Source organism: Aotus nancymaae, unplaced genomic scaffold, assembly GCF_030222135.1.
Source record: "Aotus nancymaae isolate 86718 unplaced genomic scaffold, 86718_ANA_hifiasm-v0.15.2.pri h1tg000032l_0, whole genome shotgun sequence".
Lineage (NCBI taxonomy): Eukaryota > Metazoa > Chordata > Mammalia > Primates > Aotidae > Aotus > Aotus nancymaae.
Window position 1 is genome coordinate 20,066,055 of NW_026988445.1, and position 72,089 is coordinate 20,138,143.

Genomic DNA, 72,089 nt, shown 5'->3' on the forward strand with positions numbered 1-72,089 from the left:
GCGGGGGGATGTTGGGTTGAGGGGCCAGAGGAGGAAATCTAATTGCAGTCACAGGTCTTAGAGATAAAGACCTAAGTGAGAGGTGGTCATCTCATTGGTTAAGAGGATGTCCACTTCCTTCCTGAATGCCTTTAGGAATAACTACCTCCCTACTTCAGAAGTCCCATTCAAATACTTAAGAATATCCTTCTGAAAAATTCAAAAAGTGCTGGGTATCCTATAGTTGGGATTGTCCTCTCATGCCGTGAGGCCGTTTTACACTTTATCAAGCACCTAGTAAATCTCACATGATTCCATTTACAAGGCTGTACTACGTCCACTGTGCAGTCGGGAAACGTGAGGGTCAGGAGGGTCGTGCCCAGAGCTACTCACCTAGCAAGGAGCCGAGCTGAGACTCTCAAAGCCACGCCCCTTCTGCTGCCCTTGCTGCTTCCTAGAGTAATGATGATGACGACGATGCCGGTTCGAGCCAGCCGGAGGGGAAGGAAGGGCAGAAGGAGCCGGCCTCTGCCTGCCAGTGCCCCCCTCACCCCACATACTCTCACAGCTTCCACGTAAGTGGGGGTTGGACCCGGTGTCACTGAGCGGATTATTGGCAAGGAAATTACATGCCTTCTCTCCACCTTCCTCTTACTATACCAAGGAATGGCAGGGCTCGGCAAGAGGGAAGCTTGGCAGGTGCCAAAGATCCTATATCCAGTCTTTGCTTTTTGCTCAGACTTGGTAAGCGGGGCTTAAACGTGCTCTCCACAGAGTTAGTGCTGCATTATAGCAGGTAGCGTCATACACAACGGAAGTAGCAATACCACTCACTACCACTGAATGAATGTTTCTATGTGTCAGGCATTGCCTTACGTACAGTATAGTCACGATTTTATGTAACTGGCTCAAAAAGCTTAAGTGATCTGCCCAAGGTCCCGTATCTAGTAAGCGGCAGCTAGTAGGTGGCATTAACCCTGGTCATCTGATTTCAAACCCATGCTCTTACAACACCATGCCCCAATCCCCCGAGTCATCAATTCATTTGACAGACATATATTTGAGCAGCTACTAAGAGTCAAGCACTGCTCTAGGTGCTAGGGACTCATCAGTAAATAAAACAGACAAAGATTCTGGACTTTCGGGGAGGGGAAGAGGAGTGCTATAGAAAATAAACAACAAACAGTGTGAGAGAAGACAGACCACGGATGCTGAGGCCACGCAGGTGGGGTCGGCACCACAGGTGAGTTCAACAGAGGTCGGGGTGGGCATTGAGCAGTGAGGTCTGAGCAGGCACTGGGAGGGGAGGAGTAGCCAGAGCTCTATCAGAAGGAAGAGAGTTGCAGACAGAAAGAAAAAGTAGGGGCCAGACAAAGTGGATCACGCCTATAATCCCAGCACTTTGGGAGGCTGAGGCGGTGGATCACCTGAGGTCAGGCGTTCAAGACCAGCCTGATTAACATGGTGAAACTCTATTGCTACTAAAAATACAAAATTAGCCAGGAGTGGTGGTGCCTACCTGTAATCCCAGCTACTTGGGAGACTGAGGCAGGAGAACTGCTTGAACTCGGGAGGCAGGGGTTGCAGTGAGCTGAGATCGCACCATTGCACTCCAGCCTGAGCGACAAGAATGAAACTCCATCTTAAATTAAAAAAAAAAAAAAAAAACAAGTAGGGCAAAGGCCCTACAGTGGTGGCATGTTTGGCTTATTGGAAGAATCACAAGGAAGCCGGTACTGCTGAACTGGAATGAAATTGGGCAGGTGGTGGGTCATAAGGTTGGAGATGGTGGAGGCAGGCGTTATGATTTCTGCTCTTCTCTGGGTGAGCTGGAAGCTTCTGTAAGGTCCTGAGCAGGTGTAGCAGTACCTTACATTTGCAAAGAATCACTCTGGCTGGTGGGTTAAAGGTAGAGGCAGGAGACCTATCAGAGGTCACATTTGTCATCCAGGAGCAAAATGGTGGTGGCTCAGAGTGACAACAGTGGGGCTGGATATATTTTGAGGGAGTAAGTGGGATTTCCTGACAGTTTGAATGTGGAGTAAAAAAAAAAGAAGTCAAGGATGACCCTGAGGTTTGGGGCCGGAGCCACTAGAATGAAGTGCTCCCAGCTGAGACAGGAAGGCTGTGGCTGGAACAGGTTTGGTGGGAAGCAGCCTAGGGGAATAGGGACCCCAGCTTAGGGCATGTTGAGTGGGAGATGTTGATTAGCTTCTTGGAAATGTCAAGAAGGTCCTTGGATCTATTGTGAGTATCGGAAATATTTTAGAACATCTGTAAACAAGTAACACTTAAGATTTTAGGTGTTTCAGCCCACGTTACCATAAAAAATTTGAAGTATTAAAATAAAAAATGTTTTACAAATTTTTGAAAAGAGATTTTAGATGTAAGCTTCATTCATCAGGGGAACAAAAATGGGTATCAAGCTTCTTGTTTTCCGTAAGACACATCATGGATTAAGTGCCATGGTATTCAGTACAAGAGAAATTCCTGGCCGGGCGCAGTGGCTCACGTCTGTAGTCCTAGCACTTTGGGAGGCCGAAGCAGGCAGATCACTTGAGGTCAGGAGTTCAAGACCAGCTTGACCAGCATGTGAAATCCCATCTCTACTAAAAAAAAAAAAAAAAAAAAAAATTAGTGGGGCATGGTGGCGCAGGCCTGTAGCCCTAGCTACCTGAGAGGCTGAGGCAGGAGAATGGCTTGAATCTGGGAGGCGGAGGTTGCAGTGAGTCGAAATCATACCATTGCACTCCAGCCTGGGTGACAGAGCAAGTCGCCTTCAAAAGAAACAAAGAAAGAGAAAGAGAGAAAGAGAGAAAGGAAAGAAAGAAGAAAGAAAGAACGAAATTCCTGAGTGGGGTGGGCAGGAGAAAGGAGGGAAGTCACCTAGAAGCAAGAGAGGAAACCAGTCTAGGATTATTCATTTTTGTTCCAGATAATCAAGGACTAGATAAATACATGCAAAGAAACCTTATGTTAAAAGGAATATAAGTACTTTATCTGGAGGGACAACTCAAATCTCACATACAGGCCTAGAAATAGAAAGCCTGGTTAATTTCACATTAGGTTACTAAAACTCTTGCAACTTAATAGCCAGAAATTAAACAGAGGGCCAAAAAGTAGATTATAGGTAATTCTTCCTTTGAATTAAGAAGAAATGGGCAGCAGAATAATTCTTCTATAATACCTGCTCACACCAAATTTACTTTTAAGTGCCACCAAACGTCTTGGCTAATTATCACAAGTCTCAGAAAAATGATGTGGCCATATTTCAAGAATTGGAGCGACAATTTTAGGTAGGTCACTGCCCACAACCCATCCTCTCTGCGCCAGAGCCACCCGTGCACTTCCATTTGGTATCTCTGCTTTGGGATGTATGGAAATGAAATGCGTCAATTCAGATCTTGGGAGATCTGCAGCCAGGAATGTGAGGTGTCAAGTATGAAATGATCACAAAGACGTTGGAATAAGCTTCACCACCTCATTCTGAGCCAAGTTCAGAAAGTTCATCTAAAATGCCAAGAATAATGCTTTTCTACCCTGGAAGAGCTGAGACTTGAATGCAACAAGCAAGATTTTGAGTCTTGTTGAAGAAAACGAGGTGCCTTCTCACAAGACCTGCACAGACACCTCAACGCTCTGACCCGCTTCTCTCTCTTGCTTGGGCTTGGGACTCTGTTTATAAAACATCTGTGAATTTTGTCATCAACAGCATTGATGGTTGAATGCTGGGGTCTGTGTGCATGGAATTAAACTAAGGCAGCCTGGGCACTCGTTGGCAGTAACAATCTTTTCTGGATGAAGAGTAGCATGGAACCATTCCCTATTCCTTCATCTTGGCTATTTCACATACCATGTCATAGTTGTGGCTCCGATTCTACGGCCAAGTGACAGTCTCTGTCACCGTAATCAGGCTTAGGACATGGACATAGGCTCTCACTAGCTCTTAAAGAACCAGGAGGGGTACTGGGTATCCAATCACACAGACACACACACACACACACACACACACACACACACACTCTCCTGGCGTATCAGATGTCCACTGACATTAGCCACATTACTGCTAGATTTGGGAACCAATTAAAAGCTGTTCCATTTGATCAACATTGCATGAATATGCACTCTATACAGCGGTAATAATTGTCTCTTTGCATATCTGTTTCCTCACAAGAGCCTGAGTCCTTTCAAGATAAGAATGGGCCTTTCCAGTTTAGAGCCACAGCAGGAAGCCCTCAGTCTGGTACACAGTGGGTGCCCAATAAACCTGAATGAACAGGATGAGGAAACTGAGGCACAGCTCTTGTCCTCAGGGCCATTCTGAGACCAAATCTGGAAACAAGCTCAGAATTTCCAATTCCAGGCTAAGTGCTTTTGCCAGAGGGAAGATGAAAGCGTATGTTTCAAGCTCTGCAAGATCCACAGAGCATTTTTTCTATGCTCATCTCTAAGAAGGCGCCAAGAAGCTAGATGTCTTTTTCCCTTGGATCCAGGCTTGTATGCCTCTACCCAGTGGACGTGGCTCCTCTGCCGCAAGGCGTGCAGCTCCCTCCTCATCTGTTGGGAACATCACAGCTGAGGCTGCTCCCCCACAAGCTGCAGGATAAATGCCAGTGAGGAGGGAATGCTGCTGCATGGGCAGACTGCATTCTACTCATTCTGCTGAGGGTCATGCTTTGAAAATATCTCTAATTTTGTTTTCATAGCTTGTTAACCTTTTCCTTCCCAAAACAATGCCCGTGTTTGTTTTGGCTCCACTTGTGTCCTGCGTATGGAGGACGGGTCTGAGTTGGATGCACAAAAGCATTTTTCCCTTAATCTCATTACAAGGGCTCCTCCGTCTTTAATTCTTCCCAGGGCTCACTTGCTGTGAAGTGATTTCCTCTTGGAATCCTTTTCTCTTTGTGACGCTGGCAGAGCAAGTCTGTTTGGTTTTGTAGGGAAGCCGGGAAGGAAAGCAAAGACAAAGGCAAAAACAAGTGCCGCCGGGCTGCCCTGGAAGGTCCTAAGAGCAAACGGACCCACTCTGAAACGTCTGCAGCTGACAGCAGTGATACCCGAATTCCAGTTCGAATGAGGATTGCATGCTGAGGTCGTCTAGTTACTGTTGTCTCCTGTCTACCTGAGGTTTACAAAACGTGCGAACAAAGGCACCAGTGCTTTGACAGCTGGTCATGCCCATACATTTAGAGAGTATCTTATTTCATCCTTTTTTCCTCTCGAATGTTGTGCATGTGATGGTTTGGCCACCCGGCCTGGACCCTTACAAGCATGCGGCATTTCCAACACGTTCCTCCTAAGCCTTGTGGACAAATCCACATTGAGTTTTTATTCTCATAGGTTCGTGTGTATTCTCAGTACTTGAGATTTTAAGTTTAACTAGCTTTTTGTTAATTTTACTAACCTTTCTCGCTAAAAGATTTCTTTTCCCATCTGAATTGTTTCCTGCTTGTATCTGCAAATACAAAAATACAACGAGGGACAGAGGATTCTGGAAGATGAATGGAGATGCTGGGAGAAACTAACAAATAACACCAGCAACAAAACCAGCCCACTGGGGCCTCAACCAGCCCACTGGGGCCTCAACCAGCCCACTGGAGCCTCAACCAGCCCACTGGGGCCTCAACCAGCCCCCTGGAGCCTGAACCAGCCAGGTGCCGGAGGAAAAGGGGAGACATTTTCTCTCCTGCATATTGTATTCCTGTTGTATATTGTACGTGTAATGCACACTGGCTGCCATCTAGAATGGAAAAGCACGCCCTCACCACGGTCAGGCCCACATTTTGCTTTCCATGTTAAAGACAGAGATGGTGTAACAGCCTCGTCAAGAGGCAGCACCTGCAGCGGTTGGAGCTGGCACCTGGGCGGCCTTTCTGGAACCAAGTCCTAGCTTTTTCTCTTCCCCTCATTTACAGAATGGAACTCATAATATACCTACCTCATGGGGTATCAGACAGCATCCTTTCTTTTCACCTGATGCATTAATTTGGACATGAACTGAGAGAAAAGAAAGATAAATCATAGTCCCTGCTCTTCAGTAGCTTAGAATCCAGTGAAACTTGCCAATATAAAAGAAAAGGATGCAGGCAAATTCTTGACAGCATCTCCTCTGTACTCACACATCCTCTCCCACTATCTCTTTATTATATTTTCATGTAAAAACGTGTGTGGGTGAGGGAAGGATTCTGGGAGGCTTCATCCTGGAGCTCCAGCAGCTTATCAATCACCATTAATCTTGGAGGCTCACAGCCCCCATGCCCATTTGCTGAAGAGGAGTGAGTCATCCTGACTCGAACAGCAATGCTGACAGTTAATTGAATTCCAGAGCCAACGTTTCTTCCTACCTACAGCAATTCTTCACAGCTCAGAGCTCAAGATTGCTCTGGGAAAGACTGCTGTGTTTATGAGACAGAGAGAAAGTGGGGTTGGGGGGTGCATTTTTCAAGTGATTGAAAGGCCATGTTCACATGTAAGATTTCACTTCTTTGACTGTTAGGCTTAAAACTTATGCAAACCTGGTCCAGAACAAAATGGACCAGACAATGATGGTCGAAGATTGCTAATAGTGTCTTTCCATGGGGGAAAAGGGCACTGACAGAGAAGTCTCTTTCCACTCCAAATGTAGCAGGTATAATCTGCAGGCAGTCAGCCCCTCTTTTAATAATCCTTTATCTTCTCAGTGACGACCTAGGGCCGTCGTTATTTGCTGACTGGTCTGCTGTTGAAAAGGGAGGAGAAATTGATGCATGTGGAGGAAATTTTAATGAGGAAAGATTTATTTCTAGAGTCCTTTCACAACATGTGTATATTTCAAGAGGACAGTGACTATGCAAAGTGACAAAGACAACGATTTATATTTGGAACATCTAGTGTTGGGTGATGGGCTGATCCGTTTGATGGAAGCCAGGTTGTCACGGACTGAAAAGGAAGCAGGTGGTAGATAAATGGAGGGAGAGTGGATGATTCATTCCAGTCATTTAGCACACTGTCTTGGGAATCATGTGCGCACAAAAGCAAACAAACTTTTTGGGAGATTCCAAATTAGGCAGTTGGGTCTTGGAAAGAGGCCCCCACGTGGGAAGCTCAAGCGCCCTCCAGAACGCTCTTCAGAAGCTGTGTTGGAGCAGTGTGTTTCTCATAGTTGGTCCCTGACTCATTCTCCCTGGTTCCTGGTTATACAGGATTTACCTGAAGCAAAATGACCACAAAGGCGAACTTCTCCAGGACATCTCCTCTTGAAGTCCTCTCTTCACAGCAAGGCCCCAGGTCACAGTGCACAGCCTGCCTGGGCCTGTCCACCCAGGATCCAGCCCAGGTCGAGAAGCCCTGCAGCAGGCAGCAAAAAGAAGCCTGAGGCTGGGGAAGCCAACAGAAAGAGCGCGGGGAGGGTGGAGTGGACCCAGAAGCCATGGTGCATCAGGGGCCCGGAGCCACAAGTCCTGCACCCTCACAGAAGCAACGTAGAGATCCCTCCCGATGCTCAGTGCAGACAACTTCTTCAGACTACGGCCCTGAGGATCAGAGAGGACACACGTCTAGAATGGGAGAAAGCTTAGGGATTTCCCTCTTCAACTACCTCTTGTTACAGAAGAAAAATCTGACTCCAGAGTAATCACTGCAGAGCCATTTGAATGAGCCCCCTTCCTGAATTATTCTAAGCCCCCTCTCAGACCACCCCTAGGCCAACAAGGAGCTGGGGATGGGGAGTGAGAGCGTTTTAGACCAACGGATTGGTTTGGCAACAGTCTTCTAGCAGAATTCTTACTCCTTATTCTTCAATAACAGGTTGTAGAAATTCATTCAAGTATGTAGGTTTGAGTCCTGGCTAATTAGCTATGGTTCCCTTGGAAAGGTTCTTCACTCCTTTGGGTCTTGGTTTCTTCCCCTGAAAAATCAAGAATAATCATTGTGGTAGTAATAATAATAATAATAGTAATATGTGACTTGTTGAACTTTCAGGATTACTGTGAAGATCTAATGACAGAATATAAAATTACTGAAAAGTATGAAGCCCTCAAAATATCATGCAGTGTTGATGATAAGTTCATTGCATTTCAATCCCTTAAACAACTCAATTCTATTTCTATATTTCTATCTACTTATAATGACTTTATGCACACACACACACACACACACACACACACACATCAGCTCTCTCTGATCTTTATACACTGAGTCACATGCTCTTACATGCATTTACCACCCGCTGTGCATAAAGCCTCACTGTGCCCAGAGCGGGGTTATCAGAAATTAGGGCTGAATCCTGATTCTGGCATTCACCTTTAGTGTGACCTGGTCAAATTGCTTACCCCGTCCTCAGTTATTCACCTATAGCATGCATGTAATAATTCATACACAGTGGGGGTTTTGCCCTGCAGCGGACAGATGCTAAATCATTGTAATTGTATCCCCATCCTCACATAAGTTTGATGGGCATGTACTATGTGCTTGAACTTACTTGTGGATTTCCTAGCTTGGCACTCAAGGCCCTCAGTAATGTGAGCCTCTCTTCCTAGCTGTAGGTAGTCCCGCCACCTTCCACCCTCACTCACTTAAACCTTAGCGGACCCCTGCTTCCCACACCAGACCAGCACTTCGCCTGCGCCTTTGTTCAACCAGCTTTCTCTGCTGGAGGATGAGGATGTTCCCCTTTCTTCCCCCGTGTTTCCAGCTCTTTGCCTCTGTTAGACCCTGTACTGTCAGCCCACAATGACTTCTCTGAGTCCAAATTCTGCCCAGTCTCTGAGGTCTGGGCATTTGCTCCTCCTTTCTGAGATTTTCCTGGAGCCTCTTAGCAGAAGGTGTCACTTCGCTCTTGGTTTTTGTGGCTCTTTGCCTGAATCTCCTCTATGCCACATTTCACTTTCTGCCTCACAATTTAGGTATTCATGGACATGTTTTTTCTCTTCTCTAAAACAAAACCTTACTAAGTGAATGGATAAATGTGTTGTCTTGGAATAATGGATTGATGTTTGTAGCTGCTTCCATAATTAGGTTAAAAGCTCTTTAAAGGCAGGGACCATGTCTTATCCACAACTATAATTCAATTAACTAACACATTGGAGGGCCTAGTCTGACGTGAAGCTGGATAAGGTGCTTCGGGGTGGGTGACAGCCTGTGAGACACATCCTTGCCCTTCAGGAATTCATAATCTAGTTGGAAAGGCAAGCCCTTCTCCCCGCAGAAAAATGCACGGAGAAAACAATCATAAATATCTGTTAATAGGGGAAGGGAGTAAAAAGAAAAGATTATTGTATTCGTGCAATATACGATGACTCAGCAATAAAAACAAACTCCTGCTAGACTTCTCAGCATCGAGGGACCCCAAAATCATTATATTCAGCAAAAAAAGCCAGACACAAAAGACTGCATACGAGTTGATTCTGTTCCTATGGCAAGTCCAGAAAAGGGAAAATAAAGCTTTGATGACAGAACTCAGATCACTGGTGGCCTGGGTTGTCTGGGTTGGTGGAGCGAATGGGGAGAAGGGTGATGAAAGCAAAGGGGCACGCAGGAACTTTCTGGAAAGATGGAGATGTTTCGTCCTGACTGGGATGGTGCTTACACATATGCATTTGTCATCAAACTACACACTTCAATTCTGTGCATCCTATTGTATGTAAATTATACTCCGATTGAGTTGATTAAAAATGAGTAGAGAAGCCAAGCTCAGTGGCTCACACCTGTAATCCCAGCACTTTGGGAGGTGAAGGTGGACAGATCACTTGAGGTCAGGAGTGCGAGACCGGCCTGGCCAACATGGTAAAACCCTACCTCCACTAAAATACAAAAATCAGCTGGGCATGTTAGCGTGTGCCTATAATCCCAGCTACTTGGGAGGCTAAGGCAGGAGGATCGCTTGTATCTGGGAGGTGGAGGTTGCAATGAGCCAAGATCAGGACACTGCACTCCAGCCTGGGCAACAGAGAATGACTTCATCTCAAAAAAAAAAAAAAAAAAAAAAGTGGAGAATGCAGTTGTACTTTAAAATGTAAATAACAGTTCAAAACAACCATAATGGAAGAGATATCGCAAGTCACAGTTAATAGTGACTTGAGTTATATAGACAATTGTGTTGACAGTCACAGGAGGGACTCATTCCTTTAGACCCTGGAGGTCTTTAAAGGAGGAACATGAGGTGTTTAAGGATCACAGCGGGAAGGAAGAGTGTTTGCCAGGTGGGGGCATCTTATGCTCCCTTTTTTTCCCTTTTTTTAAGAGACAGGGTCTTGTTTTGTCACCCAGGCTGGAGTGCAATGGCTTGATCATAGCTCACTGCAGCCTCAACCTCCTGGGCTCCAGCCATCCTCCCATCTCAGCTTCCACAGCAGCTGGGACTACAGGTGCATGCCACCACACTTGGATAATTAAAAAAAATTTTTTTTGTAGAGACAAGATTTCACTATGTTGCCCTAGCTGATCTCGAGCTCCTGGCTTCAAGGGACTCTCCTGCCTCGGCCTCCCAAAGCACTGGAATTGCAGGTGTGAACCACTACACCCAGCCTTCATGCTCCTTTTGAATTGACCACAGAGCACCAGAAAGCACGTAACAATAATTTAATAAGTGATCTCATAAGAATGTGTTCTTCCGCTCTCTGTTCAGGAAGTGTAGACATGAGCTGAGCCACGCCAAGCCTATGTCCACACACACAGGCTTATGGGCACTTCGAGTCTCTGCTCCTTTCTCCAGGCTGCTCCTTCTGCCTGGATTTCCCATCTTCATCCTTCCACGCTTGGAGACATCTTGCTGTTTCCTCAAGACACAGCTCCCTGTCCTTGGAGTCTCTAGGGGCCCACCCTTCCAGTCTCTCCAGGCAAGGTTGTCTCTCCCTGGGTCAGGTTCCCAAAGTGACAAATCCATTCTGCTCCCCTGATTCTCCCCTACTGCACCAAGGTTAGCAGCCTCCAACCCATCTATAAGCAGCTCCTCACTAGGTATTTGCCAAGTATCAGTTAGTTTTCTCATTAAAAAAAAAATGTGTGCAGGAGGCCACACCACATTTTCAGGGCTGGCTAAGAGCCAGTCTAGTTTCATTTTCATCTCAACCCCTTTCTACTCGGTCGGACTCTCCACCATTGCAGGTGGCTGGATCTTGTGCTCTGCTGGCCCAGTGGCCTGCAGGAAAAGCTCTCTAGAAGGTTCCTCTGGGTGTCTCTTACCATGAACCCACAGGGCTGCAAACAACAGTCTTCAGGCATGTCTGCAAGTAGCAGAAAGCCCTTCCACACAACCCACCCTTCTGCCCATTAGTGCCAGGCTTCTTTGTGGCAGGAGACCAGAAAAGGGGCGACTGCTTCCAGAATTGTAGTAGATCTAACGGGAGAAGAATCCAAATGGTCACCTGGTCCAACAGATGGAGAAACTGGGTTTAAAAGGATGAAACTATAGTCTTACTAGGAGGACCTTTAAAAAATGAACAGAGAAGCAAAAGCAAACCTTTTTGTCCTCCTCTAAACACAGGGGGTGGTGAGAAAAAAAATAAATCAATCAAAGTCACCTGGAACAGAACCCATCAGTAAGGAAAGACAGGCTATTTTCAGGTTCTAAAAGGATACTAGTAACAGTCGGGGGGAAAATCCACACAAAAACTGTACTTGACAGAGGCCTTTTGAAAGCAGATAAAGGTGTGTTTTGCTGCCTTGTGGCCTTGGGCCTTTTCACTCTGCTTAGTCCAGCTGGGCTTGGAGATTGAGGTCTGGGAGTATGATTGTCTGTTTGTTCCAACTGATACTGGAGTTGTTTGCTTTGAACAATGTGACTTTGTTTCTTTGTCAGACATGGCCGGCAGCATAGCTGTTGCTTAGGAAAGGAACAAATGCATTAGGAGCTTGCTAAAAGTCAAACAATGTTTTGTGTATTGCAGAGTATTGGCGAAAGTACTGTGATGATACTGGCCAAGGCAGCTTAGTGTGGCTCTAAGGACCGTAACACCCAACCACTGTGGTGGCAGGGAGTGATTCCCTCTCCGTTGCCATCCTGAAGCCTATGCACTGGACTCTGAGCTGTTACCAAGAAGGTGCTGAGAGCAGTGGCTCTGGAGCCAGGAATGACAGGCTTATATTATTTAAAAAATCATTGCAATTTGCTCTTCCCAGAAGAGAGGATCCATTAGCTGCATTCTGAAAGGCAAGAATGCTTGCAAGCTGAGAGCCCTGGCTGGTGTCAGCACAACTATAATAAGGGCACCTACTGTGTGCCAGACTCTGGACTAGTGCTATGAGTACTGTCTGTGCATTACACGGGTAAAGCACCCCAGTAACCTCAGTGCATAGAAGAGGGGTGTCCAAGAGCCAGCTCACAAGAGCCGATTACGTCTGTCTCCACCTGCATTGACATCATGGCAACAGCTTGAAATAGGCCATGGTGGAAGTATTGACACCACGGAAATTGGCAAGTGCTATGAAATCAGAGGTTTCTTTTTGTTGATTGGTCGGTTTCATTTTTTGAGAGCTATTGTTCAACATTTACCAGCTCACCACTGGATAGGTAGTATTCTTACCCCCACTTCACAGATGAGAAATTGAGATTTTAAGTCACTAATCCAAGGGGTCATGCAGATTTCAAATTCACATCTTCCTGGAACTAGAGTCCAGGGAAGAGCCCAGTTGGGGCTGAGAGCTGTTGAGGGCTGTTTAGAGGGAGTGGGAGGTGGGGTGGGGCAGGAAGCCACTGGGATCCCCAGCAAGCCAGACCCAATGGAACCTGCTTTGAAGCACCTTTTCGAGTTGAGAGACTATCCACAGGGCCCCAGGAGAAGTGATTGTAGCCTGACTCCAGCAGCTGCCCTCACTACAGCCGAGGGTCCCAGGACCCTCAGCTACCCCAGGACCACCCTTCCTCATGCCTGGGTTTCTCTTTCCTCTTTGGGACAAGTGACTGATATTCCATTCTAACAACACACAACACTCTGGCCATTCCTGGGGTCAACAGCCTCTCAGAAGTGATCAGGTAAAGGCTTTGTGTGTCAGGAATAACTCTTCAGTGTGCTAATACTCTAGCCTGCAAGCTTCAAACCCAATCTTTGTGACTGAGTGGAGCAAGGCCAGGGCAAACAGTATGTCAGGAAACTGCACCTTAGATATTCTAATGTCAGGATAAGACTTCTGACAATTGCCCATGTGAACTTGTGATATGGAGGAGAGGTGGGAATTAGGGAATGGAGTGATGGAGAAATGTGGAGGCTGGAAATCTGTGTCTTATGAGGGAGGAATGGGGATGAAATGATGCACTGGAATTCTTTAGCTCTGATGATCAAGTAGGAAAGAGGGGGCAGCTACTCCTTCTCCACCCGCATCTTCTCTGTCACCTGCATCTTCTTTCTTCTGCTGCAGACAGGATCTCTGATTTCCTTTCTGGCTTGGTCAACAGCCTAAAGATGGATAGTGGCTACTGGGACGGACTGATGGTGAGTTTCAGTTACTTTTCTGCTGGAGAGACCTCAGCTCATCTCAGTCCGTAGCACATGTGCATCATACTTGCTTTCAACCCCAAGCCACGTACTAGAAAACCCAGATTTGAGCCGCAGAGAGAAATCACTTCCTTTTCAGTAAAGCCCGTGACACATATCAAATGCTATAGAAACACAGTTCAGTGCCATCCTGTCCTTACTGTGTAAATCAGAACAGTCACGTATACCTTATTGTGCATCAGTATGCCTTACAAAATAACGGAGATGGAGCAGTAAGATTGTTGAGTTTTTTTTTTCTCCCTTCTTAACTTTCCAAATCTTTACCGGCTTTGTGAAATTGCTGCCTAGCACAGTGGCAAATGATGTATGAAATGAAGTATTGCTTTCCCCAGCCAAGCAATGGCTTTGCCCTCACTGCCTCCGTATCGATTATCTGAAGTCGTGTTTGGGTTGGCTACGTCAGAAAAACACATGTTTTTTTACATTAGAGCAAGAAAGAAGGTGAGGAGGGAGAGCAGCAAGAAAGATTTGTTTAATAAGAGAAATAGCCTAAGTCTGTATAGTACCAAAATATTGTTTTGACTGACTTTTCCCTGATGTTTTCAGATTGTCCAAGCATAGAAAGGAGAAGCCCTCTTCTCTGCCTTTCTGCACCCTCTTCCACTGGGTCCATCCAGTCCGTCTTGGACACAGCAGTCTCGTCAGATGGCTTACTGCATTTAGGGAAGACATGTGTAGACCAGGTTATGTTCATTACGTAGCAAAATATCACAAACAAATATTATAACTACTGTCAGGATACGGGAGAAATACCACCTTCCTATGGAGCTTTCCCCATCAGTTTTTAGCATGTGATGATTCCTGCCCCCTTTTAATTGTTCTGATCTTTCTGCATTGCATGTCTGTCATGGACCGAATATTTGTGTCCCCCCAAAATTCATATATTAAAATATCTGCAATAGGATGGTATTAGGTGGTAGGGATTTGGGAGGTGGTTAGATCATGAGGGAGGAGCCCTTACGAATGGCACTGGTGCCATTATAAAAGAGGCCCCGGATAACTCATCTGTCTCTTCCACCGTGAGGACACAGAAAGATGCCATCTATGAACCAGGGAGCAGGCCCTCGCCAGACACTAATCTGCTGGCGTCTTGATCTTGGACTTCCCAGCCTCCAAAACAGTAAGAAATCAATATTGGCAAGAAATAAATAAAATAAATAAACAAATATGACTTATAATCCACCCACTCTATAGAATTTTGTGATGGCATCTCAGACAGTGTAAGACATTGTCCAGCATCACAGAGTCAATTTATTACTGTAGTTCGTCCATTCCTTAATAATCTGTATATAAAATGTAGCTCTTTTTTATGTCAGCATATAACGTCATCGCTTGTTCTCTGATTGTCAGTGGAAAGATTCTTAAATCTACGATCTGAGTGCTGCTTACTGCTAGTTGTGTAACCTGAAGAAAATGTTCTTCACTTCCCTCTGCCTGAACTTCTTACATGTGAAAACATATCATAACATATAATGTGTCTGCAAAAGCTATTGATTTTTTATATTACTTTAAAATATGTGTGCCTTTTCCCTACCTCCTGTGAGGACTGTGAGCTTCGGGAAGTCAAGAATCACTTGTCTATTTTTTGTGTTGGTTGTGGAATCGAGTGCAATGTTGAACGTTTGTTGATTGACAAGTGTTTCACCTTTCTTTTTTCCTACCAGTTTGGGTTTTAGCCAGTGCATTCTTAGAAGCCAGACAATTACTAGAGTTACTAGAAGCAACAGAAAATATGCTCCCAAGTTCAATAAGCAAAAGCAGTAGCTCTAAAGACAAGCAACATGTATCGAAGAGGCCACACATTCGTCTTTCTGCCTGATCAATTTTGGGCAGACGTGACACCACTTTTCTTGTAAAACAAGCAGTGATTTTTATGTCCCATATAAGGGATGTATTCTGTTTCTACGTTTTGAATGAACGCGGGTTTTACCTGCGTTTACTAATGATAGCTACGTTTACTGAGTGCCTGCTGTGCAGTGATACACTGGTAAGTTAAGTTCTTGGGAAAACAATCACCTCGCTTTGCTGAGGTTGCTGATTTCCATGGTGAGAATATTCCTGCCATGGCCAGTTTCAAGCTACCCATGTAATACCACCAAACACAATCTCACTGCTCCTGCCACCTCCCAAACTGTGTCAGAACTACACAACTACTCACAATAATTTTCACAACAACCCTACAAGGAAGATATTATTGGCTCCCATCCTACCAATGAGGAAACACGCTGGGAAATTATTTGCTCACAGTTGCATAGCTAGTAAGAGGCGAGCTTGGGATGTAAACAGAGGCCTGCGTGACTCCCACGCCTGCCGACTGTCCAGTACACCACACTTCCTCGCCACACAGCTCTGCTTTATGGAAGAATGTGGTGACCCTCTACTCACAAACTCTGGCAAGACTGGGTGAGCGGAACTGTCTCCAGACAAAGATCCATGACTATTCACAAAATCCAAACCCAGCCTTGGAAGACAGGAACTTTCTCACAACCTACAAGTTGGGTTCACTGAGCAGTTGTGATCTTGCTCAGTTTTGGCGCATTACCATGTGATGCAATTGAGCCGGTCACTGGCACCCACTCAGAGCATCCAGTGGCACCATGAATAGTCAGAGTGTCTGGAGGAGGGCAGGGGAGGAGCCCTCCTCACAGAACAGCTCAGAAGGGACACAAATGCCCCTACCCTTCCAACAGCTGCTGGCCAGCAAACTATGTTGGCTTTCAGTGATCCTGCGTGAGTAGAAAGGGTGTTTCCAGCACATCCCCAAAAGGGTTTCAGATAAGTCCTGCAACTTAGGGCTCTTGCTTCCACAACTTCTCCCTTTCTTTTTTTTTTTTTTTTTGAGATGGAGTTTCGCTCTTGTTACCCAGGCTGGAGTGCAATGGCGTGATTGGCTCACCGCAACCTCCGCCTCCTGGGTTCAGGCAATTCTCCTGCCTCAGCCTCCTGAGTAGTTGGGATTACAGGCACGCGCCACCATGCCCAGCTAATTTTTTGTATTTTTAGTAGAGACGGGGTTTCACCATGTTGACCAGGATGGTCTCGATCTCTTGACCTCGTGATCCACCCGCCTCGGCCTCCTAAAGTGCTGGGATTACAGGCGTGAGCCACCGCGCCCGACTTCTCCCTTTCTTTTAAACGGGGGACAAGAGAGTTTGTCTCTTTTCTTTTTTTGAGACAGAGTTTCCCTCTGTCGCCAGGCTGTAGTGCAGTGGTGCAATCTCAGCTCACTGCAACTTTCGCCTCCCGAGTTCAAGCGATTCTCCTACCTCAGCTTCCCAAGTAGCTGGGATTACAGGTGCATACCACCACACCCAGCTATTTTTTGTAATTTTAGTAGAGACGGGGTTTCACCATGTTGGCCAGGATGGTCTCAATCTCCTGACCTCGAGATCTGCCCACTTTGGCCTCCCAAAGTTCTGGGACTACAGGCGTGAGCCACCGTGCCCGGCCGAGTGTTTGTCTCTCTATATCCCCAGCGGGTTAATAAATAATGTCCCCCAAGGCTGTAAAATGACAAGATGACAAGAGGCACATAGACACAGTGTTATTATTTTCCCCACAACTTGGTTTTCTGGATGTTGCACCTGCTATAAGCCCCACATGGAACCAAAGCAAGCCAAATAATCGCTTTCCACACTTACTGCAGTTTTAAAGAGATCCCACATCATGAAATGATGATATCAACAAGAATAATAATAATACCTTGTGTCTGTGGAGCTCAAAGCACTTTACAGACAACAGAGACGTTGTCAACAGGTGGACAATTAATGGGAAAAAATTGACTCATGTTTTAAGAAGTTACTCCGTGGGGGATAATGGTTCTGTTATTCTCACATATTGACGGGCAAACGTAATATCCATTTCTGGTCTAAACTATGAATAAAAATGCCAGGTAGGACAGGAGCAAGGGGCCTGGAATGAACAAGGAAATCAAGAGGGCGCCTCTCCCCGTCATCTTTCTGAACACAATCTAGACACAGCCATAGCCTGGGACAATTCTGACCCCAAATGACCCCATGACAAGAGGCTGCTCAGTGACCTAGGTGATTAATATGACAGGACAACCACCAGCTTTCTAGACTTTTCTCGAGGATTCTCTCTGAGGTTCAGATGGAGGCTGTTGAGTCATCATGGCAAATGCTCAAAAGAAAAGCAAAGCTAGAAACCCATCCCCAGGGCCTCCTCCTAAATGAACGGCAGCCCCACCCTGCTCCTCACCCACTTCCCTCCCCTCTGCTCCCCGCACTCTCCTGCATTTACCTCCCCTTACTCACCCCAAATCTACAAGCTCTGCATGGCCAGCTGCAGATATCACAGGCGACTTTGAGTTGTAAGAAATCATGAAGCAAAGGCATTTGCTGAGAGGCCACTCTGCAAAGTGCAGTGCTGGGTTGGAAGGGTGGAAAGTGAGACCAAGGGAAAGAGAAGGAAAGAGGAGGAGAGGGGAGGAAAGGAGAGGGAAGGGTAGGAGGGGAGGGGAAGGGAGGAGGTGAGGGGAGGAGGGGAGGGGAGGGAAGGAGAGGGGAGAGGAGGAGGGGAGGGGAGGGAAGGGGAGAGGAGAGGAGGAGGGGAGGGGAGGGGAGGAGGGGAGGGGAAGGGAGGAGGTGAGGGGAGGAAAGGAGAGGGAAGGGTAGGAGGGGAGGGGAGGAGGGGAGAGGAGAGGAGGAGGGGAGGGGAGGGAAGGGGAGAGGAGAGGAGGAGGGGAGGGGAAGGGAGGAGGTGAGGGGAGGAGGGGAGGGGAGGGGAGGGGAAAGGAGGGGCATTGATTTAAAAGCTCAGTGGATAATGTGCCAGGTTTGTTACCTGTGCTATCTCATTTGATCCTCATCAAACGCCCTGTGATAGAGGTATTGGTATCCCAGTTTTTAGATAACAAAGCCAAGGATCAGAGAGTTAAGCAACTTATCAGGGGCCACGCAGCTCTCAAGTAGCAGAGCCGGAATGAAAATCCAGGTGAGTCTGAGTTTCCACTTCAATGGGAAGTTAGGGAGAGGAACTGAGAACGAGCGTTGAGAGCTGGCAGAGCGAGCATTCAAGACCGTGGTCAGGAGTTGGAGGTTGGTTGTAAGGTCATGGGAAACTACATCCAGGCATCACCCAGATGAGCAGGGAGGGCAATGGATCTGAAGGGCACTGTAGAGAAAGAATTTGGGGGATGGATAAAAGGAAAAAGGTGTGAAACAGGATGCACGGCAGCAGCTTTTCATCGTTGTTGAGTCAAGGACCCCTGTGTGACGTGATGTGCATCGGAGAACATGGGACGCTTCCCCCAGAAAATGCACAAACCCACTCACAAACATCAACGTCATTTTGGGGGAGTTGTTGGGTTCAAGATTAAGGTTCCTCGCCCTGTGAAGGGGCCTAAAGTGGTGAGAACACTGGCATCCCGTGTTTGGCTTGGAGGACTCTCAAGACAATTGCATATTCATTTTCAGAGAAGAAAGGAAAGATCTCTGATACTGGAAATTATTTATTTATTTTAATATAAGACAGGAGTTTCTTTTTTTCCCCCATGTTTCTTCTGCAAATCTGATAACAGGACTGCCACAGATGCCACTAAGGGTCACTTCACAAATCTCCATATTATTCTAGACTTACAGATACCTATTTGCAAAAAGCCTACAAGTCGTAGCAGCTGGATGAAAGACATTTGGAGACAAAGGTCGAAAACAAGGAGCGGTCAGGCACGATGGCTCACACCTGTAATCCCAGCACTTTGGGAGGCTGAGGCAGGCGGATCACCTGATGTCAGGATTTGAGACCAGCCTGGCCAACATGGTGAAACCCCGTCTCTACTAAAAATACAAAAATTAGCTAGGTGTGATGGCGGGTACCTGTAATCCCAGCCACTGGGGAGGCTGAGGCAGGAGAATCACTTGAACCTAGGAGGCGGAGGCTGCAGTGAGCCGAGATCACATCACTACACTCCCGCCTTGGGAACAGAACAAGACTCCATCGCAAGAAAAAAAGTGGCGGGGAGAACAGAGTGGATTCAAAGTTGCTCTGCAAAGTCAAGTCTCAAATGCCCCAGGAACACGAAGCCTTCACAGAGCCAGCAAAGGGAGTCTGCATCCGGGATGTGGAGTGGGCTTGCCAATCCAGGAACTCAAACGAGAAAATGCCACCGATATACACGAGACAGAAAGAGAATGGGTAGAGGCTGACTGGGAAGAGGAATGTGCCTGGATGTCCCTGGCAGCAAGTCCCATCCTACCTTTCCCAGGGAGAAAGAGAGAAAGACGAAGGAGGGTGAGGAAAGGCCTGGGAGAGGAAACCCCACGGCATTTATCAGCAACAGAGTGGAGAGATCAGGAGTCCCCACAGCCAACTTTAAACCCATGTTGCTTCCCTCACCCCAGTGCAGATGCTCCCTAGGCAAGCTTGGGGCAGTGCGCTGGTATGAGAGGAGCCCAGGCACCTGCCACAATCCCCCCAGGGAGTAAAACTAGGGGTGGGGAGGGTGACTGCATCCCGGAAGGACCGTTTCAGCCCAACCTCGCGTCCATGCGCGTCTGCTGGAAACATGTCTCTCCCAAGGTTGCCTAATTTTTCTGCCTAAACTACGGGCTGACCCGCTGCTTGCTCCTTCAACACACTGTCCAGCAGGGCTGGGGTTTAAGGAGAAAGAAAGTTTCGTGGAGATTAAAAAAATAGTAATAACAACCCTGATCCACCATTCCGGACACCCTTTCCAGCTCTCTGCTCCACGCAGCTGTGTGTGTGTAAGACAAACAGGGTGTGTGAGTGTGTGTGTGTGTGTGTGTGCAGCAGCAATCAGTGTGGCGAGGCTAGAGGCTTTCATCACTGAAACACTGAGTTCCTGTTTATAAACATTTGCTCACCCACAAAACATGACCTACAACTTCGAGCCCTCCTCGTTCACATCCTTCATACCGCATGCACTTTCTCTCTCTACCTGAAAGCCACTGAGGAGAAAATAATTTCTCTCTGTCAAAGCGGGGAACGCCCAGAGAACAGAACACGTTTCTACACAGACTCGAAGGCTTCAAGGCGGGCTGGGGAGACCCTCCCACCGGTGATGACTGACCCATGGGGCTGACTCTGGGAAAAGTCATCACATGGCGCATGGCTGAAGGCATTACTCTTTCCAGGCCTTTCTGGAGCCCCCAAAGATTTTGGGACCAAAACGAATGTATCTTAGCGGCATTTGCAGCACTGTGGTGGGCAGGGGGTACAGGTCTAATTTGTGTGAAGAGGAGGGAAGACCACGAGGAGAGGAATACAGCTGAGACCTTGGGAGAGAATGGAAGCGGGGATGGATCCGCTGAGAAGTTCTGGGGCACCCAGGTTGGGAGCACTCATGCAGCACCTTTCAATAGGTGACCTCAGGAGCAGAGTTCTGAGGGAAAGAGTGCTGGCCGTTTAGTTTGTTTTCCTGACCATCCTCCAGATGACAGTTTGGGGGCATCCCAACAGCAGGTTGCAAGTGTTCTGTGAACGATATTCCACACAGCGCTGGGGCTCCAGAGTTACGCTGGGGAGCCCGTGGCCGGGGATGGGGCGAGTCCTGCCCTCTGAGAGCCCTGCCCTGCCTTCAAGAAGAGCAGTTTCTCTTTCACCTGCTTGAGGCATTGGAGTTCCTCTCTGGATTTCATGGTAAGAATTCTATCACCAGGAGAAGTTTGGAAGCCTCTGGCTCAAGATAACAGAAGTCTCTGATCTCAGCGTGGAGGTGCTTTGAGCCTCTGGCCCTGGTGCTCTGCGCTGTCCCGAGGGAGGGGCCACCTTTGGTTCTAACAAGCAGCTTATTGAGGACAGGGCAACGGCTGAGAGACGAAGGGTGTCCAGACGCAGATGAGGGATCCCAGACCCCAGAGAGAGACGGCTACACATCACCAAGATTCCTGGTGGTTTTCCAGGCCATTCCTGTGTTAGAGTCCTCACCCTCCTTCCTGAGCTTCCGCGCTGATCCACGCTGAAGCTGCATGCATTGGAGAAATGGCTAACTCTTTGCCCAGGGATGGACAGAGCAGCATCACAGATCACAAGGCCACTCGATGGGCATGGTGGCTCATGCCTGTAATCCCAGCACTTTGGGAGGCCAAGGCGGGTGAATCACCTGAGGTCAGGAATTCAAGACCAGCCTGATCAACATGGTGAAACCCCATCTCTACTAAAAATACACAAATTAGCCAGGTATGGTGCCACACAGCTGTAATCCCAGCTACTAGGGAGGCTGAGGCAGGACAATGGCTTGAACTCGGGAGGGGGAGCTAGGAGGATCGAGGGGGAAGGGAGAGAATGGCATTCAAGTGCTGGAGCTTGACATTCTAATCCTTTGGGCAGGGAGGGAAGATGCCACCATGCTTTAGTAGGTCATGGAGAGGCAGGGTGGGCGGCTGTGCACACGCCCAGGCCAGGGCACTATAGTGCAGGTTGCTCAGAGGTGCCCTGGCCTGAAGCACGGGCATCACTTTCACTCACTCTGGGCATTTACTGCCAACTCGGGAATACGGTTCACTTTTCCATGATCTGGCAACATATACGTATGGATATTGTAGTGTGTGTGTGTACAATCAACACTTATCCTCTGTAGTAAAAAAAATGGTATTAATTATGTTTTGGATTGTCTTCATATAGATCTCAGAGCATAATTTAAGTAAATACTGTAGTCACGACTAGCAATGCTATATTATTCTTATTTGAATTTTAACCCTAAGAATTTTCCGGTCTGCTAGCCAAACCAACACTTGGGCACATTTATACTTCCCAAAAGCTAAGATCATCCCAGCGTTCCCCTGACTACTAGGAGAGGTTTGATGCTCTGGAGCTCAGATGTGACAGTTTCCCTGCACGTGTGATGAGCTGTGTGTGGCTGTGTCTGCAGATCGGACTTCGGGTCAATGCGTATTTGGGGTACTATTTGCTTCTTGCTCCTTTGGGTGTGCCCCAGGTCCCATGGCCTCGTTCACAGAGTTCTGAGCAAACCCATTCCTGTCCCCCGTCTCACGGTTCACCAGACCTTCCTGGGGCAGGAGAAGGGCTGTCCGCTGGGGCAGTCAGCAAGAGTGACTTTTTGATTGCCCTGGCTAGAAGCCTGTTCCTGACACCCAGGTAAGAGCAAACTGTTCCTGGAGCCATGCACACAAGGCATGGAAACGCTGCCTGTCAATTCTACACTTTCTGTGACAGCCAAACCATTGGGCTTCCTTTGACTTCTTCATTGTTGTGTGTTACAATTCATAACTGTTTCATATGTTATGAAACTCGGTAATTATAACTATATGTATGTAGCATAGCGTGAACACAAACACACACACACAAAATGTTAGGATGGTGTGTTCCAACACAAAGACACGCACACTCACAACAACCACACAGCAGAAACCCCTCTAAGGTTCCACAGCCACCAGCGTCTCAATCAGCCTCAGGCCGCCGGATCACCTCCTCGCCTCCCTATGTCTGTTTCATGCATTTGTAATTGTATTGTCTGCATTATCCGGCACGTTCCTGACAGAAGAGAATTTCCATTTTGACTAGGTGTCGATGAAAACAGCATCTTCTCCTTGCAATCTGAGACATCTGATAACTGAAAAAACTCCCCCAAGACTAGACTCTGGCTCCACACACTGCAGAGCCTGTTTCCACTTTCCTATCGGCCTGGCTCTGGGTGGCCACAGGACAGGCTGATGCTGCCATGTGACCTCAGGCCCTGTCCTCTCCATGGAAATGCCACAGGAGCCAGCACAGGGGGCTGACAGATGTCCCTGCAAGCCACTTCTACATCAGAACAGCTGGTGATGCTTCATATAGGCCAAAGAGACTCCAAATTGCATCAATGTTGCACCAAATTCAAACTAAATACCTCCCCAACTTAATTTTCCTTTAACCAGATCCTAAAACTGTCCAAAGCCACTTCAAAATGACAAGAAACTGATGAAATGTGTGGAGGTAAAGTTGAGGTGAAAAGAGACAAAAGTCTTTTTTTTTTTTTTTTTTTTTGAGACAGAGTCTTGCTCTGTTGCCAGGAGCAATCTGGCTGGGCTCACTGCAACCTCCGCCTCCTGGGTTCAAGCAATTCTTCCACCCCAGCCTCCTGAGAAGCTGGGACCACAGGCTCGGGCCACCACACCCAGCTGATTTTTATATTTTTAGTAGAGATGAGGTTTCACCATGTTGGCCAGGATGGTCTCGATCTCTTGACCTTGTGATCTGCCCACCTCGGCATCCCAAAGTGCTGGGATTACAGGCATGATCGACTGTGCCCAGACTTTTTTTTTTTTTTCTGAGATGGAGTTTCGCTCTCGTTGCCCAGGCTGGAGTGCAGTGGTGCAATCTCAGCTCACTGCAACCTCCGCCTCCCAGGTTCAAGCAATTCTCCTGCCTCAGCCTCCCAAGTAGCTGGGATTACAGGCACCTGCCAAAACACCCAACCAATTTTTGTATTTTTAGTAGAGACAGGGTTTCACCATGTTGGCCAGACTGGTCTTAAACTCCTGGCCTCAAGCAATCCACCCACCTTGGCCTCCCAAAGTGCTGGGCTTACAGGCACAAGCCACTATGCCTAGCCAAAAGTCTTAATCTATTAATGTTATTTTTGCAAATTGTACAAAACACATGGCCGTGGGAACTGACTGCAGTGGTCCCTCCAGGCCCATGCAAGGGATGAATCTGAAAAGGAAGGATGCCGAAGTTTAAAACTCATTAGCCTTATAGTAAGTCCTCCTCTGTGCATAGGATTTGGCACTAGTGGTCAAAGGAATAAGGGAAACAATGACTTCCAGCTGCGAGGAAATGCTTAAGCAGCGGTTCAGAGGCCAGAGAGCTCAGGACCCTTTGGCAGGCAGGGAGAAGTGTATTTGGCAGCACGGCTGTAGGTGAGAAGCACGCAGTGGATGTAGATCTGAAACGCTGGGCAACTGCAGACCTCAGAGGGTCACAAACGTCAGGGTAACACGTCTTGATGTCAACTGTACAGCAAGAAGCTTTGAAGATATGCATGCCCATGGCCTAAAGCAGGGACCAACCCTCTCCAAGCCCTGCTTTAGAAAAAGAAATTTGGGATGGACAGATGGGAGGCAGAGATACCAGCTCAGAGGCATCAGCAGCTATGTGGTGCAAATCAGAATTCTCCGGGAAAGGAACAACACAATGATTGATAGAAAGACACAAAGACTCACGTGCAAGCCTTGAGGCAGTGCCCAACTCCTCTTCCTGCCCTGACCTCATTCACTTGACATAGCCCTTTTCTCTGAAACCTGGCTGCTCTGATGTGTCCTCAGCCCAGCTTTACCTATGGAGTCAGTCTCTGGAACGACACTTCACACCCCTCACTGTCCTACCAGGGCGCCAACTCTCAGTCACACTGTCTCCGGATGCACCTGACATCGCTGGGTGTGGTTTCTGCCCGTCCTCTTAGACCAGGATGCAAGAGGAGGCAGGGGCTTAGTTCAGGCAGGAGGAAAGAGAGCCTCCACAGGGCTGTAGGGAACCGGATGGAGGGACCAAGTGGAGAGAAGGTCGATTAGGCAACTAAGTGTAGGCAGAAGGCAAAGAAGACGGACACATCAAAGAGGATGCTGACGGCCATAGTGGAAGGAAGAATGTCCATGTGTTTAGGCTGCAGGAGAAGCCCAGAGATGTGGAAATTGATGCACCTCAGCATGGATGTGCTCAGTTGGAGGCTGCACACATCTCACATTTGCCTCCAGCACAGGCTTCGTTTTAGAGCTTCGTGTTCTGGCGCCTTGGTCATGGAGCGGCTGGAGAATCTCCTTTACCTTTTTGCCCTCCACCACCTATGCTGTCTCCCTGGATGATCTTACCAGTGCCCTAGCTTTAACTTCAGCTTCGACAGGGGCCCAGGTCTCTACTTTGAACTATTAATGGTGAAACTTATTATTATAGCACTCCTTCCCTAGGGCTGGCATTTGGTGGAGCTCCCCGCTATAGTTAGACCTGTTCTATTTTTCTCTTTTTTTTTTCTTGAGACGAAGTTTTGCTCTGTCACCAGGCTGGAGTGCAGTGGTGCTATCTCAGCTCACTGCATCCTCTGCCTCCTGCATTCAAGCGATTCTCCTGCCTCTGCCTCCCAAGTAGCTGAGATTACAGGCACGTGCCACCACGCCCTGCTAATTTTAGTAGAGATGGGGTTTCACCATGTTGGGCTGCATGGTCTCAGTCTCTTGACCTCGTGATCTACCTGCCTTGGCCTCCCAAAGTGCTGGGATTACAGGCATGAGCCACCATGCCTGACCCTATTAGACCTGTTCTTTATGGCCAGTACCCACCTCTGACTGGTCACAACCCCTGCCACAGTGATTGTTGAATTGTTTTTATTGTGGTAAAATACACATAGCATGAAACTGATCATTTCAGCCATTTTTAACTGTGCAGTTCGGTGGCACTGAGTTCATTCACATTGTTGTGCCACTACCATCCAGCTCCAGATGTTTTTCATCTTCCTAAACTGAAACTCTATACCCATTAAACACCAACTCTCCGCTTCCCTCTTCCTAAACCCCGGCATCCGCCCTTCTACTTTCTGTCTCTGGAAGTTTGACTGCTCTAAGTATTTCATATGCAGTATTTGTCCTTCTGTAACCGGCTTATTTCACTTGGCATAATGTCTCCAAGGTTCATCTCTGTGGTAGAATGTGTCAAAATTTCCCTCCCTTTCAAGGCTGAATACTCTTCCGTCAGACGGATAGACCTTTTGTTTATCCCTTCATCCGCTGAGGAACAGTTGGCTGTTTTGACTAATGCTGATATGGATATGAGCGTACAAATATCTGTGTGAGTCTCTGCCCTCAATTCTCGTTGAGTATACATCCAGGAGTGGAATTGTCAGGTCACATGCTGATCTTGTGTTTGTTTCTGGGGAAGTGGTGAATATTTTTAACATCACACCTGTTACACAACAGGTACAGTTGCTACTCCGCAGCTCTACTCGGGTGTCTAATTAGCATCTCATGGTGAAATATCCAAACCCAAAGTCTTGATGGTCCTAAGCCTATTCCTCCCCAGCGTCTCCCACCTCCGTAAGTGGCATCACCACACAGCTGGGGCCAGGGCCTTTGGCATCATTAGCAACTCTCTCTCACTGCACTTCCAACCCTTCAATAAATCCTATCAGCTCTATCTGCAAAATATATCCAGAACCAAACCGCTTTTCAGCACCCTGCTCTGCCACTGGACCAGCCCACCCTGACCTCTCACACTCACTATTGCAGTAATCTCCCAAAATGGTTTCTCTTTGCCCTTTTACCAGCTAGTCTTCATGCAGCTGCTAAAGTGAGCCATTTAAAACGTCAGCCAGATCCCTTCACTCCTTTGATTAAAACTTCCAATCTTCTCATCGTAATTAGAAAGAAAAAAAAAGACCCGAAGGTGTTACTATGTGCTGTGGTCTGAATGTTTGCGTTCCATCCAAAATTCATGTTGAAACTGAATCTCCAATGCAACAATATTAAGAGGTGGGTCTTTTAGGAAGAGAGGAAGTGATTAGGCCCTGAGCACTCTGTCTTCATGGATGAGATTAGTGCCTTATCCGTGGCTGGAGGGAACTAGCAAGGCCCTTTGGCCCTCTGCCTTTCGCCGCGTGAGGAGCAGCAAGGGGCATCATCTTGGATGCAGAGAGCAGCTCTCACTCAACTCCAAACCTGCTGGCACCTTGATCATAGACTTTCTAGCCTTCAGAACTATGACAAATACTTTCTTTTCTTCTTCTTTTTTTTTTTTTTAGATAGGGTCTCACTCCACTTGCCCAGGCTGGAGAGCACTGATGCAATCTCAACTCACGACAGTCTCAACCTCTTGATCTCAGGTGATTCTCCCTCCTCAGCCTCCCAAGTAGCTGAGATTACAGGCGTCTGCCACCATGGCCTGGCTCATTTTTGTATTTTTAGTAGAGACAGGGTTTCACCATGTTGGCCAGGCTGGTCTCAAACTCCTGACCTCAAGTAATCCACCCATTTGGGCCTCCCAAAGTGTTGGGATTGTAGGCGTGAACCACCGCGCCTGGCCTAATTTCTATAATTTATACATTACCTAGTCTCAGGTATTTCATTACAGCAGCACAGATGCAGGGAGACACCATGGGCTGTGTGAGTGGCCCTCACCTGACCTCACATCCTCTGTGCATGCCCACTCCTGCCTTTTCCGCAAATGCGTTGATTAGGTCCTGCCTCCGGACCCTGACCCTGGGTGTTCTCTCTGCTAGAAATTGCTTCCCACAAATCATCGCATGGCTTATTCAAATGCCACCCTCTCAGAGAGGGCGCCCAGATGATCCTATCTAGACTAGAACAGCAGCTGTCATCACCGGCAGTCTCCTAATTCAGTTTCCATCTCTTCCTATACCTAGCACTCCTGACCTTACGGTACCTGATTATCTACTGGCTGGTTGTTTATTTCCCCCCTAGACTACAAGCTCCAGTGGAAGGGAGAGGGCTCTGATGGCTGCTGCATCCCTAGGGCATGGAGTAATGCCCGGCATGGAACTCCCTGCTCTGCAGGAAGGACACGCTTCCCGTCATGAGATACCTCAGCACGTCTCAGCCTCCAGGGCCATTGCAGTTCTACTGACACAAGGAAAGGGTGAAATGCTAAGATCCACACCAGAGGCACATAGGTGGAGTCAATGCTTTGGGATTCCCAGAGTCTGTGGCCGGTTCTCTTCACCAGCGGAGTCAGAGCCAACCTGACCAGTAGAGTGGGGAGTGTACCCTCCTTTAAGTGCCTTAGGAAGACCTTGCACCCACAAATAGCTCTACCACTAACTAATCTATCACTATCTCTTAAGTTTCACCATTAATAATGCAATTGCTTTGTTTGCAGGAAGAGGGGAGAGAAGTAAAATTGCCTCAGTACTTAGTAAATACCAGGCAGCATTGAAGATGACCAACCGTCCCAGTGTGCTTGGTCAGAGGGATTTCCTGGGACTTTCAGAGCTAAAACTAGGACGGTCTTGAACAACTGGCGTAGCCGGTCACCCTACTTTGTTTCTTGGTTACTTCTCTCAACAGTCAGATGTGCATTTTACTCCTGAGAAATCCAGGCCTTCAGCCTGCAGCCAGCATGGCAGACCTGGAGTCAAAGCTTCCACGGCTCCAGGGTCTGGGTCCTCTCTCTGACATCCCGAGGGTCCCCGGCCTCCCTTCAGGTGCAGTAATTCTGAAATAGCTCTGTGTAACTCTCCCCTCATAAAATGTACTCTTTAGAGCACTCAGTTCATGACATATGGAAAGGAATGGATGAAGGCTTGCTGGAAAGGCAGGGACAGATACTTGGCAGAAAAAACAGAGCTTCCAAAGTATGCGTGGCAACTTAGGGGTTTGAAAAATCTTTGTTCTAAGGACCAGAATTTTAGTGTCAACCTGACATTGGGAAGTGGTAAGAACTGACGAAAACAGTCCTAACGGAGAAGCACTCTGAGCTTCTGGGAAAGAGACCGCTGCACGGAAGTGGCCATTTCCAGGCCACATCGTAGGACATGGCTGGGCGTTATTCTTTCCGAAGTTCGGCTCCCCATCCTAGTTATTTGAGATTTCAAAGTAGTCATCTGGTTTATCTCTTCAAGTGTGATCATATAATACACTGTTCAAACAAGGGCACTTCTAAGAATAAAAAAGGAATGATTCATAATTAGGCCAGGACAACAGTGGGGAGCGGGACTCTGCCCCCGCTGACTGGGATGCCTGGTCCCTGGGCCAGCTCGTCTGACCATGAGGAACCGAGTTGTGATCTTGCCTTCTAATGTACCAAGCAAAGCAGGGAAAGTCCCAGTCCCACGCCATTGCCACTGGGCTCTTCTGCCTCCCTCTAGTTCTGCCCGCTGTCTCAGGGTCTAATGAATGACTTTTCCCCAAAGGTCTAAATACTCCCTTGAGTCATTTGCATCAAATATCAGCATAGGAATGCTTATTTCAACTATTCTTTATCACCACAAAGTTTTCTGAGCACTCACCTTAAACAGGGCCTCTTCTGGGTGCTACAGACATTTTCAAGGGAGAGAGACCTCACCCACCTATCGGCAGTGAGCTGGCTGGCTGGTGGGTGAGTCTGTTGGGGGGTGAATCTGCCCCTCCTGACGTTGCCCCTCAGTGACTGACCACAGGCTTTGGAAAAACCTCTTCAGCAGGGTACTGCTTACTCTGATCTACTTAAAACATCAACTCCCACGCCCTGAGGAGGAGCTGAGCATGCCAGAGCCGCAGAATGCAACTTTGCTAAGATCAAAGTGCGAACTTGCTGAAGCTGTATGTCTGAAACTACCCAGAAATCGCTTTGTGCTCACCCATGAAGCAGAAGCGATGGCGAGCAAGTGTGCAGAGACCATGATGAACTTTGTGCAGAGATGAATACCATCTGCAGCTGCTCTCCTCCAGTCCCTGCCAGTGCACACGAACAGTGCCTGTTTCTGCACAACTGGGCCCCAGGCTCAGCACAGTGCCAAGCACGTAGTAGGTGTGCAGTAAATATCAGTAAGTCATTGAATTCTCGTCTCCGTGGACCATGCTGGGCCTGAAGTGGTCTAAGTTTGAATCCACACAATGGGCCGTGGTCTATGGCTCATGGCTTCTTGATGAATCCTAGAATGTTGGCACTAATGGTGTTCTTTCTTACAGGATCAAATCCAGTCCCAGTCAGTTTCAGCTGAGAAAGTCAGGTGCGGGACCCAGAGACTTTAAGATCACTTGTCCAAGTGTTAATGGCAGAGGCAACACTGGACTCAGGTGTTCTGAGCAGTAACCCTCGCTCCTCTCTCCCTACCACACGCCCCCCAGGCCAGCTGGCCCTTCTGACCAGCACCATCTGTCTCATGTCTCATTGCCATTACTCGGAGGCCTAACCTCAGCACCAGACAGCAGCTTGACCTGGAACCTTGGCACCGTGCCCTAGCCATGTCCCCTGATGCCCCTGCTCCCTAACAAAATTACTCCCTTCCTCCTCTGCGTGTGATGAATTCTCTCATAAGGCATCTCTTTTCTTTCCCCACTATGTTCCTGTTGGCTCAAGATGTGTCTGCATTCCTTACCATTTTACCAGGAACAGCGTCTTTTTCATCTTTCTCTCTCCAGTGGCTCGACTGTGCCTACCACGCATGGATGATACAGATGTGCAGCTTGCTGTGTGACCATGGCCCAATTGTTCACTGTTCTGGGCCTTCTGTTGGATTTAGAAAATGAATGGGGTACTGCTAACTGATCTCCCAGAGTGGCTGTGTCCTGATGTATATATATTGTTGCATAAATATCTTGGAAATGCAGGGGCCGACAGCAGTGCTCGACAATAAACGCTGTGTGCTGAGAGCAAGTGTTAGAGAACTTGAAAGGAGACTCTTCTCTCTGATGAAAGAAACAGAAGGTAGCTCTGCAGAGCCCCTCAGATGATGCATGCTGTGGACCTGAGCACGGGGCCTGGTTGGGGAGGAAAGAACTTAGGAGAGGTGTGAGGGCGAAGGCGTCTCATGGAGAGGGCTTGACCAAACCCTGACCCTCCTCTTTGTAGGGCCCCAGGCTCGTCTGCGGGGTCTGCACAGGCTGCCTGCCCCCTGTGCCAGCGGGCGAGGGGGACGGCCTCCCCTTCTCAGCAGGACCCCCAGCCCTGCAGAGGGAGCTGGGAGCTGGCTGCTTTTAATTAGAGGCGCTTCTTTCCTGTTTTCCTTCGCGGCCAGTTTCTGAGCTTCCCTCACCCTCTGCTGATTCCCCAAAGCAGTTTTTTTTTTGAAGTATCCAAACCGTCTGGGATAAGAAAGGAGAAAGCTATCATTATGCGTGTGAGCTGTGTGGTGGCTTCCGCTGGCTTCCCAGACATTTGGAGGTTGTCAAAGCGGTGGCTCTGATGTCTGGACATGGCCCGAGGAAGCCTGGTGCCAGCTTTCTGCTTCCTATGCCATCAGCTCTGCTTGTGTATATATATTGAGCACCTACTGTGTGCCAGGCTCCCAGATGAACAAACATAGCCCCAGCCCGAAAAGCTGAGAAGCATGACAGTGATCACCAGCACTTTGACAGAGGTGTGAACGGAGCACCCCAGGCATGGAGCAGGAATGAGAACGACTGGTGTGGCAGTTTGTACCAACGAGAACCTTAGAAGGAAAACACAGCTCCAGTCAGGCTTCCGTCCCCATCAGAACCCACTCTCGTGCCTGGCTTGTGGAGCCCACATTCATTCGGAAAGCAAGAGGCTCCGGAAGGGCTGTCAGACTTAGCAAAGAAAAATGCAAGAGGCATGGTGAGATGTGAACTTCAGATAACACGCCATTGTTTAGTGTAAATATGCTCTAAATATTGCAGGGAACGTGCTTTTTAATATAACATTTAAGGTATATTCGCGCTAAAGAAAAGATGCATTGTGTGTTAGAAATTCACGTTTCACTAGGCATCTGGTATTGTATCTGGCAACTCTTTTCCAAGGTCAACAGAGAGACCTGGACCGTAGGCCAGAAAGTCCATTCTACCCAACACTGGGCTACAGAAAATGCATCGTATTTTGGAGATCAGCCACACTGGGAGAAAGATGACTGCCTCATGTCACCAGGGTAGACGAAGAAAGGGTTCTAAAGCCTAACAGCATTCACATTATAGGTATGTGGGCTTGTTTTCAAAGATCATCTCTGCGTTTTCCCTTGAAATGACAGAGATGTTGGAGGAGCCAGGTCTGCTGGAAGCTGGTGGCTTGACCCAAGAAGGAAGAAACAAGGTGGCCGCCTTTGGGGACCCAAGCAGTAGGCTGGTAATTCCCAGCCCTTTGATACTCCATTCAAACTGTCACGATCTGTTTGATGCCTGCTCCAGCTCTATCCCAAAAGCATGTTATATGGCTTCCATCAGTATTTCTTATTTAGTGCAAGCTTAATTTAATCTGAGACTGGTTTAAGAATACACATACTTCTCAGTCATCAAAAGAACATGGTTAAGAATCTCTGTGCTAGAAACCACAAAGGTCTAGGAGGTCACTGAAGGAGAGGCAGGAATGGGAACTGAGATGAAGAGGGCAGAGACAACCACCCAGGGTCCATTTTGGAGGAAGTGGCTGAGTGAAGTCTGGGAAAAAAAAAAAAAAGACAACCAGACAACCTGGAGACCAGCTGAGCTGGAAGCAGGGAGAGGCCCGCAGGCGTTAGCCCGGCCCTGGGGGCGCCCAGACACGCCCTGGCGTTTCTCAGGAGGAAGAAGGCCTGCTGTTATTTACAAAGCTGTTGTTGAGATTTTTGAGGATCTCTTCCAGGTTCTCGCTTATGTAAATTGTAATCCACAGTGCCTGATGCTGTAAACCCTCTCCGTTGGGAGCGTTTTAGCTCTGCCTTTGTTCTCCTCTCCAATTTCCCGCTTCACAAACCTAGATCTCAAGCCTTGCACGCAGTTGATAGGGAAGTGCCATTTGGGCATTCTAAGAGGCCGTCTTCCTTCTTCCCCACCCCGCAGCTCTGACTTCCTCTTGGATATCAGTTATTGACTTTTACTAAGAAGGCAAATGCATTTTCAGACCAGGCAGATCACTCTCCCATGTTTTGACAGTTTGGCTTCAGTTGAAATACAATTAAACTTTCTGGAAACAAGAACTTTGAAACTCAGGCTTCACAGTTTACATTTTTTTCCCCATCGGGGTCAGTTTTTACTTGCTGAAGCACAATTGATTCGGCCTTCACTTTCTGCGCTCAAAACAAACACTGGTTTTAAGCTTTCTGCTCTCCCAGCACCGCGTGGCTGAAAGTGGAAAAAATAACATGTGAGACAGGCCGGGCTTTTGATGATACCTCCTTATGACAGACACATCGAAAACCACCGACGGTGAGTCACCCACATTCTGTGCATACCCTCTCCCGAGGAGCAGGAAGTGTGGCTATTTTAAACCCTCAGGCACCGAGAAGTTTTTAAATGCATCTTCAGGCGACCACCGCCCCGCAGGCACACAGTGGCCTTCCTAAGTGTCTCACCCAGCCTGCTGCCAGCCTCTGTTTGTTTATTCTTCTTGTCCTGGCTTTGCTTTTACAGGACTAAGCTGAGTCTAAAAAACACAGAGCTACAGAGTTTATAAAAATCAACAAAAACTTAAAGGGAAAAAAAACCACCACCAACACCAACAATCGGGGCCTGGCGGTTGGTTGGGGTGGTGGGGGCAAACAGATGGTGCCACAAGATGTCCTCGGGCGGTTCACTAGGGACCCAGCCTTGTGGCTCTGTGGCCAAAAAATAAATAAATAAGTCAGGACCCAGCAGAAGTGCTTTCACTTCTAACCCAAGTCACTAGCTGTGCGTAATGAGTCCTCTTACTCCTCATTCGCCATCTCCAAAGGCTAAAGGAACAAAGAGGAAAAAAAGAGAGAGAGAAGGAATTGAACTGAAATGAAATGACTTTAGATGAAATATTACATATATATATAAACACACACTTTTTTTTTGTTTGTTTTAAAAAGTGGTGGGAGGACTTGAGGGAAATGAGCCTGCTGTTGCCATGAATGAAGTTATAAACCCTAACCTTGTTTGGTAAAGGGAGCAGGCTCAGCCAGGATGGGAGACATCTCCAGGCACAGAGAGCTTCTGAGGATGGTAAGCCCCCAGACCGAGACAGAAGAAATGGCCCAGGACCCATCACTGCGTGGGGAGGATCTGGCTTCTTTGATGTCAAGGAAGCCTTTCCAGAACCCTGGCTGCTGATAGAACCGGTGGGCAATGTGGCGGGCCCTAGGATTCAGGCAAGACTCCATTTTGCTGTAATTTTTTTTTAATCATTATTGGCAGTTTTCTTAAAGAGAATGGAATTGTTTAGGAAATGGAAGTCCAGTCTTCAGCACTTTTTAACACAATAATCTGTTAAGACTCCTGAACTGGTTGGGAGCAGTAGGAGCCACACAAGCATCCCAAATGATACGTAGTCTTTCTATTGTTGCAGATGCTAGCTGCCTCCTAATTCTAATAAAACCTAAAGAATTTGTTGGTGGAAGAAAGTCCTGGAGTTTTAAAAAGCAGCTGCAGAAGAGACAGGCTGCCTACACCCCTTGGCTTGTGGCCTCTTCACTCCACCTTGACAGCCAGCAAGGTGGCCTCCCTTGTTCCTCCCTTCTGCAGTCACTCTCCTTCTGTCTCCTCCTCCACTTTTCAGGACCCTTGTGACTAGCTGTGGGTAATGAGTCCCATTACTCTTCGTTCTCAATCTCCAAAGGCCAAACAAACAGGTAGAAAAAGAGAGAGAGAAGGAATTGAACTGAAATGAAACTACTTTAGATGAAAGATTTATATATTTTTTAAAAAGAGTTGGGAGGACTTGAGGAAAATGAGCCAGAGGTTGCCATGAACGAAGTTATAAATCCGAGGCCAGGCACAGTGGCTCACACCTATAATCCCAGCACTTTGGGAGGCCAAGGCGGGCGGATCACGAGGTCGGGAGTTTGAGACCATCCTGGCCAACATGGTGAAACCCCATCTCTACTAAAAATACAAAATTAGCTGGGCGTGGTGGTGGGTGCCTGTAATCCCAGCTACTCAAAAGGCTGAGGCAGGAGAATCGCTTGAACCAAGGAGTCGGAGGTTGCATTGAGCCCAGATCACGCCACTGCACTCCAGCCTGGGCGACAGGGCGAGACTCCATCTCAAAAAAACAAAAAAAAAAGAAGTTATAAATCTTAACCTTGTTTCATAAAGGGAACAGGCTCAGCTAGGATGCTGGACATGGGTTGGCCTGGAGAAGTCAGGCTTCTCTCCCTGCCTTAAGGACAGCTGATCCATAGGCTTAGCTCCTTCTGCCCTTTGCCGTGTAACCTAACACATTCCCAGCTTCCGGGGATCAGGGTCTACACATCTTTGGGGAGCACTGTTCTGTTGAGGGTCTGTGGTGTCCTTTGTCTCTGAGTCTCACCAAGCACTGAGACAGTTACTTGTTTGTCACCACAGTATTTGTGAGGACATGTGACCAGGTAACAATTACTCTGAATAGTAGAAATTAGGAGTCACATAATGCTGTAAATTGAAAATACACATTTACTCTCTGCCAGGTATAAGCGCTTCACTTCATGTGTGTTCGCTCATTTAAGACTCATGACAGTTCCATGAGGTAGGTGCCATTATTAGCTCCACTATACAGATGAGGGACAGTACAGAGTGTATCCACGGCTGGGAAAGGGTGGAGACAGGGTTAGAGCCCAGCCCTCCGGCCCAGGTTTCAGATTCTTAGTTAATATGATTAGAAAAATACAGGGGTGCTGCCCTCTAAATACCAAGGACAAGACACAAAGGCTAAGTCCCTTCCTGGCCCATTCGTCACCATCGTCCCCTATGGACCCAACGGCCCTCTCTGTTATATCAAATGCCCTGAACAGCAAGGAAGGGTGACTCAGAATGTTCTGTTCACCCTCCAGGCCTCGACGCCATCCAAGTCCTGAGCACATAAGTTGAGCTTCCAGCTAAGGGGAGCCAGAAACACACCCCACCTTGCATGCTGGGCTTCGACTGTGACAGGATGAGCCCAGCGACAGCTGGAAATCATCTTGCAGCTATTTTCTGTGAATGGAGAGAATCTTCTGCAGAGGACAGGAAACAGTGTCATCGATTGGAGTGTGGTTCTATGCTTTAAGGGACCGTGGAGTCATCTGCTGGAAGGGGAGACAGTGAACTCTCTCTCTCTCTCTCTTTTTTTTTTTTGAAACAGAGTCTTGCTCTGTCACCCAGGCTGGAGTGCAGTGGTGACATCTGGGCTCACTGCAACCTCCGCCTCCCAGGTTCAAGCGATTGTCCTGACTAAGCTGCCAGAGTAGCTGGGATTACAGGCACCCGCCACCGTGACTGGCTAATTTTTGTATTTTTAGGAGAGATGAGGTTTCGCCATCTTGGCCAGGCTGGTCTCAAACTCCTGACCTCATGATCCACCCACCTTGGCCTCCCAAAGTGCTGGGATCAGAGGCGTGAGCCACCACACCTGGCCGACAGTGAACTCTCACGAGGGGAAGCTGGCTATGTATTTTCGTTCCCCTCAGTAGTCAAATCCTATGGAAACAAACACGGCTGGCCTCTGCAGATGAGACCTCCCACCCACGTATGGTCGGTTTTTTCTCAGAATAACAGGGAAGGCAGGGCCAGAAGCATGGTTTGGGCATTGCTCTCCTAGACACCCTGGACTGCTTCTGGGCTCATGGCCTCCTTGGTCCAAGATGCAGTGGCTGGGCCCAGTTGGCAAAGCAGCTCCAAACAAGAGGGCGTGAAGAACCAACTCGAAAGCTCCTCGGGGCCCCAGGGAAGTAGGACAGAGAGAACCTCAACCACCAAGTTCCGCAAATTTCACAAGTTTATTACAAACCCCAGGAGTGTTGTTGGGTTGCTTAAAAACGATTTAATTTTTGCAATCTCCCAAAGAGAGAGAGTGCCCAAATTAAAACTGATGTTTGAAAAATACTAGCTATGACGATGAAAGACAGTCTTTCTCATGGGAGGGGAGCAAGGAGGTGCACAGAGAAGCACCCTAGTGTCAAAGCTGTAGGGAGCCCTTTGCTGTGATGTATGGGTCATATGAGTCTGTTGCCATGATGGGGCCAGTTCTCCCATTATCTAACCAGAATAGTCACCTTCTTGCATTTCACCTAGAAATCTGATTCTTATCAGATCTCTGAGCAACACGAGGGAGGAGGAGGCCTCCTGATGTCATGGAGAAAATAATGAGCTATGACACCAGATGGGCCCGGGTCTGAATCTCAGCTCAGCCACTAATACTTACTTTGTACCCCTGACGAGTTACTTTAGTTAACGGAGCCTCAGTTACCTCAATTACAAAATGAAGATGGACAGCACTGACCTTGCTTGGTTCTGGAGATGCTGAGATGAGACGGTTGCGTGTTTAAGCACGACAGCTGGTACCCACCAGTTATCACGGGACTGTTGCTTTCCATGTCATTATTGCTAGCTAGCATGAATATTATCCTCAAAGTGGCCTTTCTTCATGAAGAAGTATCTTCAGGCCAGGGCCCTTTTGAGCATGAATGCTCCTCATACAATTATCACAAGTCCAGAGGGCAAGGGATTGAATACTTGAAACTTTATACATGTCAGAGCTCTCTTTGGAGGGTCCAGCAATGGGGTACCTATGCAGAGCTCCAGTTATACAGCATGCACTTCCCCAGGCATAGGGCACTGTTGTCAACAGCTGGCATCACTGCACCTGCAACTTCTGTCCCTCCCCAGAGCCTCTCTCTTATACCTTTCATGTTACTGAAGCAGCAGCTTGCAGGACCACATCACATTTCACTCTTACGGTGCAAAGCCAGAAGGTGCCCAGAGAAGCACCTACTCACATGGTAAGAAGGTGGGCATAGGTGCAGCTGCAACTCACCGAGAGCCGGGCTGCCAGTCACACAGCCAGGGACACCACAATGGGGGAGGGGGCAGCAAGGATGTGCCAAAGATATTCCTTTCAAAATGACTTTGCTTGAATGAAGTGCTTACAGTTCGTAACCTGGCCTCACATTTTATAGCTAAATACGAGCCGGGTGCATTGACAGAGCTGATTTTGACATATTTCAATATGCATTGATTGCCTGACATCATTCAAGTCACCCGAGTTCCCCTGCACAGGCCACACACACAGGTAGATTTTGTGGCTTTCACAAGGACAGCCTCCCGAGTCCTGCAGAAGTCACTGTCTCTTGCTGGGCAGGACCTGTGGCAGGGTTCAGCAGCAGTGAGCAGCCTCACAGTGGTTAACGGGAGTAGGAGGGAGAGTCCGGTGAAGGTCAAGGCTTGTATGGGAAACCAAGTCATTTCCCACCAGGAATGCTTGGCACGCTGACCTCTCACCAAGGCAGCAGATGTGATGGCTAAAGGGAACAACAGGTAACCACACCCACTCCTAAGAGCAACTGCAAATTGCATGTGGCCACGAGGGTCTCTGTAATCTGTTTCTGTTTGCTAAATGCCTCTCTACCAGGGGCAGTTAAGACACCCGGAGAGTGGACAGACTTGGAGGATGTTGCTCAGTTCCAAGAAAGGAAAAGAAAACACATTATACTCACATTGGAGGTAAATCAGCCTGACTGGCCCTTGAGAACTTGATGATCTCAAATGTCCACAAATAACTGTGCAAAGTGAAGCACAACAGAGAACCCAAGTAGATAGCGGCAGTGGTAAACACAGCGCTGGGCACTATTTTAAGAGCTTTTGTACATTTTAAGAGCTGTTTGGCTGGGCACAGTGGCTCATGCCTATAATCCCTGTACTTTGGAGGCTGAGGTGGGAGGAGTGCTTGAGGCCAGGAGTTTGAGGCCAGGAGCTCAAGGCCAGCCTGGGCAACAGAGTGAGACCCCATCTATACAAAACATTTTTAAAAAAACAGCCAGATATGGTGGCAGGCACCTGCAGTCCCAGCTACTCAGGAGGCTGAAAGAGGAAGATTGCTTGAGCCCAGGAGGTCAAGGCTGCAATGAGCTAGCATCTCACCACTGCACTCCAGCCTGGGTGACAGACTGAGACTGTCTCTAAAAACAATCAGACAAACAAACAAAAAAGAGCTTTATGGATATTAAATGTTTACAGGTAATCCTTATTATATGAAGCAAATACTACTATCCCCATTTGTGGGGTAGTACTATTATTATTCCCATTTCACAGATGAGGAAATCAAGGCAGGTAAGATCACATGCCCAAGCTTACAGAGCTGGTAAGTGACACAGCTGGGATTTGAAACACTTGCTCTCTGGCTTCTGACAAGGGTCTGTGTGCTTAACTTTGATGCTGAGTTGAATAAATACGGCACATCTTGCCAAGCAAAGAAGGGAATCTAAAGATGTTAAAATTCTCCCTTCAGCAGAGGGGAAAGGATGAAAAGTAAGCAGCTACCACCAGGCGAATGAGAAGAGGTAGGTTGATAAGCCACCTCCCCTCCCAGGAAACCCCTTCTGTCTTAGGGAACCCTGTAAAACCTTCTTACTTCACCAAAATGAATCTCACAACTGTTGGAAAAACAGAGCCACCCTATCCTGTTCCCCCAAACGCTGTCCCCCGCCTATTATGCAAGTGCCTATTACAGCCAGCTGTGGACGTCTCTTTTGTGGTCATGGTTTTTAACTGCAAATGAAAGAAGAAACCCATGTCAGGAAGCACGCATCTTACCAATCCCACATTCGGGGGTGCAGGAGACCCCGAAATGTGGGCTGAGTCTTTGGAAAGAGTGAAACACTCCGGGTGGGGTAGGGGGCTGCTGCTGGGAAGGATGAGGTGTGGTAAGGGCTGAGACAACCCCAAGACAATCTGGGAGAAAGGCCTGGCAGGGCAAGGAGGGAAAGTGAACCACCAGGGGTGACACTGGCTCCAGGAAGCCAAATCTCTCTCCGAAGGACAGGGTGGCCACAGCAGCTCCTGGGAGCCAGCCTCTAACCCATGGAACAATTGTGAGAAAACGCCCGGGGGCAGTTCCCTGTGCCCTCAGAGGCCCTCTTCCAGCACAAGGCCAGCGCCACAGCTGGTCACCCTTCAGCAGGCGATATTTTGTCCCAGGCCTGACTAGGTGAGCCAGTGGCTGCTCACACGGAACACGCCGAGAGCACCCCCTGGAATTCCCAGGGGCTCCCTGACCTCTCCCAACCTGCTGTGTGTCTTGACTTGAGATGGTGGGCACCTCAGGGACAGGGCACACAGGGAGGCATCCCGGCCCTGCGAACTCTAACAAGCTTCAAGCTGATACCAGGGGAGGAGACGGGCAGCCTGCAGGAGCAGAGAGCAGGCACCTTCGCTTGATTCCCAGCTCTGCAACTTACAGACTGAGGCCGTCAGCACATCACCCTTCCTCAGAAAAATGATCAGAAGACCTACCCCACTGAATGTGGCGGCTGTAATGGGAGACATTCGCTCATTTATTCACCGAATCTTTGAGAACTCACTGCATGTTGAGCCCTGGAAGTGCGAGAGTTTTGAAATCAGGAGAGCACCACATTGGCTGGAGGGAAGAGGTGGTCTTATCTCGAGAAGCAGAGCTCCTGGGGGTGAAGGGTAGACAGGGGAGAGGCCAGGAGGGGCTGCAGTCCTCTGGGGGCATGTGCCCAGGCAGCAAGAAGCACAGGAACCGGGAGCTTCCCACATCACTGGGGCGGCAGTCACTTCTGCCTACAGGGACCACTGCCTACTGCGCCTTCAGGTAACTTCTCCGCTGTCAGCCCCTGAGATCCCAGATTGCGCTGTTGAGATGGTTGTTCAGAGACCAGCAAACAGAAGTTTCCCTGAAGAGCTGTCTTTTGTGGGGGAGATTATTTGCACTGCAGAGATGCAACCAGGCCTTCTCCAAGGCCCTCCCTCGTCCAGATCTCGGAAAGATTCACTGAGAGTCTGACATGTTTAAAGGTCTGAAAAAGAATTATCCCTGTAACCCCAGCACTTTGGAAGTCCGAGACAGGCAGATCACCTGAGGTCAGGAGATCGAGACCAGCCTGGCCAACATAGTGAAACTCATCTCTACTAAAAATATAAAAATTAGCCGGGCATCATGGTACATGCCTGTAATCTCAGCTACTCGGGAGGCTGAGGCAAGACAATCGCTGGAACCCGGGAGGCAGAGGTTGCAATGAGCCTAGATCACACCACTGCTCTCCAGCCTGGGCGACAGAGCAAGACTCCATCAAAAAAAAAAGGCGGAGGGGGGAATGATCATCTATTCTCTCTGAGGGCTGCTAACTGTGCGGTTTCATCTGCATAACAAGATCACCTTTGTTAGCCAGGACTCCCTTTCTCCCCCGCAATAATCTGTCTCACCACCATCACCTGAGGTTCCACCACAGCCTGGTTTGGGCCGTGCTCTGAGCCCCCATTCTCTCTGTAACTGCAGGATGGATGTAAGCTTCTGTGTCTCGCTGCAGATGGTGGGGTCATCACTCCACAGTTCTGCCCCGTGCTCATGTTGATCTGTATGCCTTTATTCCAATTAACCGCCTTCTGTGAGTTGATTTTTCAGCAAACCTTCAGAGGAAGAAGGGGATGTTTTTTTCTTTGTCCCCTACAGTACTCTGTCCCTCAGAGTACCCCTTAAACCCGCGTGGGTAAGCCCAGCATGTGGACAAAGGAGAAATCTAGTACACAGCCTCCTTCAGCACCTGTCCCTCCAGCCTCAGCCACCAGCCCTGGAGAGGCCCGGGCCACCAGGGGATGTGACCCCGAGAGCTGCCCCCAGGGCGGCATCCATGTTCCCTCTAATCCTGAGATGGCTCGCCAGGGAGCCAACGGCTGAAATCTGAAGGCAGTCTGCTCTGAAGACTTCCTGCTTTCCTGGAACACCACCCAGAGATGGCCACGTCCGCCGGCTCTGCATCAGAGTGACGGAAGCTCAAGGATGTCGGTGATTCCAGTGCTGGCAGAGATCACAGCTCGGTCCAGTCATCATCTCTTTCTCCCCACTCCCCACTTCACAGTGGCCAACGAGACATCTTGCATGTGGGTCATCAGAAGAAGCCACCTTTTCTCTAGAGGTGACACCCACACCTGGAACACATCTCTCTCCCAAGGAACCTGCAGTGCCTTCACAGGAGGGTGTGTGGCTGCCACAGGGCATCAGGCTGGACTCTGAAGCACCCTGCTGTCCTCAGGCCAAGATGCCTTTCCAGCACAATGAAGCTAGAACTAGGGTCTGGAAACATCACATTAGCCCTTTGCATGAAATCGGAAGACTAAGCCCCTCGTCTTCATAACTCACTGGCTCTGTGACTTTGGAAGAAGCTCTGAACCTCTTGGTGTCTCCAATTCATCATCCAGAAAAGGAGTATCATAACACTGTACTTACAAGGATCAAAACAGCGTCCCAGGTATGAAAATGCTGTGAATTACAAGAGCTGTGAATGTCAGTTGCCAGTAGTGGTATGTGAACCACGTTGAGGGAAGGAGGAGAGAAGGTGAAAGGTGCTTACACCTATTTACAGTCTTGAATTCCTGGACTCTAAGCTGGTGTTCGTATTTTGCAGCTAGCCCATGATGAGATGCTCACCTGTGACCATTTAGTCTCTAAAAATGAATTCCCATCTGGAATCCAAGACCGTGGCTGGCCTGAACCCTGGGCCCACATCACACTTCCAAGAAGGAAGCTAGAACGGCCCCTAGGGAATAGCCTGTGTCAGGACGGTCATTAAACACCCCTGCTCTCTACATTTAGAGCCTGGAAAAACTTAGTCGAAACCTAAAATGAACTGAACCTTGGCCCGTGGATGTTTCCAGGTAAACTGAAACCCTCATCCACACCGTTAGCCCAGTGCTTCTTCAAACTAGTGATGCTTACCTGCTCTGATTCCTTGCGCCAGTATACCCTGGCGTGTGAGGAGGCATTCCAAGGACTGATGGCTTTGAGCTGGCTGGTGACATTTTGGAAGCTGTGGTGCCAGCCACCATTAGGGAAACCCTACACTGATTCACTGGCTCTTCTGGGTAAGGGTACAAGGTCTTCTTGGTAGGAATCTAAGACAAGAGGTATCCTGGTGGTCTTTGGAGCCAGATGAATCCTGATTTAGTATGGACTCCAGAATGCCTGTGTAGACAGGATTTGGGGCACCAATCTCAATGAAAGGGAAAAGGCAGGGGAACACATACTGAAGCTTCATTTTTGCCTCCTGCAGGCTCTTCTGATTAGATTGTGTGTTTATTTGGGATGATTGTGTTGAAGGGGGCTGCTTCAGATGATGCTTGAAGCTAACGCCTCACAAATCAGCCCTTGATAATGTCACTGTCTGGATTCAAATTCAGCAACTACCACTTACCGTCTATGTGACTTTGGGTGAGTAACCTAGCATCTCAGAGCTACTGTTTTCTTATTTGTAAAATGAGAAGAATAATCCCACTCTGGCAGGGTTTTCGTGGGGGATTACATGAGACAGCGTATGGGAAAGGGCTTAGCACAATGCAAGCCTATAACAGGCTCTCGGTATACGCAAGTTTCTTCCTTTTTTCCATCGCTGGTCCCCAGATGTCTCAGGATCCTAATGAAGAATCCAGATGATGACCGAGATCTAGAAAGTTCTGTTTTTAAAGTTAGATTTGTGAAGGGGGTTGGCTTTGTATTTTGTTGCCCACCATTAAGTGTATTTCAAGAGGGCGCCACATCTGTCCTGCACATCGTAAGTCCAGAACACCACGCAGCTGGCCTACTTGAAAGGGAGCCTCGCAGGCTGAACTACACAGGCAGCGCCAGTCCTGAGGATGAAAAAGCCACCATAGCAAATGAATTAGGCCAGCAGTTTTCTAATGTCTAGAGGCAGCAGAATCTTCCTGCAGTGGGATTTTTTTAATGGTTTTTTTCTCTCCTGGTTTTTGTGTTTTTTGTTTTTTTTTTCCTTTGTCACTGAACTCCTGGAGTCTGGACAAGACACAGGAAGATAGAATAGAAGGAGAAAGAGGGAGACATTATAAGTACCTGCCCCAGTACCAAGTTCTTTGCAAGGAATCTCTGGAGACTCCTCGTGGAACTCATGGGGCTGGCAGAAAACTACTGACTTTGCTAATGGCCAGCACTCTTTGGTTCATTCATTCATTCATTCATTCAGGAGGTGTTTGCTGGGGGAGGCTGACAGCTCTCTGGGAGATGTTAATATGTGACATAGTCCCAGTCCCTACATTCTAATGATTTGTTTCAAATGACAAGTGATGGGACTCAGAAAACAATACCCCAAAATGGAGGCCTTAGCAGCAGCCTCAGAAGCAAAAGTTCTTCTCTGATCTTCTCCTGCCTTCCTATCTCTTACCCCTCATTCTCCCCGAGGCCAGCCATAGAAACTAGAATTCCTCTACCCCAAGGCGGGTACAGAAACCAGAACCCCTTTTCCCCAAAGCCAGCCATAAAACCTAAAATATGACTCTAGCTTTCCCTCCATCTTTCTTTGTAAAAACTGGCCATAAAGAAATCATTTGACCTATCTTGTTTGACCATAGGTCATAAGACCCCTATTCCAGAAAGGGTCCTGTCCCATGCCCAGAAGGAAGGAATGCTGCGTGGATGCCTGGAAGAATCAAGGCAGACAGGCTTTGCCAGGCCTTCCCAGTCAGTCAACTAAGATTCGATCAGACCCTTTTTGTCCAGTTATATTTCTACATGACCGCCCATACTTTCTTGAACCTAAGTATAAAAGTGGAGAATTTCCACTCTATCTTTGGATCTTCATTCTGAAGGCTTCTGTGTATATAGGTTAAATAAGTGTGTATGCCCTTTCTCCTATTAATCAATCTGCTTCATGTCAGTGATTTTCCAGTGAACCTTTGGTAAGCAATGCTGGCTCAATTAGAAATAGAAATTTGCAGGCTGGGCATGGTGGCTCACGCCTGTAATCCCAGCACTTTGGGAGGCTAAAGCAGGTGGATCACCTGAGGTCAGGAGTTCAAGACCAGCCTGGCCAACATGGTGAAACCCTGTCTCTTAAAAATACAAAAATTAGCCAGGTGTGGTGTTGCATGCCTGTAGTCCTAGCTGCTCAGGAGGCTGAGACAGGAGAATCACTTGAAACTGGGAGACAGAGGTTGCAGTGAGCCAAGATTGCACCACTATACTCCAGCCTGGGTGACAAGAGCGAAACTCTGCCTTGAAAAAGAAAGAAAATAGAAATTTGCAAAATTATCAGCTGTGAGACCTCGGCCAGTGGATTACGAAGCCCCACACACCGCACATTATTCCCTTTCAGGGACCCAGCCCCTCCCCTGAGAATCCAGGTTCCCGACTTCTGGCCTCCCGCACCTTGGTGCTATGCAGTGTCAGCCTAGTGTCTGGCTCACAGCAGCCCCGGTGAGTACCTCTTGGGAAGTACCTTTACCACCTGTGTTTTTTTACAGCCTCCCAAAGATTAGGAGTAAGGGAAAGAAGCCATTTAAACAAAATTACTTTTGAAACACAGATGAGCTCACAATCTAGAAAAAAAATGGTGCTTGGCAAGAAATGTTTAGGATTTGGCAGATTCTGAAGTTCACATTGTTTGATGCTTCCATAAACCTGCTGCTTCTCGCCTTCCCTAAACATCAGCTCCCAAGAGAGCAAGTCAGCCCAGGGCTCTCCAGGCAATGACAGTTCCTCGGATAACATGCAACCTTTTCTGGAAGGCCCATTCCCTCAGCGCTCAGCTCAGCACCCATCCAGAGCACCTCACTTCCCTTCTCACCATGGTTTCCCTAACAATAGATTCCACATGCACATAGGGTGATAGAGGGTCAGTTCAGCTGACCATGTTTCCCCGCAATTGACAATAGATTCCTCACTGGGGAGTGAAGGAGTCTTCTCACCTGGGATTCCCCTTGTCTCTAATGAGCCACTGGGGGCCATGGTACAGGCAGCCAATCCTAAGGACTCTCTCTCTCCTCTTGTTCTTCAGCCCGTTTTCTCAGTCTGCACACTGCTTGGTTTACGGTGCCTGGAGAACCTCAAGCCAAAAAGATGCCTGCCCCTGACTTCTCTGATTCCAGGGTTCCTTACTTCCTAATGTCCACCCGTGGTTCATAATCAGCTTGAAGGAAGACACAACCAAAACCCCACCTTTGCACCGGCTGTGAAATGGGATCAGAGGATTCTGGTAAAAGTTTGTTAGGCCAACTGGGACATATCCAAGGCCTCATAAGAAAGGAGGCTGGATCTAGCTCCAGAGCCATTTCTGGAGTCTGGATTGAATGGGAAAAGCATGCCTCCCATTTGCAATTCGCAGACCCATACTGTGTGGTCTTAAAGCCTCAGGATCAGTGAGGAGGCCCCAGGCCAAAATTCTGGTTCAAACTGTGGGCCCAAACAGATAGGCTTTCATTGTGGTAGAAAAAAAAATGTATCAAGTGTAGTGGGTGTTTGTTTTGGTTTTTAGAATATTAATATGGTTTAATACCGTCGTCTGGAGGGTTTAGAAGAATGACATACGTAGCAGAGTTCTTGGCACCCAGTAGGAACTCAATAAATGGTAGCTATTGAATTTCCCTCTTCTCTGTACAGCAGGAAGTGAAGAGCTGCCCGCTCGGGGCCTTCCTCCTTGGGAGCCTGAGGCGTTTTGCAGAGAAGCTGCCCTTCCCCCAACTCAGCCACCTCGGAGCGTTGGTTGTGCCCCCTGCACCTGTAACTGGGTCATCTCTTCCTTATCACCCGCACTCAGCAGAGGAAATCAAATGAGTGTTAATTGAGGGCTGGGTTCGTCAAAACTACTGCTCTTTTCTGGTGTGCTTTATTTAAGTGTAAGCCAATCCAAGCTTACCATGGGGTTTCTATGTAACTGAGAGTTCCCAGTGCTTTGTGGCAGGGCTCGCATTCATTCCAGACAAAGCATAATGAGCCGCAATCTCACATTACCTAATCACACGGAGGCAGCGCGGATCACAATGCCGTATTTGGCATTTCTGTGGTGCGCTCCATCTGAGGAACTCAAAGGGCTTAAAGAAAACCCTTTCTTTATTTGGGAAGTATTATTATCTGGGTTTTACAGAGAGAGATACCGAGAGGTGAAGTGACCTGCTTTAAGACCACACAGCAAGACGTCTCTGGGCTGAGAGGGAGCCCAGCAGCTGACAGGCCCTCCTTGGCCAGACTTCACAGGCTCAAAACAGAAAGCTGCTCACACAGAGCCTGTCCTCACCAGGCCCCGTGGGGGACTCACGCAGGAGACGGAACTCAATAGCAGAGACGAAGGCAGAGGGAATTTAAAAGCATCAGCCGGGGGAAAGGTGTGCAAAGACCTGGCTCAGCCTCCAGAGAGCAGACTGCAGGATGAGAGTTGCGCTGACGGAACATGAAGCCGTGAACTGTGTTCAGCAGGTATTTCTTCAGCTTGCTTCGTGGATTGACCCCCAGAGAGGATCCTCTTATCACCTTGCTTCTCTGTGACAACATTATTTTTAGTAATAGCCATGAAATGAAACAACAAAAATAATGGAGAGAAGAGAAAAGCAGTGAAATTTCTGTCTTACTGACCCTTCTGTGGACGGTTATGCCCATAAAATAGAAAAATAAATAACACAGTAAATACTACAGTATCAAAAAGGTAGTGGATTAGCATCTTTAACTACATTTTTGTTAGTTAGCTTTTTTTTTTTTTTAACGGAAATACACTTAGAGTTACATACTGGTCTATTGTAGTCATGATGATGGTCTCTGTTTTTAACACTTCACTACTTTAATTTGTCCATGACCTTGAAAACAAAATTGATCTTCATATTTTCATGTTCCATGAGCAGTTTTCCACCTACCTTGGTTCCTGGTTAATCACAGAACACTGTTTAGTGACTTTAATTTTGAAAAGCGTCTTTCACATAAAGCAATGCATATACAGTCTACAGCCATACCAGCCTGAGTGTGCCCGATCTCATCTGATCTTGGAAGCAATAGATATATAAATTGCTATGAAAAATCTTAAGCAACAGAATATGTATGGCAAAGATTCATAAAAGTCCAATTTCACAATAAATTCTATAAATTACAATAGATCCCACAACTCTGTTTCTCCAGGATCAATTTTGTTGTCTTTCAGATGCCTCCATGGCTGAAAAATTATGAACACAAATAAAAATGCCAAGTGATTACATAGACTGGCAGAACTGGAGTAACTCAAGTTTCATATAAAGACACGCACAGAAACAATAACATGGTAAAATATACAAGAATAAAACAAATTCAGAGCTTGGGAAGAGAAGTAAGAGGGAAAGCCAAGCCAGAGAGGGAAAGGCACTTTCAGTTATCTGCACACTGACGTAGTTGCTATGGTTGGACCATAAAGTTAGCTCAACAGTCCAGGCTTCCTGGCAGCCAAAGAAAAAAGGGAGATACGTCCTGCCATTCATATTGACAGAAAAACAGCCACTTTGGAAGAGGCTGAAGGATAGCCCTGGTCAACCTATGTGGAGGCCTCCACGCAGGGGCTGGCCGAGTCCACAGAGGGACTACAGCACACTTTGTGTGTGTCAGGAACTACGGCACACTTGGTGTGCGTCAGGAACTACGGCACGTTTTGATTCTGTTTGTTTTTCACATATTGGTTTCAGACCAGGAGAAGGTGAACTTGAAAAAGAAGTCCCAGGTGCCCTGTGAACAACCATTAGAAAGTAAGTATTTAAAAGATGGATTTTACTGAGAAACTAGGAAAATTGTGTTCAACACATTTTAGAACTGAGGCTGAATAAATGACAACGCTTGACTAGATCAAGAATAATGAAGAAGATGAAGAAAACAGCTGGAGAGCAACAAGAGGGCTTCACATTCCTTTTGAGCTGGGTTAAATATCACTGTCTTCTGTTGAGACTCCCCGCAAAGGGGTGATCCAGGAAGAACTCAGCCTGCAGAAAGCCTGCACCATCTTTAAAGAGCTCAGTGCTTGGTTAGATTAAGGTGATGTAAAATGAACTAATACATATCTAAACAATCCATGAGTCAAAATAAGAATCACAATGGAAATTAAGAATATATCCATAAAAAGGTAATAAAACTAAAACATCCAAATTTAAGGGATGCAGCCAAAGAATGCGTAAGAGAAATTTACAACGTTGAATGCTTTCCTAGAAAAGAAGAAAAGATGATGAAACAATGAACTAAGTTTCCATCTCAAGATTTTAATAAAAGAACAGCATATTAAACCCTAAGAGAATATAAGAACGGAAATAATAAATAGCAGGAATTAATGAAGTAGAAAACAATAATACAACAAAGAAAGCCAACAAAGCAAAAAAAAAAAACTTTAACAAAGACTAATAGAATTGATAAGCTCATGATAGGACTAATTAAAAAAAAGAAGTCATAAATAACATCAGGAATGAAAAGGAGGACCTAACAATATACCCTGTGGTTCTAAATAAGATAAAAACCTGTTCAGAACCAATTTATGAGGATAAATGTTTAAATCTAGGTGACACAGACAAATTCTTTGGAAAACACAACTTACTAAAACTGATCCAAATAAAAAAAGGAATATCTGATATGATAGCCTTGTATCTATTAAAGAAATAAAATCCATAATGAAAACCCTTTCCACCAAAACAAAAACAAAACTCCAGGCCCAGGTGGCTTCACCAGGAATTCTTCAAAACCCTTAAAGATGAAATAACATAAGTCTTCACAGGCCGGGCGCGGTGGCTCAAGCCTGTAATCCCAGCACTTTGGGAGGCCGAGGCGGGTGGATCACGAGGTCAAGAGATCGAGACCATCCTGGTCAACATGGTGAAACCCCGTCTCTACTAATACAAAAAATTAGCTGGGCACGGTGGCGCGTGCCTGTAATCCCAGCTACTCAGGAGGCTGAGGCAGGAGAATTGCCTGAACCCAGGAGGCGGAGATTGCGGTGAGCCGAGATCGCGCCATTGCGCTCCAGCCTGGGTATCAAGAGTGAAACTCCGTCTCAAAAAAAAAAAAAAAAAAAAAAAAGTCTTCACAAAAGCTCTTCTAGAAAAGAGAAAGGACTTCTTGACTCATTTTTGTTATAGCTTTCATACCTGACAAGAAAAGAAAATGGTGATTTCTTTCTCCTGAACATGGAGGCTAATCTCGAACAAAATGTTATCAAACTGAATTCAGCAATATACAAACAGGACAGTACATCACACCCAAGATGATGTGTTTTCCAGAAATGCAAGATTATTTCAGGGTTCAAAAATCAATCACTGTAATTTACCATAGTAACCGAATAAAGGAGAAAATCGTTGATCAACTCAATAGATTCAGAAAAAGCATTTGATAAAATTCAACTCCTGGTGATAATAAAAGGAAGAAAGAAATGTTTAGGAAAGTAAGAATAGAAGGGAAATGCCTTAACATGATAGAGCATCTGCAGAAAAAAAAAATCCCCAGCAAATATCATATAAATGTTCAAATACTGATGCCTTTCCCCTAATATTGAGAATAAAAGAAAGATGCTTCCTATATATCACCACTTCTAGTCACTATTACACTGGAAGTCCTAGACTTTGCAGTAAAGCAAGAAAAAAAATAAAATTTTAAGAAATGGAAAGAAAAAAAAATGCCGTTATTGACAGACTGTATCATTGCATATGTAGAAAATACAAACTAATTTGTAAGAAAACTAACAGAATTAATAAGTAAATTCAGCAAGTTTCTTGGATTGAAACACCAATATACAAAGTCAGTTGTATTTATATATAACAGAAACAAAAACAGAATTGAAAAAAGAAAACATTGAAAAATTGGACTACATTAAAATTTGGGTCTTCTTTTCATCAAAGGACTATTAATAGTAAAAAGAAAAGCTACAGAGAAGATATTTACGATCCATATAAATGACAAGTGACTCATATCCAGAAAATATAAGGCACTCCTACAAATCACCAGGAAAGACAGACAACCCAATAGAAAAATGGGCAAGACACCTGAATAAACCAACAGATATCCAAATGACCAATAGCATTTGAAAAGCTGCTCATTAGTCATCAGAGAAATGCAAACTGAAACACATTCATCAGAATGGCAAAAGTAAAAAAAGGCCAACAGTATCAAGGGTTGGTGAGGATGTGGATCCCCCAGGACTCTCATAGCTGAAAGGGAACTGGTACAGCCACTTTGCAAAACGATGTAAGCAGTATTTACTAAAGCTGAACATCTACATACCTTATGAACCATCAATTCCATTTCTTGATATGTACCACACCAAAATGTACACACCAAAACACATGTACAGGTGACCCTTGAACAACACGGGTTTGAACTGCGTGGGTCCACTTATATACAGATTTTCTTCCACCCCTGCCATCCCTGAGACAAGACCAACCCCTCTTCTTCCTCCTCCTCCTCAGCCTACTCAATGTGAAGATGGAGAGGATGAAGACCTTCAGGATGATTCACTTCTACTTAATGAATAGTAAATATGTTTTCTCATTCTTATAATTTTCTTAAAAATATTTTTAAGCCAGGCATGGTGGCTCATGCCTGTAATCCCAGCGTTTTGAGAGGCCAAGGCAGGCGGATCACAAGGTCAGGAGTTTGAGACCAGCCTGGTCAACATGGTGAAACCCCGTCTCTACTAAAATATAAAAAATTAGCTGGGTGTGGTGGTATCCACCTGTTATCCCAGCTACTCAGGAGGCTGAGGCAGAGGTTGTAGTGAGCTGAGATTGCACCACTGCACTCCAGCCTGGGAGACAGAGTGAGACTCCGTCTCAAAAAAAAAAGTATTTTCTATTTCTAGCTTACTTTACTGTAAGAATACAGTATATACATTCAAAATATGTGTTAATCAATTATTTATGTCATCAGTAAGGCTTCTGGTCAATAGTAAGTTATTAGTAGTTAAGTTTTGGGAGAGCCAAAAGTTAAGCATGAATTTTTTTACTGCTCCGACGCTCATTGCTCAAGGATCAACTATCCGAGAACATCCCAAGTAGCATTATTTGTCATAGGGCAAAATTAAAATCTACACAAATAACCAGCAGCTGAAATATGTATAAATAAATTATAATACATCCATACGATGAAAATCCTTATAGAACTAAAACTGTACAAACTACTTGTACATTAATAACATTAGATCAACCTTACAGACATAATTCTGAGTGGAGAAAAAAGTCAGACAAAAAGAGTGTATAATGTAGAATTCTATTTTTATAAAATTCACAAGCTAGCCATCTAACATTTGGTGACAAAAATGGTCACCGTTGGAGAAAAGAAGGTTATTGGAGGAGGCTTGAGATTTTTCGGAAGCTGGTAATATCCTGGCTCTTGATTTGGGAGGTTACACGGGTGTGTTCACTTTTATAATTACCCATTTAGTTCTACACTATGCCTGTCTTTATGTACATCATACTTCAAATATTTTTTTTTTTTTGAGATGGAGTTTCGCTCTTGTTGCCCAGGCTGGAGTGCAATGGCGCTATCTTGCTTATTGCAACCTCTGCCTTCCAGGTTCAAGCGATTCTCCTGCCTCAGTCTCCCGAGTAGCTGGGATTACAGGCATGTGTCACCAGGCCCAGCTAATTGTTTTGTATTTTTAGTAGAGACGTGGTTTCTCCATGTTGGTCAGGCTGGTCTTGAACTCCCAACCTCAAGTGATCTGCCCACCTTGGCCTCCCAAAGTGCTGGGATTACAGGCGTGAGCCACCATGCCTGGCCAAGACTTCAATTTTTTAAAGTTTATTTACTAGCTAGCTGTGTGATAGTGGCAAGGTACTTAACCAGCATAAGTCTCTGCTCTCATCCATTAAATTGATATAACCATGACTACTTCAAAGGATCGCTGTGAAATATAAATGAAATAATGTAGGCGAAAAGCTTAGCACAGGACCTGGTTGAATAAACAATAGTACTTTATGATCACCATTGAAGATTTTATTTGATTGTTTATTTCTGGGATTATCCAGGTTTGACCACTTGCAGACAGCAGTCAGGTCTCTTCCTGGGCACACCTGTCAGCAGCAAACCTGAGATTTTTTCAAGGCCTCCTGGGATACCAGCCTCAGACTGTGTTTATGGCTGGGTGACATGGCTCACGCCTTTAATCCTAATACTTTGGGAGACCGAGGTGGGTGGATCACTTGAGGTCAGGGGTTCGAGACCAGCCTGGCCAACATGGTAAAACCCTGTGTCTACTAAAAATACAAAAAGTAGCCAGAAATCGCTTGAACCTGGGAAGCAGAGGTTGCAGTGAGTGGAGATCATGCTACTGCACTCCAGCCTAGACAAGAGAGCAAGACTCTGTCTCAAAAAACAAACAAAAACAATAAAAAAACTGCGTTTAGAGGCCCCTGGTCCTCACACTTGCAGAGGCTCGCCTCCTAATGCAGAGTGTTGAGGGATCGAGCTGCTTGGAGGTGGAGATTGAGCTTCTGTTGTCCAAACAAGCTCATGCCTCTGGACCCCGCTTCCCAGAGGCAGGTCTTTAGGATGCTCCAAGACAGGAAAATGCAATCATGTGATCCAAAGGAAGTCCCATAGAGCTGAGGTGTCCCTGAGAGAGGGAGGGAGTTCAGACACCTGCGTCTGCAGCCCCTTAGCCTCAGAGAAGGGAGAAGGGAGAGTGTCCAAGGCAAACCCAACCTGAGGCTTTGGGTGGCAGGGGGTGCATAAGAACGCCTCGTTGGGGCACCTCAGTGATAATGTGTGTGTTGTGAGGGCATCCCGAGCAGCACACAGACTCCATTCATCCTGTGCACAAACAGGACTCTGCAGACCCAGCTGCTTCTCTGGAAGCCATGGGAGGTTATTAAATATGAGCTACTGCTGCTTTTTGCCAATTCACATTTTTTTAAGGCCCATGTTGTTTCTGCTCTTGCCTTTCTGACTTAGAGTCCCTGTCTTGGACATGGCTTTGTCCAGTTATTTCTTCATTTTGAGAGATAGCATCTTCAAATGCAGACATTGCCCACATCTTTCCTGATTACAAAAATCACCTGAGTTTTTTTTTTTTTTTTTTTTGAGATGGAGTCTCACTCTGTTGCTAGGCTAGAGTGCAGTGGCACGATCTCAGCTCACTGCAACCTCCACCTCCCAGGTTCAAGTGATTCTTCTGCCTCAGCCTGCCGAGTAGCTGGGACTACAGGCGCATGCCACCACACCCAGCTAAATTTCTCTTTATCTATGCAATAAGCTCTTAATAGCAGTTCCACGTTCTGTCCACCCCAAGTTTCTTACCCTTTCCTTTTGTTCAGGCTCAACACTTCCAACTCTAAAGCTGTGGTACCCTCTCTGCATTCCCATGATGTTGAGATAATGCCCTGAGCCAGGCTTCACACTCCTACAGGGGTTAGGGGCAGGGGGAAATCTGGCTAAATGACATGTTATTTAACTCAAATTCAAGTCAATTTCTTTTGAAAAACTGTGCAATGACTGGTAACACACAGAGGTAACTCAAAGCTGTTCTGCAAAATTACTACAAACTTCCAAAACAGTATTTTGAGGGTTACAAGCACTACCAATAACCTTGCCTTAAAACACCATAATATGCCATTAAAGAGTATTTTTTCTGGTCAGTATTTCTCCATAATCATTTATCCAGGGGCTACTGCTCAGAATTTGGAGTTAGAACATCTGAGTCTTGTCTGAGTTCTGATTTTAATGCATTGTAGGAGATATCTCGATCGAATTGTGTTTCTTCATATTTCATACACACTGATCATAATGTCGCATACACTGATGGTAATGGCTTACCTATTTTCCTTACTTGATCATCTCATGGGGCCATAGAAAGAGCCCAGAGCAGGGATGACAGGAGTTTCACTGAATGAATAAATGAGTGGGTGAATGAATGAGGGAATTGGTGCCACATTAAGAAAGGCAGTTTTACTAAGAAGAATTAGGAACAAATGTTGGATCTTTTTTAAAAAATAAATCCCATAAGGTGTGAGGCTGAGATCCTGTGAAGTGGTGCCGAATTTGGAGGCAGAGTCCTGCCAGGAGAATGTTCTTCTCTGCTGGTGTCTGTGCTGACCCTCTGCGCAATCTGCTGGTTGCCCAAAAAGACATGTTGGTGATCTTCATTTGAGTTTCTGCTGCTTTTGTCTTTCAGAGCATTGTTGGATCGGCACTGCCAGGAAGCAGAATTTGATGACAGCTTTTGGGTTTGACTTGCCAGTGAGCACGTTTGGCCGGGTGTGGGGCTTCCGTGGTGTAGCTGGCCCACGGCCTTGAATCTCTTCCAGTTTTCAATGGGCCCACTGCATTTCCCAAATGGACTCTTGCAAAGGGCATCTCACAAGTCTGTGTGTGTAAGTGTATGTGCGTGCGCACGTAGAGAACAGCCCACTTCTTGGATGTCCGACCTTTAAAATGACATCAAATCACCCTCGTCACCATCTGCAAACATGCCTTGAGCACTCAGTATTGCAAAGCACCGTTCTAGATGTCATGAGGAATGCAACAAAATAGGGTTCCTTCTGTGGCTTTCAGAGGTTTGCAGACTCAGGCAGATCAAATCAATAATATCCCATTTATATCAGTCCAGTTTCTTGACTGTATGCCTTGGAAATCAACTCTGGTTAAGCTGTATTCCAGGTGGGAGGACCTGATGAGCTCTCTTCCAGGTAGGGTGACACCAGATGCGTGTGTCTGGAATGTAGCTTGAGGAAGTTAGTCATATCTGGAGCAGGGTGTGTCTAATGACCCAGGTGGGAAACTGTGCACTCACAGAATGTGACCACAAAAAAAGACGTCAAAGCCAGGCACAGTGGCTCATGCCTGTAATCCCAGCACTTTGAGAAGCCAAGGTGGGTGGATCACAAGGTCCGGAGTTCAGAACCAGCCTGGCCACCATGGTGAAATCCCATCTCTACTGAAAATACAAAAATCAGCCGAGCATGGTGGCGGGTGCCTGTAATCCCAGCTACTCAGGAGGCTGAGACACGAGAATTGCTTGAACCCAGGAGGCAGACGTTGCAGTGAGCCGAGACCATACCATTGCTCTCCAGCCTGGGCAACAGAGCAAGACTCCATCTCAAAAAAAAAAAAAAAAAGATATAGGACAAATGCTCATCTTTGAAAAAGTGTGAAGGAGAGTGTTTTGACTACTTGAACTTAGGAGGTGGAAAGAGCAGTTTTAAGTAGATGTGGAGGAACTGTTCATGCATAACACCCTCACCACCCAGAAATAGCAGACGCAGACCCCCAGTGGACACAGAGGGCAGGGTGGGGCCCAGTGAGCAGCACGGCGCTGATGATGACGGTCAAGAGCCCGGCCTCTGAGAGCAGAAATGAGTCTGCCTGCAAAAGAACTCCTTGCCCTTCAGCAAGAAAGGCACATGGTGCCATCAGAGAAAATGGCAGGAGCCAAAACGCTTAATTACATCAGTTTGTTCTGTAAAATGAAGATGCTGGACCCTTCCCTGCCAAACGCAAATGGATGTTGATAATAAACCAAGATAAGATAAGTATAGGGAAGAGGGCACAGTATATGAGAAGACACGGGGTCTGGTGCTACAGCCGTGATTTACTAGCTATGCGACCTTGGGCAAGTCATTTAAGTTTTCTGAGTCTATTTGCTCTTCAATAAAATGAAGATGGTAATTCTGGGTAGGTAAAAAACAAATGAGATACAATGCGTGTGAAAGTCTTTGATAGATTATATAAAGTGCATTGCCAGGGTGAGGAACTATGCTTATTCTCCTTTAAAAAATGCATGTGGATGTTGTTATCAGTAAACCACAATGAAAAGTTTAAGGATGTTCATCAATAACTGACTGATTCCCATGGTTACTTCCCCTGCCTTACACTCAGGCTGCTGGCCTGTTCCTGCAAAGTTTCTGCTGGGATCCTACTTGCCTCCAGAATAAGCCAGTGGCCAGAGAACCCTTTGAGCCAAACTCTCCCTGGGCCAGCATGGAGGTGATCAATTTTTTGCATTGACACAGGAGAAAGCCTCAGCAACAAAGACCAATTTAAATCACAAAATGTTCCTGCAGCAAATTCCTGGGACTATGCAAAGCATCACAGTCCCTAGGAGGAAAAAGGGATGGGCTGGCTGAATGGGAGCTGAAATATGCCCATCCGGCCCAGGGAATGTCAGAGTGCACCCCAGCTGACCACATGAAACGGTCTCTATGAAATGCAGATGTTTGGTAGGGTTGGGTGCTGCTTCCTCCATAATTTAAAAGCCTTCCATGCCTGCTACTTACTTATAGACTTCTTCCTCCCACACTGTTTGGCTCAGTGGGTTCGAGAGGGTGTTTTGGGGTGTCTAGATAACAGTGCACTGTGGTGGGGTTTATTAACATCAGCTGTTCTCCCCCACTCCTGCAGAATGCTGCCTCATAGTCCATATTTAATGTTTAAATTAAAGTGAATTAAAATTAATTTTGTTGGAAGAATTCTGCAGCTCCCTCTTGAGATAAGTGGAAGCACCCTGGGGTGATATAAAATTGAGCTTGGGAATTGCTGCATTGGAGTGCTGTGCTAATGAGGTGAAGGTCAGGGGTTCAATCCCCTTGTGAAGGGAGCAGTTAATTTCACTCTCCCTCATGGCCTCAGATTCCACCCTTAACCCTGGCCATCTGCCTCCAAGAGGAGCCACTGGTCACCAGCAGGACAAAGTGAGATAGAGGACCAGATCCATGCACATCCATCAAACCCGTTAGAATGACAACTCAAAGCATGACCCATGGGTAATGTGCTAGGATTTTTAATTTTGCAGATGACAGCACTATTATATTATTACTTTATGTTAGAGTAAACACATACGAATATGGACAAGACCAATGAATCAGATGTCATGGGTTCCAACATCTCTAAGGCATTACTCTTAGTTCCCAAGAGTTTAGCTAACTTGTTAGAGAGACAGCTTAATAAATGTGTTGTGTATGTCATAGTCACACAGTCAATCTTTGCTGAGCCTTAAGAGGAAGAGAAGTGGTGTGGGTATGTATCCCCAAACAAAGATAGTACCAATAGCACTCATATTTAGTTTGGAAGAGATGATACGATTTAAGAACAACAGATTGTCCTCCTTAATTATGTTTTTCTTTAGCTAATAGTAATATTAGTTTGCATTCCCCTGAACATGTTGACTGATTGCAGAAAAGAGAGCCCAAATGCTCAGGAAGGGAGGAAGTTCAGGATTAAGCATTTGTCAGGGATAATCCACCGAACAGAGATAAGCCAACTTCATTAATCAAAAGCTATCTGTATCCTACTAATTAACAATTACCACTGTCCTTGTTAGAAAATAGAATTTTAGGCCATTGAATGTTCTCTAATTCACTCCCATCTCTTGTGTATCCAGGTTCTACTCTTTCCCAAAGACCAGTCTAGCCAGGGCAACACTGGCCTCCCCTGCCTTGGGCCTTCTGCAGCACTTACGCTAATTTGTGACTTAGATATTGTGTTTCCTTAGTGCTTGAGGGCAAGGCCCAAATTTTTGGGGTTCCTATATGTCTCACAGGGCCTAGAACAGCACTGAACATCCAATAGGTGCTTAATAATAGCATGCTCATTAACATTGACAGACTAATTACAGTAAGGAATAATGAAGAATTCCCACCCTCTTCTCCATTTGACAAAATTCAACACCCATTCATTAGAAAAACTCTCAGAAAAATAGGAATGGGGGGACTTCCTGAACTTGCTAAAAAGCATCTATAAACACCCATAGCTCACATTATACTTGATGATGAAAGGCTGAATGCTTTCCCCCTAAGATCAGGGAGAGGCAAGAATGACCACTCCACTCTACCATTCCTATCCAACTTCCTACTGGAAGTTCAGCCAGTGCAACGAAGCAAGAAAAGAAAAGAAAAGCAGACAGTTTGGAAAGGAAGAAATAAAACTGTCCTATGATTGTAAATATAGATAATCCCAAAGAACCTATAAAACAAATGAGGAAACAAAACCCTAGAACTACTGAGTGAATTCAACAAGGTTACAGAATAAGAGATAAACATATGAACTCAATTCTATTTCTGTTCACTAGCAATGAACAAGTGGACACCAAAATTACAAATGCAATACCACTTACGGTCACTCAAGAAAAGTGAAATACTTAGGTGTAAATCTAACAAAATACTTGTGTGCTTAAAATTCCTATGAAAGAAACCAAAGGAGAGCTAACATACATAAAGAAACATTAACAAATTCGTGGCTTAGAAGACTCAAGAGTAAAGACGTCAATTCTCCCCATCTTGATATGTGGGTTAACAGAACTGCAGACAAAATCCCAGCAATATTATTGCATAGATCTAGACATGATTATTCTACTAAATGTGTATAAAATGGGAAAGAAACTAGAATAGCTAAAACAATTCTGAAAAAGAAAGATGAAATGGGACAGATTAGTCTACCCAATTTCAAGATTTACTGTATAGCCACAGTGACCAAGGCAACATGGTATTAGGGATAGATACACAGACCAGTGGAACTTAATAGAAATAGGCCCACGCAAAATTTCCAGCTGACTTTAGATAAGGGTGCAAAGGCAATTCAGTGGAGGAAAGACACCCTTTTCAACAAACGGTGTGGAAGCAATCGGTATTCATAAGCAAAAAATAAATAAATGAACCTCAGTCAAGTCTCACACTTCATGCAGAAATTAACTCCAAATTGATCATGGGTTTATATGTGAAACATATAACTGTAAAACTTACAGAGAAAAAAGGAGAAGATATTTGAAAGCTAGGGCTAGACAAGGAATTCTTGACTTGATGCCAAAAGCAGAAGCTGTAAGAGGAAAGCTGGTTAAATTAGACCTCATCAAAGTTAAAACATTTGCTCTGTGAGAGACCTTGTCAAGAGGATGACAAGTCAAGCTACAGAATGAGAGAAAAATCTTTACCAGCTACCAATCTGACAAAGGACTAGTATGTAGAATATAGAAAGAACTCGCAAAACGCCGTAGTAAAAATAACAATAATAATAATAAATTTAAAATTAGAAAACTGGGAAAGGCATGAAGAGATATTTTACTGAAGAGGAGAATATACAGATGGCAAATAAGCAGAAGAACAGGTAATTTAAAATCATTAGCCCTTAGGAAAATACAAATTAAAACCACAATGAGATCTCAACTACATAACTATTGAATGGCTAAAACAGTGACAACCACAAATGCTGGCGAGGATGTGGAGAAACTGCATCACTTACACACTGTTGGCGAGAGTGTAAGATGGTGCAGTCACTCTAGAAAACAGTCTGACAGTTTTCTGAAACTGCAAGTTTCAGAAACATGCAAGTGCCTGGAAGCCAGCGTGCACTCCTGAGCATTCACCCCAGAAAGACAAAAACTTACGTTCACACAAAAACACGTATGTGAATGTTCGTAGCAGCTTTGTTCGTAATAACTCCACAGGAGAAAAACCCAGCTGCCCTTCCGGTGGAAGGTGAGTGGTTAAACAAACGTGGCACATCTATATCATGGAATACTACTCAGCAACAAAAGAGAAAACGATTTCTCATTTAGACACATGCCACAACCTGGCTGAACCTCCAGATGGTTGCACTGAGTGAGAAAAGTCAAGGATGCATGCTGTTTAATTCCATTCATATGAAATTCTTGACATGACAAAATTACAGAAATAGAGAACCGTTTAGGAGTTGTCAGGAGTTGAAGATGGGGCAGAGACAGGGAGAATAAGAGGACGTGGCTTTAGCCACAAAAAGGCAACATGAGCGACCTCGTTGGCGACAGGCATGTTCTGAATCTTGACTCTATCAATGTCAGTGTCCCGTTTGTGAAATCATATAATAGGTTTGAAGGTATTACCATTGGGAGAAACTGGATAAAAGGTACATAGATCTCCACATCATTTCTTACATTTGCATGTGAATCTACAATATCTCAAAATGAAAAGTCTAACTAAAAAGCAATCGCCCTTATCTGTCCACGCTGGAGAGAGGTGTTACACAGCCCAAGTTTCTGATCTGCTCTGAGCACCGGGATCTGAGTCTATTGTCATCCTCACAATATACTCCCTCTTGTATTCCAGATAGAAACAATAAGTACCTAAGAGTCAGCAATTGCCCAGGAATTTGGTGCCCAGGAATTGCACCAAAATGATAATGCTCCAGGGGTTGAATTTGCCAGCACAGGGACTCTGGGTGGCAAATAGCGCCCATGCAGGAATGGATATAGGGCAAGAAGCCTCAACATGGAGCCAAGTTTCAGTAGGGAGATCAGAGAGCCAGATTAGGGAATAGATCAGCAAACAAGACAATAATCAGGAGTCTAAAAATATTTATTCATCAAGAATAAGGCCAGGCATGGTGGGTCATGCCTGTCATCTCAGCACTTTGGGAGGCCGAGGCAGGCGGATCATGAGGTCAAGAGATTGAGAGCATCCTGGCCAACATGGTGAAACCCCATCTCTATTAAAAACACAAAAAAATTAGCTGGGCATGGTGGTGCATGCCTGTAGTCCTAGCTACTCAGGAGGCTGAGGCAGGAGAATCGCTTGAACCCAGGAGGCGGAGGTTGCAGTGAGCTGAGATCGTGCCACTGCACTACAACCTGGTGACAGAGTGAGACTCTGTCTCAAAAAAAAAAAAAAAAAAGAACAAGCGCTGGGCACCTCACTGGGGACTTGAGGCCATGGCTTGGCCAAGCAACAAAGATGGAGTTAAGGCCGTGCTCGTGGTAGGCAGAAGAGGCATTCGCTTCTCCATCTCCTAGTTCATTCAACAAATGTTTAGTGAGAAACTCCCAGAGGCCGCTCACCAAGGCAGGTGCCCAAGACACAGACCTGGTCACCTGAAGCTCCCTGACTTACAGAGGAAGCAGAAGAGCAAGAGAGCTTAGGAACACTCAGGGGGAACGTCAGTTCCAGGCTTGTGTAGTCACATAACACGTTTTGTGAGGAAGTGGTGTGGAAATGTGGGGTGGAGGGGAGGCAAGATTCATGCAGAGAGAAGGTTGCATGGCCCTGAGCTGAGAGGTGACAGGACCGTTAGCACAGCTGGGGTTGTTCTGTAGAGACTGGAAAGCAGGAGTCAGGAACTGAGGGGCAAGGGTGGTGTTTGTGGGCGATGCTGGGTGTGAGTGAAGGCTCAGGTCAGGGAACAGCAGGTGACTGTGGACACTCTCACTCTGTGTATTACAAAGAACCACAGGCCGAGATGGGCCAGAACACTGGATCATGTTTCCCTGGGGGAGTCAGAGCTCTGTAATCCATGAGGCCCTCAAGGGTTCCTGATGGTCCTCCTGCCTCTGCTGGAACCCTCTGACTCTCAAATAGGCTTCACGCATGAAGCTGGGAGATTGTTTCAATCCTCTAAATAACCTTCTGTTTCTACAGCAGATAGGAAGACTGTATCTTCTAGCCTAATTAGAGGCTCACAATTCCAGGGAGGCAGGAGCTGGCAGGAGCTTTCCTCCTCTGACGTTTTATTTCCCCGGACATTCCATACTTGGCCCATGACAGAGGTTGTAGTCGCCCAAGGGAACAATGTGTCAAGGGCCGCTCATCTTTTGGAAAGCAGAAGTGCAGATACCAGAGTAAAACCATAACTCATTAACACTTCCAACAAGTATTTTTTATGTGCTGAGCAATCTGTGCCATCCCCGATGACCTAATGGTGAGCAAAACCATGTTCTGTCTTCCTGCAACCTGCAATCTGGTAAGTGGATCAAAGAGGCATTAGTTAGAATCAGGTGCAGCAATTCTAACAACCTCAAAATACTAGGGTTCAGATAAGATGGAACTGTATTGCCCTTTCACAAGGGTAAGCAGTCAAGACCCAGGTACCTTCCACCTTGTCGCTCCAGCATCCTGAGTGTGTGGCACTCATCCATGTGGTCCATGGTTCACCAGCACCATGATAGCCACACTCCAACAAGGAGGAAGGAAGAGAAAGGCGAGAGAATGGAGGAAATAAACCCCTTTCCTTAAAGGCCCAGAATTTAGGGTTAGGGTTAGGGTTAGGCCCAGAAGTCACACCACACTGAAGCTCAAACTCTTTTTGCAGAAATTAGTCCCATGACCACACCAGGCTGCAAGGGATACTATGGAAACCAGTTTTTAACTAGACGGCCATGTGCCAGACACACTTTCAATTATTGTGGGAGAAGGTGAGCATGGATACTGCAGGTGAATAGTAATCTCTAATGAAGCAGATGGGTGAGTAACAAGAAGACACAGCTCTCCAAAAACAAAAGCAAATGAGCGATCGGAGCTGAGCAGAAAGGGAAAATCCCACAAATGCACAAGATCTAAAGGGCAGGAGGAAAGAAGAAATGTCATAAAACAAAGAGATTGGGCTTTGGAATACCTAGGAACTGCATCTATATTTCCTCCCAAGACAGGCGTCACCCACACGTGCAGGTGGGACAAGTCTGAAGGAAGCGTGGTCACCTGCAGCAGGGCTGACGAAATGAGCTCCTCCAGGGCTCATGCTTTTAGCTCCAGACTGTCCATCATGAAAAATCACTAAGAAGACTAACGGTGCTGCCCATCAGTAGTGCCAAGCTGTTGCCTCGCCAGCCGTCCTAATGGCCACAGTGATGCTAATGACGATGCCAGTGTTGATGCCGGTATGTTATCTGTCTCACTGGAGTAGCAGCAGATTCAGCATCCTTGGCTGAAACGTGCAACGAAGCAGAAACCTTATTGACGCGATGCTGGTAGGCAAGGGAGAAATTCACAGCGAACCTAAACTCTTCCTCTGTAGAACGGGAGGTGAAACAATAGATCCTGGGGCTCTCAGAACATGCTCATCTCCCCTCACTCAGTCCCCGACATGTTTCAGATTTATTTAGCTTTTCATATTTTCACGTAAAATGCACAATAACAGCCAAGAACATTTTCCAATCATTGAGTTCTCCCTACTCTGTGCCAGGCACTGTGCTAAAGGGTTCAGTAGCATTTCAAAATGCTTTCGTGACATCTCCGTGGGGCCCTTACTCCGTGAGTATTCGCACTGAGGAGAGCTGGTCCCAAAGGCCATGAAGGGTCAGGAGGAAAGAGGTCCCATGGGCCTCTCTCAGCCCCTCCAGGCCAACCATGAACCCACCGGAGCTTAAACAAAGGCTAAGGATGCTCTTGGCCTGGACCAGCCTCCCTGATTGAATGGGAAGGGTACCCTGCATTCTGGAGTTTCTGGACCACAACTTCCTTCCCCTACAGTCTCCTGAGAAGCAACTTCTGGCCTGGTTCCAGACGAGGCGTGTTCAGGACCATGGAGAAGCACAGGCTGGAGGCTGGCACCCACCCCCATGTGCTGTAGCCCTGCTCCAAAGTGTACCTCCGCCCTTTCACCTCTCAGTTCCATTTCTCCTGGGGACCAAGTTTTCCCTCAGATGGGTGCTCCTGAAACTGATTCACCCAAAGGACGTAGGAGGGCCTTGGGTGAGAGGGCGTTTGGCTCCCCTGTAAATGCTTCAGCAAGGAGTGAATCCTGAGACCGTAGCGGGTGGGGGTGGGGGCGGGGCAGGGCTGGCTCCTCCCTCTATGCCAAGGCGCAGGAGAGCCTTTGCTTGACTGGGGTGTTTTCTACCATGGTGGCTGAGCTGCCAGCAGTTCCTGCAAGGCCCCACTGGATGAGGCAGGGCTGAGAGGGGGTGATTAGGAGGTACAGGTTTCTGGTTGGCGGGTGGCAAGTGGCAGAATATTCTAGCCCCCAGGTCCTTTTGTGGGCATGCTCGAGTGGCTTTTCTCCCAAAGAGCTCTTCCATGAGCGTGTCCAGAGAGTGTCTGCCTGGCCCCATGGCCACCTCTCCTCTGCAGCAGTGGAGAGGGACTGCTTCCTCCCGTGAGCTCAGAGGCTTTCCTGAGCCACCCCTAAAACAAATGGCAGGCGCTCCCGGGACGCTTTCTGTATCCTGTAGCCTCAGGTCACCAAATCACATGTGGGGCATGTTTCGAACTCACCAGCTAGGCTTCCGTCTGAGCCACACACGCAGACAGGCTCCTCAGCCAGGAAATGCACCCCCAGAGAAGGCCAGGTGCGCACATGATAGGTAGGGGCTGGGGAGGAACCCCAGCTTACACCTTCACCACAAACCCAGGATCAACATCGTGGTGAGAGCCAGGGCCTTGAATGCAACGAGACTGTTCTGGGATCTTCACAGCCGTCTGACACCGGACAAGGGATGGCACCTCTTTGAGTCTCATCTGAAGAATGGCAGTGACGATGTGACAGTGTTGTTGTGAGACTGGAGAAGGTATCATGTGTCCAGCATCTACCACTGCCAGGGACGTAGGAACTGCTGGAGAAATAATAGATGCCGCCCTTGCTCGTGTGGGGAGAAACAGGAGAAGGTGGCAAGCCACGCCCCAAGCCACGCGTGACCCTGGAGAGTGGGAGGCTTCGCTCTTGTTGCCCACTGCAGAGTGCAGCACCCCGCCTTCATTTACCAAACTCTGAAGCAGCCCTCCAGGCCCAGCTCCTCCTGCACACCTGAATTCCTAGAGCAGAGCCCACAACCCTCGCGCTGCTCCCGCTTTGGACCCTGTGTGTTTGCATCCGGGGTATTTGCGTTTGTCTTTCCACCTGTCCACAACTGCTTGGGGGTAGGGATTCTGCCTTGGTCAGTGTCCCCTCCTCAGCTCCTGTCCCCTTCCCTGGTGCAGAGGTGCCCAATGAACGACAATCTAGCCCTCAGCCCCGGCTCTGCCTCAGAAGGTGCCAGCAGCCCCAGGGGTGACCCAAGGCACCGAGGCGTATCTGGGGATGGCCGTGGCAATAAGGCAACTGCCCCTTCCGCCCTCCCTGTCCTGGTCACTCACCCTCTTCATTCCTGTGGAGTGCTGACGGCTGCTGATATCATTGTTAGTCAGCTGGAGCACAGTGTGCAGAAAGGTCACTTAGTAAACCCATGGCAGAATCAAGATGAAAATGTGTCACCGACTCAAGTTCAGACCAGAGCTTGGCCTACATGTGAGTTCCATGAACAAAAGACAACCTCAGACCATTCAGAAAAGATGGTGGACACTCTAAGAGCTCAACTTGGATCACCTCCTTGGGCAAAGTGTCTTGGGTTTAAAACTGGAATTGAGCCAGGGTGGACTGGGGAATCCCCGGAAGGCTCTGCCTGACCCACGTTGAAGTTAGGTTACCCCAGCTCTACTGTGTCATCCCTCCCTGCGGTTTTCTGTGACACCACTTGTCACATAAATCAATGTGTGTTTTATTTGTAAAATTATTTGTTTTATATCCAATTCTTCTCCACACCGACGAACAGGGATGTATCCAAAGGGTTTAGCATACTACTGAGAATATAATAAGCTCCCAGGGTATTCATCCAACAAGCAGTCATTAAGGTCTTCCATATGCAACATACTATTCTAAGTGTTAGTGAACTAAAATGATACACAGGCGCATAGATGGATGGTTTGTTAAAATAACACAAGACACCAAACTGGGCTATGTGACTGCAGTGCTTCCTATTGCTGCAGTAACAAATCATCAAATTTAGGGGCTTAAAACATTATCAACTGACTTGTCATAGGGGAAAAATCAGTCTTAGTGGCTAGGATTGAAGCATCCAGCAGGGTCAGCTCCTTCCGGAGGCTGTGATGGAAGAACCCATTTCTTTGCCTGTTCCAGTTTCTAGAAGCTGCCTGCATTCCTTCTCTCCTAGTTCATCCCTCCATCTTCCAGCCCTTCGCACTCTGACCTCTGCTTCAGCCATCACATCTCCTTCTGACTCTGACCCTCCTGCCTCCCTCCTGTAAGGACCCTTGTGATCCCTAGCAGGCCCATTCAGAGAATCCAGGATCACCTCAACTCAAGATCCTGAACTTAAACACCTCTGGAAAGTCCCTTTTGCCACACAAGGTAACAGTCACAGGCTCCTGGATTAGAGCGTGGACATCTTTGGGAGTTCATTATTCAGTCCTGTGGAATATGTATTTGGGAATCTTTGAATGAGGAAATCTTCCTAAATTGCAGCAGTCTCTTACTCTAAGCCTCAAAACGTTTTAGTAAATTATGCGCTCCATATTTTGGAATCACATCTTACCCAAATCAGATATTTTAGGTTCTCATCTGCTCAGCATGCTTACGAAATGTGCGTATGATATGACTACCTGCCTAGTAGCAAGGGACCCCTCCTGTGATGGGTTAAATTGAGTCCCCAGCCCTAAAAGATACGTTGATGTCCTAACTCTGATGCCTGTGAATATGACCCTGTTTGAAAATAGGGTCTTGGCTGACGTAATCAAGTTAAGATGAGATCCTACTGGGTTAGGGTGAGCCCGAAATCCAATGACTGGCATCCTCACAAAGAGAAAAAGATTTAGATACAGAGATAGAGACAGAGGGAAGACAGCCATGTGATGACAAAGGCAGAGACTGGAGAGATGCACTTGCCAGCCGAGAAATGCCAAGGACTGTGGCAAGCGTCAGGAGCCAGGACACGGCAAGGAAGAAGTGAGGTCCTGCGACATGCTGATTTCAGGCCTTCAGCCTCCAGAAATGCCAGAGAACACTTTTCTAGAGTTTTAAAGTCCCCAGTTTGTGGTAATTTGTTCCAGCAGTCCTGGGAAATGAACACCCCTCTCCCCGTCCCCAGCCCCTACACCACGGGTTCCCACGGGCTCTCCCCAAAGACTCTGCTAGGACTACTGCAGAGCACCCCTGTTTGCCAAGGTACAGCCGTTTTTTCACTGTCCCCGACACTGGGTGACAAGGAAAGGCTTTGCCATGGGAACGAACCAGCCCCTCACGCCGCTTTCTGCAGACAGACTCAAAGTCACCACTGTGCATTTGGTTTTTTCCTTGTTTCTTGGAAAGCACCTCTCAGGACCATTTCAAGAAAAACAAATTGTGAGGTTAAGGATCTATTTAAAGTGAATCATCAGTTCTAGTTCCAATAACAAACCCGGCCAGTCGGGTCGCTAGGACAAGACTAGAACCACTGTGAGCGTGCACTCACGGTGGGTCAGGCATGAGCGGGTCTCACACACATGTCACCTGTCACCTGGCGCGCCCCCTCCCCCGTTCCCTCGGCAGGCGGTCTCGGTGGCTGACTTCCCAACCCTCTGCCCAAAAGGGACACAGAACTGCCTGCTCACCAAGTAAGAATTTTCAAGCAGCTTTGAAGTACGGTTTACCATCTTGGTGAGCTTAACAGGAGCACTTTGAACCCATTTAACCCCTTCACCCAGAAATCCCCAACTGCTCAGTTGTATGTGTGCAAAGCTCCCTGCCAGCCCTCCAGGGGCGTTGAGTCCTCAGAGTCCATGAACAATTTGAATCTAATGCATCACGATGCCTGTGTCCAGCTAGGGCTCAGAGTAAGCCAAGCACTTCTTTCATTTCAACATTCCCATAGGTGGTGGCAGTAGAATGAACCACTCATCAACTTTTTTTTTTTTTTTAATTTTTTGAGATGGAGTCTCACTCTGTCTCCCAGGCTGGAGTGCAGTGGTGCGATCTCAGCTCACTGCAGCTTCTGCCTCCTGGGTTCAAGCAATTCTCCAGCCTCAGCCTCCCAGGGTAGCAGGATTACAGACGCGTACCACCACATCCAGCTAACTTTTGTATTTTTAGTAGAGGCGGGGTTTTGCCATGTTGCCCAGGCTGGTCTCGAACTCCTGACCTCAGGTGATCCACCCACCTCAGCTTCCCAAAGTGCTGAGATCACAGGTGTGAGCCACCGTGCCCAGCTCACTCATCAATTCTTTGAGCACCGCTATATGCCAGACACTGTGCCAGGCACTGGCAATGCACTGGTTAACCCATTTCACCACGGAGAATCTGTTGAAGTTGGGGAAAGTAGAAAAAAGATCAAAACAAAGGGTAAGAAGACAAGTAAATAAAAGAACTGTGGGCTGAAATAATTGTCATAAGGAAACTTAGAAGCTAAAACAGAGAACAGATGAGGCCTGACTTTTCACTAGGTGAGCAGGAAATGCCCCTGTGAGGTTATACTCAATCTGAGACCTAAAGAAAATGAAGGAGCCAGCCAGGGGAAGACTCAGGAAAGAGTATTCCTGCCAGCCAGAAGAACAGGTGCAAAGGTCCTGGGGCAGCAAAGAGCTTAGCCAGCATTCAAGGACCTGAAAGAAGACCAGAGTGGCAGGAGTGTTGTCAGCACAGAGGCTCCCGAGCAAGAGGAGGTTGGAGAGATTTGCAGGGGCCAGATTGTGCAGAGCTTTACTCAAGTATGGATTTTATTCTAAGTACAATGGGAAACTCTTGAAGGGTTTTCATGGTCTGTGTGTGTGTGTGTGTGTGTGTGTGTGTGTGTGCGCGCGCGTGCGTGCAGGGGAAGGGTGAAGGGGTGACATAATCTCCTCCTCTTTTCCCCTCTTCCTCCTCATTCTTCTTTATCCTCTTCTTATTTTTCTTCTTCTTCTTCATCTCTTTCTTCTTATCCTCCTCTTCCTCCTTCTTCTCAGATGACCACTTTTGCAGCTAGGTGGGGAGAGTAGATTTGAGGTAAGCAGGTGTGCAGAGGAAATGCCTTTTAGGAAGGAACCCTGGACTTGGGTTGTGGGGTAGGAAGGCACAATCGGATGTCTCTGTGGCTGGGATTGATAGGATCTGCTGATGGATTGCAGGGAGTGGGGGTGTTGGGGAGGATCTGGGGTGACTGAGCGTGTGCTTGCTCTTTACAAGGGTTTCTGTCCCACCACAGAGTGGCATACCTGGCTCCCGGGCTCCTAGGTGACCCTAAGCTGTCCCAAGATGGCCATCAGGGTTGTTTCCAACCCTCAGAGTCATTGACAAAGCTGGACAGCTCTGCTTTTCTCTGGAACTCACCTGGGTCTGGTGCAAGATGTCTCAGTGACTCTTACCTCTTGTGCAATAGGCTGCATTTTTTTTTTTTTTTTGAGATGAACTCTCACTCTGTCTCCCAGACTGCAGTGCAGTGGCACAATCTTGGCTCACTGCAACCTCAATCTCCCAGATTCAAGTGATTCTCCTGCCTCAGCTTCCCGGTTGCTGGGATTACAGGCGCCTGCCACCATGCCCAGCTAATTTTTTGTATTTTTAGTAGAAATGGGGTTCACCGTGTTAGCCAGGATGGTCTCAATCTCCTGACCTCATGATCTGCCTGTCTCAGCCTCCCAAAATGCTGGGATTACAGGCATGAGCCACTGAGCACGGCCAACAGGCAGTATTTTTTTTCCAAATTTGATATCCTCCTTTGCATCGGAGAGGGCCACTTTCCATTTTTTAATTACCGCATAACAGTCTTGCCTAAAAGTGCCTTCCTAAGCTGGGGTCCTACCTCAGAATCAGTAATGAGTTAGTAAATCAACTCTCTGGAGGGTAAAAAATGAAATCCTGATTTGCAACATTTACCATGTTCCATGGTATAAATAACCCCGCCATGGCCACTTTCAAGCTATCAATAGTTAACCAACTCAAAAAATTCCTGAACAGTTAACAACTGGCTCTCACCAGCCTGTAGGAGCCAGGCCTCGCTCAATCTCTCAGGACTGCTGGTCTAGAACACTTTGCCAAACAATTTCCTCCAGCTTCTCAATATACACGGTTGTCCAGGTTAGCAGCAGAGCAAGCAGGAAGCTTGGGGAGGTGATGCTCTGAGTCCATAGGTCTGGGGGGAGGTGATGCTCTGAGTCCATAGGTCTGAGGGGAGGTGATGCCCTGAGTCCATAGGTCTGGGGGGAGGTGATGCCCTGAGTCCATAGGTCTTGTGGGGAGGTGATGCCCTGAGTCCATAGGTCTTGTGGGGAGGTGATGCTCTGAGTCCATAGGTCTTGGGGGGAGGTGATGCTCTGAGTCCATAGGTCTTGGGGGAGGTGATGCCCTGAGTCCATAGGTCTTGGGGAAGGTGATGCTCTGAGTCCATAGGTCTGGGGGGAGGTGATGCTCTGAGTCCATAGGTCTGGGGGGAGGTGATGCCCTGAGTCCATAGGTCTGGGGGGAGGTGATGCCCTGAGTCCATAGGTCTGGGGGGAGGTGATGCTCTGAGTCCATAGGTCTGAGGGGAGGTGATGCACTGAGTCCATAGGTCTGGGGGGAGGTGATGCACTGAGTCCATAGGTCTGAGGGGAGGTGATGCTCTGAGTCCATAGGTCTGGGGGGAGGTGATGCACTGAGTCCATAGGTCTGGGAATGAATCCACTCAGTGACTCACTGCATGCTCAAGTGTGTCTGAATAAGTTAACTTCAAAACCAAACCAATTACTCAAGGCAATGTCTCTCCACTGGTGATGGAGAACAGCCTGGCAGAACATTCCCCATGGGTAGGTTTTTGGGGAATGAATCGGGAGTTGGGAAATCTGGGTGACAACTCTGGGTCTGCTGCTAATTTACTAAATGACCTCAGACATGTCACCTGACTTCTCTGAGTCTCAGCCTTCACATCCCCAAAATGAGAGGCAGATGATCTCTAATAGTCAGTCACTATGTCTTCCCAGGCCTTTGGACTTGATGTATCACCAAGTTTCCTGGAGAACCTGTTTCTGACCCAGGCAACTCTGCAGGTTGTGAAGCCAGAGGGGAGTTTGAGCACCCAGTTCAAGACGGCAGTCTTAGCCAGGTGCGGTGGCTCACACCTATAATCCCAGCACTTTGGGAGGCCAAGGCAGGCATACACCTGAGGTCAGGAAATCGAGACCATCCTGGCTAACACGATGAAACCCCGTCTCTACTAAAAATACAAAAAATTATCCACGTGTGGTGGTGTGCACCTGTAGTCCCAGCTACTTGGGAGGCAGAGGCAGGAGAATCACTTGAACCTGGAAGGCAGAGGTCGCAGTGAGCCAAGATTGCACCACTGCACTCCAGCTTGGGTGACAGAGCAAGACTCGGTCTCAAAAAAAAAAAAAAAAAAAAGACGGCAGTCTTGCAATGTTTTCCTCGAAGCAGCTCCTACAGACTGGCTCTTTCACCTTAAACACCATAGATTTGGACACAGGTAAGAGTCTTGGGAACAGAAAAGGAAGGGAGACAGAGACAATCCGGGGAAGAATGATGACACTTGGGCAATGCAAACAAACAAGAGATCAAAGATGGCACCCAAAGTTGTGCCAATGCCATCGTTACCCACATCAGGCGGAACAGCAGGAGCAGCAGCTTTTGGGCTTCTCCGGCTGCTAGATGTGTTTAATGACTTCAGAGTCTGCACCTTCTTAAGCTGATGAAGAACTTCCTAGAATGTTCTAGCACCCCTCATTTTTTTTTTTGACACAGTCTCGCTCTGTTGCCCAGGCTGGAGTGCAGTGGCGCAATCTTGGCTCATGGCAACATCCGCCTCCTGGGTTCAAGTGATTCTCCTGCCTCAGCCTCCTGAGTAGCTGGGATTACAGGCATGCACCACCACACCAGACTGATTTTTGTATTTTTAGCAGACACAGGGTTTCACCATGTCGGTCAGACTGGTCTCTAACTCCTGACCTCGTGATCCGCCCACCTCAGCCTCCCAAAGTGCTGGGATTACAGGCATGAGCCACC

General features: G+C 47.1%; 1 long non-coding RNA gene across 1 annotated transcript; it reads right to left on the bottom strand.

Moving 5' to 3' along the window:
- Positions 1–6,360: 6,360 nt before the first annotated feature.
- Positions 6,361–29,577, bottom strand: LOC105722379 (uncharacterized). Its single transcript, XR_001108563.2, has 3 exons — positions 29,377–29,577; positions 7,745–7,864; positions 6,361–7,305 (listed from the first exon to the last, which is right to left on the bottom strand). It is a non-coding gene; the product is annotated as an uncharacterized LOC105722379 (long non-coding RNA).
- Positions 29,578–72,089: the final 42,512 nt, after the last annotated feature.